The 55,636-nt window shown below is 39.3% G+C and overlaps 3 protein-coding genes across 7 annotated transcripts; all 3 read left to right on the top strand.

Annotated features, from left to right (window-relative positions):
- Window positions 1-4,644: 4,644 nt before the first annotated feature.
- Window positions 4,645-17,118, top strand: LOC108410709 (arginyl aminopeptidase (aminopeptidase B)). Of its 2 annotated transcripts, none has more exons than XM_017681928.2 (11): window positions 4,645-5,090; window positions 5,813-5,953; window positions 7,094-7,245; window positions 9,091-9,207; window positions 9,483-9,718; window positions 10,331-10,444; window positions 13,302-13,414; window positions 14,131-14,239; window positions 14,362-14,586; window positions 14,688-14,830; window positions 14,923-17,118. In XM_017681928.2, the coding sequence occupies exons 1-11, from the start codon at window positions 4,683-4,685 to the stop codon at window positions 15,067-15,069; spliced, it is 1,905 nt and encodes a 634-aa protein (XP_017537417.1). In that variant the 5' UTR covers window positions 4,645-4,682; the 3' UTR covers window positions 15,070-17,118. The 2 variants fall into 2 exon arrangements, with proteins under 2 accessions (XP_017537417.1, XP_017537418.1); XM_017681929.2 differs by lacking the exon at window positions 5,813-5,953 and adding an exon at window positions 5,640-5,780.
- Window positions 17,119-20,804: 3,686 nt separating this feature from the next.
- LOC108410710 (NADH-cytochrome b5 reductase 3) lies at window positions 20,805-25,976 on the top strand. Its single transcript, XM_017681930.2, has 9 exons — window positions 20,805-21,050; window positions 21,509-21,655; window positions 21,873-21,945; window positions 22,079-22,185; window positions 22,307-22,436; window positions 22,536-22,619; window positions 23,969-24,054; window positions 24,201-24,300; window positions 25,163-25,976. Exons 1-9 carry the CDS (start codon window positions 20,907-20,909, stop codon window positions 25,333-25,335), a joined length of 1,044 nt encoding a protein of 347 aa, XP_017537419.1. The 5' UTR covers window positions 20,805-20,906; the 3' UTR covers window positions 25,336-25,976.
- A 655-nt stretch (window positions 25,977-26,631) lies between these two features.
- On the top strand, window positions 26,632-44,940 carry adipor1a (adiponectin receptor 1a). 4 transcript variants are annotated; one of them, XM_017681925.2, is made up of 9 exons: window positions 26,632-26,783; window positions 37,026-37,111; window positions 37,190-37,398; window positions 37,505-37,621; window positions 37,720-37,891; window positions 39,390-39,576; window positions 39,691-39,878; window positions 43,024-43,217; window positions 43,706-44,940. In XM_017681925.2, the coding sequence occupies exons 3-9, from the start codon at window positions 37,255-37,257 to the stop codon at window positions 43,832-43,834; spliced, it is 1,131 nt and encodes a 376-aa protein (XP_017537414.1). In that variant the 5' UTR covers window positions 26,632-26,783; window positions 37,026-37,111; window positions 37,190-37,254; the 3' UTR covers window positions 43,835-44,940. The 4 variants fall into 4 exon arrangements, with proteins under 4 accessions (XP_017537414.1, XP_017537415.1, XP_017537416.1 ...); XM_017681926.2 differs by having other exon boundaries at window positions 37,187-37,398; window positions 37,508-37,621; XM_017681927.2 differs by having other exon boundaries at window positions 37,187-37,398; window positions 43,024-43,200.
- The last annotated feature ends 10,696 nt before the right edge of the window (window positions 44,941-55,636 follow it).

Raw genomic sequence — 55,636 nt, 5'->3', positions numbered from 1 at the left:
TTATCTAGCATACAAGCCTTCAGCTGGATAATTATATGGAACCGTTGCGATAATTTACACTTCATACTGTGCCATACGTTTTCAAAGAGAGACAGCTCTGAATAGCAGGAAGGCCAGTCTAGCACCCCTGGTCTCCGATTACACAACCATGCTGTTGTAACGTGCAGAGAATGGCTTGGTGTTGTCATGTCAAGTATGGAAATCCCTGAAAAAGACAGTTTCTACAAGGCAGCATATGTTGCCCCAAAATCTATAGGTAGATTTTATCATTAATGGTGTATTAACAAATGTGCATTTTACCCCTGTCATGGGAACTAAAATGGGGGGTATCCCCATTAATTCCCTGACAAACAGTGGCTTTTAAACTTTATGCTGGTAACAGTCTGGATGGTAATTTTCTTCTTTGGCCACAAACAGTCTGAAAGTTGGACTACAATATATGTTTCCACTGTGCATCAGACCATTTCAGATGAGCTTGAGCCCAGAGAAGATGGCTGCATTTCTGGACAATGTTGACCTATGGTTTTTGCTAGTACAGTCTTAACTTGCACTTCTGGATGCAGCAAACAAGTATTTCTGAGTGGTGAAATCCACCACAGAGACATGACGAGTGCCATCTAATGGATCATTGGTTACAGGCATTCAGTTGTGCTTTTTGCCATTTAAAATTTATTTGAGATATCTCTGGATTCCCTGAACCTTTTGATGATATTATGCATGAAAAGGGCGCAGTATTTCAAATTTTGCAAGGAGTGTTGTTCTTAAACTGATTATTCACTGATGGATGTTTTGACAAAGTGCCAAGCCTCTTCTTTTCCAGCAAACATTTTGAAACTGCCAGAGTAAAACGTTAAATATCTTCTCTTTGTACTGGTCAGGTCAAAGAGGATTTACAATTCACTTTCTCTTTTTGTTTGCATTTCACACAGTCTTGAAATATTTATTCTTATTACCTCTAATTTAAACTCTAAGCTTACCTAAAAAAAATTAAAAACATTGGTGTAATTGTTTAAACCATGTCACTACAAAGTGAGTTTTTATCACTTTATTTAGTTGTTATCAATTTATTACATTACATCTAGTATTTTGGTCATCTGTATATTTAATTGTATGCAAATTGCATGTTCTAAAAATATAATACATGCTTATTCATTTTAGACAAATCTGAACAACTGAGGCATTTTATTTACCATGAATGTAATTATTGGACGCCAAAGAGTTAAATATCTCTGCTACTCTTTCGATCTGCGCACTGGCGTTCCATGCCAAAGCACGTGATTTAAAGCTTTAATCTGATTGGTTCATAGCCGTGGCGTCATTACACTCAGCACTGCGCTACAGTTTTGCTGTTTATCTGCAGCGGAGAGCGCGGAAAAACAATCCACATACTTTATCGATCAGATAGAGATAGATGGCCCAGACTGTACATTGGACTCGCCACATAGCAGTGTTGCCATATTGCGAGAAAACTCCTGCTTTTAGAGATCTAACACACCGTAAATCTAACAGCTGTAGCCGGGCAAAGCGATATACTACTTATAGCCAGAAAAAATAATAGATCTTATGTTGAGAAACTCAAGTGTACACAACCATTAAAACAGGATGGCTTTAGTAAAGTGTGATCACGCTGTAATTTTGAGTAATATTCCTGGCAGATCATATAGTGTTCTTTCACTCCATAGTTACGTGGCAGGTTCAATGATGCAAAGACAATATAATTCAAATATAATGTTTAATGTCTATATTTACTGACTAGATATCACACAAGAGTCACATTTTTACATCTTTTTAAAGAGCACCTCTTTAAAGGGGAAAAAGTCGGGGAACCGATTTTTCAAAAATTCTGCACAATCAAATGGTTAAAATCATTTAGAGTTGTTTGGTGTGAAACGCTTCGTTCTAGAGAAACTTCATTGTTCACAGAGGTGGTGATAGGAATCAGACGTCTGCAGAACTAAATGCCTGTAAAATCTCTGTCATATAAAGTTAGTTAATTAAACGGTTATGAATACGCAGTGTAATATCTATGACATTGTTTAACGGTAGTTTTATGATGATGAAATGGCTTTATTTGCATTGCAGATTTCAGGACCCCTGAACCATTTCACATCAAACCACTCGGAATGACTTCCGATCTCAACCACTGCAGAAGTAAAAAAAACAATGGAATTGCCCTTTAAGGTTCCCTAATCGGGCAAAAAAGAAAGCTCGTTGAGATACCATAAACGGCCTATAAAGTCTATATAGTCAAAGAGCCAGTATCTTAGATTTCTCGAGGTCCATGTATGACGTTTGAGTGAATTTGTGAAACATAATGGCAACTGATTTTTACACGACCATTTCAAGCCTTTTACAAATTATTAAAGATTTTCTTTACTCTCTGAATTAAACCGTATATTTTTACTTTGCCTTTGAAACTGAAGTGTAAATAAGCTCTGTTTTGATCGGCTGCTCTACATACTCTCAGGAAAAAAGTCACTAAATGCCCTCAAGCCACTGGAATGGTACCCCTCAGTGTACGTCTGCAGTATGTTTACATAATTGTTTCATATTCTGTTTCATTTTTTAAACATTGCCTCCAAACATCATGTCTTGAGTCTAGGCTTTTTATTTCATTTTTTCTACTTAAAAACAGTCATGAAAAATATGCATATTCCTCCCTTGCAGTATACCATATCTTTAAAACCTTGGGGTCCATTTTTTGAAAGTGTGTCTCATTAAAAAAACAACCCAGTTCTAAGAGGCTAAAGAGACAAATATGCATAAATGCATTGAATTTCGTGACACCACAAAACAACAAATTCAAAAGACTATTTTGCAGCTTAGCTTCCATAAATGGGCCACATGGATTGAAAAGTGAATGGTGACAATGTTTACATAGCTACTACATTAACTTTTTTATTTCAAAAAGTGAAGAATTAGCTTTCCGTGATTTAGGCAAGGGGTGGCTGCAGATTTTCTGTCCAAAGAAGCAGGAAGTGATGGACAGTAACTAAGTAAATGTAATTCATTACTGTACTTGAGTAGTTTTTTTGTGTATCTGTACTTTACTTAAGTATTTCCATTTTGGGCGACTTTGTACATTCACTCCACTACATTTCAAAGTCAAATATTTTACTTTTTACTCGACTACATTTAGAGAAATCTGTCGTTCCTTTTGTTTTTTGTGTGTATAAAAATGTAACATGTCAAAACAAAAGAAGTGCAAAGCAAGAACACCAATTAGGGCACTGTAGTCACTTTGTTCTGAACTTGTTTTGACCTGTTGGTCATACCAACCCAATGCAGCACATGGTTCAACGTCAGTGCAGCAGTGTAAAAATTTGGGAGCACATATGTCTACCTAAATGATGGAACTAACCTAGCTTTGTGTAAATAGACCACAATATAAAATATGTACACATATGCAGTTGTGACTGGCATGTTTCTTTGTTTCTGAATTCATACAAACACTTTCATTTTATAGTACAATAGTTTCGGTTAGTTTATGTTTATGAACAGAGACCTACAGATCAATACAGTAAAGGAAAACTTATTTGTGAACCTGAGTTTAAAGCAAGTTTTTATTTCAGCTTGTAACTAAGTTACAAAGTAATCTTAAACTGAAACTTTGCTTGTTTGTAAAAGTGATTTCAGAGCCACTCGGTTCTACCTCATGAAAACTGTTTGCCTTCAGTGCTTTGTGCTTATGATCATTTTATTAGGCATCAGTGTCACTAATTAATGACATTCTTTTAAAAGACTGGTTTACCAAGAGAGACACTGGAGTATTTTCACCTAAAATGAGTTCATGAAACGAGTCTTGTTACAAAAATGATAACAGGATATTAGAGCCATAATTAATCTTTTAGTACTTTTACTTTCGATACTTAAGTACATTTGAAGGCAAATATTTTACTCAAGTTGAGGTCTAGAGTAAGGACTTCTACTTTTACTAGTATTTTACCTTGGGTATCTCTACTTTAACTCAAGTACATGATTTGTGTACTTTGTCCACCTCTGGAAGCAGGGACACATCTGAATCACTTTGTTTAATCACTCGGTCTGAGTCTTAAACAATTGATGCTGCTTCTGCTTTGTTGTAATGAATCGAAACGTCCTACCGTAGTAAGTATCTTTAAGCAACGCTCTTAATAAAACTGTAGGTAGGATATTTTAATGGCCTAAATTACCCTATTAGAAAAGGCAACCAGCACTGAAATATATAGGCAGTATAATTTGATAGCGTAAATCTCTTTATCAATGATGTTAAACGTTACCAACATTAAAAGATTAATTAGGACACTGTGGTCGCCTAAATCACATTATCAGGAAATAAATAATTACATTAATCCGAGTATGCACTGAATCAAGGTTAAAAACACAACAAACCGTTTGAAACATGAAATTCTATAGTACGTTATAGTAACGGTATGCCCATACTTATCGCTAGAACGCCGGGCCTTTGCAGGTAAGATAGGCCCCTAAAATAGGCCCTTTCACTTATTATGAATACATTTATTTAAGATGACGAATAAGCACACATAGGTAAATTTCTGCCCTCATTCATTCAGTAAAGGAAAATACGGGGAAACCAGATAAACATGATGGGCGAACTTTTGACCAATAGAGGGATTTATCGGAGGCATCTGGCAACCTGATTCATAGACGGTTAGAAACGGGTGTCTGCTCATCCGGTTTTAATGGACATTTCCAGTATTTATTCAGTCACAATGGATAAAGCATTTGTGCTGCACTCCGATAAAGCAGAGGACGTTGCTACGTCTTCAAGCTTCCGTCAGTTCAAGATAGAACACTTTCATTTGGCTTTAAAAGTTAATTTCGAAAAGAAATGCTTATCGGGAGCTGTAACCCTGCGTATACAGTGCATTCGGGATTCTCAGAGCGAGCTGCTTCTTGACATTCATCCGACACTAAACCTACATGATGTGTCGTTTAGTCGTAATGACCAGCAATGGACAACAGTCGAATTCCTCACTCGTGACTTTACAAGTTACGGCACTACACTGGCTGTGAAATTTCCATTCCTTTGGAATTCAGAGGATAAATTTCTGCTTTCCGTCAAGTATGCCGCTTTTGATGGACCAGGGGTAAGCATGTGGCACATTCATGCTCTTCAATACAAAGTGTTGGTTAGTTTTTCGTGTGAGTTCTGTTTGTGTAACGTTAGTGTATTCTCACTAGTCAGCAGATTCCATTGGGATCATCTCTCACAAAACTCCACAAAAGTGACACCCTTATCCACTTGTCTTATAATTCCCCTTCATTTAGTAGTGTCCTGTCTCTCAAAATGAAGCCTGCATATGTGCACACAGATACTCCAGCTGGAAACCTCTATTTTTCCATGCTTTCCATGCACAATTTGTTTTTGTTTTCCACTATCCCTACATTAATGGTCAGTTTATGATCATAGGAGAGCTGTTAGCTGGACATTTTTGTTTGGCAGTCTGTTCTCAACCTAACAGTGACACTGAGGTGTTTAAAAAGTAAGAAATTGTGCAGATACACATGGAATACAGTCGTTACTAGTAAACGTAAATGATAGGCATTTCTGACAAAATGCCCACTGTGTGTTAAACATAGTGGGAGGTAATAAACTGGAAACTCAGTGTAAACCCTTACTTGGGATATCTTCATAGATTTCATGGCTGGGTCCAGAGCATACAGCTGAGAAGAATCTGCCATTCTTGTACACATCTGGGTTCCCTTTACTGAACCGGAGCCTGTTCCCCGGCTTCCATACGCCTATGACAAAGAGCACTTATTCAGCTGCTGTACAGGTAAAGGAACCTTGTCACCCATTTTGTCCTAGGTGTGCTGGCTGGACCAAGAGCAGACTGCAGGAAAGCTCAAGCCATATGTCTTTACCCAAGGCCAGGCTGTGCTCAACCGTTCCTTCTTTCCTTGCTTTGATACTCCAGCGGTAAAGAGCACCTATTCTGCAGCAGTAGAGGTGAGGTTTTGGCTGAGGCGCATCACACAGAGAAAATATCCACAGACATAAGGGGTTTTGTACATTCTTACACTCCTGTTAAAACTTTGTCTTTTCCGAAATTCTATAAAGCTGCTTTGTGACAACATCCATTGTAAAAAGCGCTATATAAATAAATTTGATTTGATTTGATTTGACATGTTTCTTAATACAGATCCTTTAACTCTAAGCTAGAGATAAGCAAACAGCTAAAACATAGAGGTGAGGTCTTGGCTGAGGCACATTATACAGAGGAAAAATTTACAGCCATGTGTCTTAATACAGATCCTTTAATTCTAAGCTAGAGATAAGCAAACAGCTAAAACATGTTTGTGAATAAAAATGCCCTTGAATTCTAGTATGTTTTGCGGTTTATTAGCAATTCTAGTGTAATACTATAGAATGCAAATAAAACAGCATTGGCGAATAAAGGGTACATTGATTTTGTATAAAGCTCAAAGTACAGGTTGTTAATAAGTTATAGGTTGAGATATAAATGCAAGACCCATGGTCAGTAACCTGCAGCAAGGATTCTAATATATTTGCCTTGTGTATACTATCATAGGCTATGCTTACATGTTTACATTGGAGATTTTCATAGATCTGAATAAATTCAGATTGCAGGATCTAAATGTATTGTTTAAATATGAAAGGCAAATTTACGTGCATGCATGTAGCAGCATTTAGTTTCCACACTTGCCATAACGAGAAGACACTTATGAACTTATGAACAAAGATTTGATCGAACTTATGTTTACAAAATGATTATTCTTCCATATACAGGACATATTTTATAAATATAGCAATTATATTCATATTAAGCACATTCAACTGACTTTTTTCCCATTTTTATATAGTATGTATTTTTATTCCAGTCTACCTGTTAATTAGACTATATTAATAGAATATTAGGCTGTGTGTAAATGTAGCTTTTGTTGTACAAGGTAGAATCAGGAATCAGCTGACAATGGGCTTAAATCTCTTTTAAATCTATAAAAACTAAGAGAAAATAAAGAAAGACACATTGAGTAAGTGAGATGACCATATTGTTACAGTTACGGTGTTATTGCTGTACCTTGAGATATAACTAATCACATTGGTTTTGCCCTCTGACCTCATCAGGTGCCTGATGGCTTCACAGCAGTTATGAGTGCCACCAAATGGGAGCACAGGAAAACAGACAACACTTTCCTGTTCCGCATGGAGCAGCCCATTCCTGCCTATTTGGTGGCATTGGCTGTTGGGGATTTAGTTTCTGCTGAAGTAGGTCCAAGGTAAGCGGCCATTATGGCAAATTATATGTATACCAATGAAGTAAAATAATTTAAATTAATTTTAATACCATATTAAGTGTACAGTATTATGAAACACTCTGCTCTCTAATATACATGTGCAAATGAAAGTCAACATCCAGAAAGGAGAAAATGTTATCAATCAGGATAGTACAGCGCACAGCAGAATAGGAGGTTTTGTAGGATAAACTGCTATAGAGCTACAGTCGAACATACTGCTGTGTGCAAAGACAACAACAGTAGCACACTAACAATACACTAGACATGTACCAAGCCAAGTCTAATCAGTGTACATAATGGACAGCATAGAGTAGTCAGTAGGTAGACAATACATTAAAATCATGTGCTGCCTATTATATTGTGTCAACGAGACAAAAGGCAATCAAACTAGATTCCTCTAGGCCTATCAACAAACTTTGAGACCTTGAGTTAAGCAAACCCCTGTGTGGATGGATCTAGAACTTTCTAACAGCAAGACCACATTTAATTATGACCTCAGCATTGCTTTCCCACATCCTAACATAACTGTTTAAGCGTTATCTATTGTACTTTGGAAGAGCAGAATGTTTAGGCTGATACTTTTTTAATCAATAACTAAGGGGCAGTGAGCGCACTTGCCTGGAGCGGTGGGCAGCCCTATCCATGATGCCCGGGGAGCAATTGGGGGTTAGGTGTTTTGCTCAAGGACACCTCAGTCTTGGACTGTCAGCTCTGGGGATCGAACCGGCGAACTTCCGGTCACAGGGCTGGTTCCCTAACCTCCAGCCCACAACTACCCCAGCTACTGCTTAGCTTCCAAAAATGTATGCGTTTTAACACTTCTAACCCTCTACAAATAAATGTTTCATTTCTCCAGTTTTCCCCAAAACCAGAGTTCAGTAAATGATTAAAAGATTTTTAAAAAATGCTACTGTGCAAGACCACCAACAAGGTCACTATCAGATAAACAGTACTGAAGGCCTTCATCTTTGAGAGACAGGAGAAAATCTCTTCAAATCTGAAAAAATCCACAGTTGTTTCAGTCCATCTTTCCACAAGACAACTGCATGTGCTTGGGATTACTTGGATCAAAAACACAGCGAACTTCTGAGCATGACAAAAAAAGTTTGTTGCATTTTATAAGGGAGGTGTGGAAACTGTGGACACTATAAATGCTGAAAAATGTATTATATTTAGTGGCAATCAAAGTGAGTCAAATACACACACACAGGCACATTTTATATATATACACTGTATATATATTTATATATAAATATATATATGTATATATGTATACATGTATATACACTCACTGGCCACTTTATTAGTTTATTATTACACCTTGCTAGTAAAAGGTTGGACCCCCTTTTGCCTTAGAACTGCCTTAAGTTGTTGGAAACATTCTTAAGTTGGAACTGCCTTAAGTTGTTGGAAACATTCCTCAGAGATTTTGGTTGGTTATTTGAGTTACTGATTTAAGTTAAAGTCACTTAAATCACCTTTCTTCCACCTTTCTTGGTTTGCACTTCAGCAGGTTGTCTTGACCACCTCCACATGCCTAAATGCATTGAGTTGCAGCCATGTGAATGGCTGATTAGCTATTTGTGTTAACAAGCAACTGAACCTAATAAAGTGGCCAGAGAGTGTATATTTGCCTGCTACCTGCTACCAAAAATTTCAATACACAAATTATCCATTGTATTTTATAGTTCCTGTAAGTGAAAAGTAAAACTTGACACTTGATCTTGAAACTTAAGCTGTATGTTTGCTGTACTTCAGACATGCTTGGCTGGTTGGAAGGCCCTCAAATCCAGAAGGTGATCAGTTTGGTTTAAATTTGTTTTCCAGGTCACGGGTGTGGACTGAACCATGCTTATTGGAGGCTGCCAAGAAGGAATATGATGGCGTGATTGAGAAATTTCTGTCAGTAGGAGAAAAGCTCTTCGGACCCTATGTTTGGGGAAGGTAAAATATCCTAAAGAGGGATGTGCCAGGAATTGGACTATAACAGTCAGAACAAAACCTTGCATTTGCAAAATGGTAACTTTTAAGGTGAAGGAAAAACTTAATGCAAGTTAGTCTAACAAAAGTTCAAGATTTTAAAATATTTTTTCATTTTTAATTATGAAAAGTTTACAGAATGTAAAGGTCAGTTGCTGTTTAAAATGGTGTAAAAATTATTAAGAATTATTGAAATGAAAGTTTCGGTTCACGTTGTGATAGTTTTTGTTCTTTGTTAGGTATGACGTGCTGTTCATGCCTCCATCATTTCCCTTTGGAGGGATGGAGAATCCCTGCCTGACCTTTGTCACTCCATGTCTGCTAGCAGGGGACCGTTCCCTTGCAGATGTCATCATCCATGAGATCTGCCACAGCTGGTTTGGAAACCTGGTCACTAATGCTAACTGGGCAGATTTCTGGCTCAATGAAGGCTTCACTATGTATGCTCAACGCAGAGTCTGTAAAGAGCTATATGGTAAGCTATACGGAAGAAAGCCCAGAATGTATATTCTAATTATAGTAGTTTTTTTTCCAGCAATGCATAGCATTTTTAATACTATGAATCATTATCTAATCCACATGTTTGTTAACTTCCTAAACCAGTCGTCACAAGCCCTCCTCTTGGAGATCTGTTTTGCTGCTTGGAGATTTTAGTTTTAGCTTTCAACTGTTACGCTGCCCCCCCTAACATGAATGCATCTGATCCATTCAATTATGGACTTTTGTAAAAGTTCATTATCTAGAGCAGGTGTAGCAGATTGTGATTGGAACTAGAGTCCACAGGAAGGTAGATTATTGTTGGAACAGGACCAGGGTTAGTGACCACTGCCCTAAACATTAGTAGTTCATATGTGGGTCCACACTCTCATTTTAATTTAATTTCTTGTAAATACAGCACCTCTTAATTGTAATAAGATTACCGACACATGTTGTGGCTTATTGGTTTAATTTATTGTAGTTAAGATTAAGATTAGTAACTTAATAATAAGTCTAGGGTTTAAGGACTTAACAGCTGATAAACACATTAAGTTAAATGTGTTTTGTTAAACATGTTAAATATGAATGAAATTTCAAATCTCAATGTCAGGGGAGGCCTATACCTGTCTTGAAGCGGCGACAGGTAGAGCTTTACTAAGACAACACATGGACAACACTGGAGAAGACCACCCTCTTAACAAACTGCGTGTCAAGATTGAACCTGGTGAGCAAGCAAGTTGCATTCAGCTGTTTTTACTGTTTAAAACACAGTAGGTCTTTTCTATCACAATGTAAACAGGCTTTGGACTGAGTAACTATGTATGTATGCACACTCATCAAGCACTTTATTAAGGACACTATACTAACACTGGGTAGGGCCTCCTGATAATGTCAAAACAGTCTCAACTCTTTGTGACTTGGATTCCATAAGATGTTGGAGATATTTCTTTGAGATTCTGGACCATGTCAATATGACTGTATCATGCAGATTGTTCACGTGCATTTTCATGCTCTGACTCTCTCTTTGTACCACATCCCAGGGTTGCTCTATTGAATTCAGATCCAGTGACTGGGAAGGCCACTGAACATTGAACTGCTCTGAAATTGTCATGTTCCTCAAACAAGTTTGAAACAACTTTTGCTATTGTGTCATGGTGCATTGTCATGCTGGAATAACCATTAGAAGATGGCTAAATGTTCAAGAAGGGAAGCAACAATACTCCAGTAGGCTGTGGCATTCAAGCAATAATTGATTGGTATTGACAGGCCCTCCACCAGCCTGCACTGTTGACACAAGGCAGGTTGGGTCAATGGATTCATGGTGTTTGCACCAAATTTTGACCCTACCATCTGTGTGCCTTATTCATATTCATCATTTTTCCAGTCTTCTACCATTGAGTTCTGGTGAGCCTGTGCCCACTGCAGCCTTAGCTTTAGGTTCTTGGCTGACAGAAATGCAACCCAATGTGGTTTCCTGCTGTTGTCCTGCTGCTCACCCACCTTAAGATTCTATGTGTTGTGCATTCTGAGATGCTTTTCTACTCAACACAATTATATAGAGTGGATATCTGAGTTATCATAGCCTTTCTGTCAGCTCAAACAAGTCTTTCCATTTTCTATTGACCTCTCATCAACACGTTTTTTCCATCTGTAGAACTTCCCCTCACTGGATGTTTTTTTGTCTTTCTTGCACCAGTCTGGGTAAACTCTAGAGATACCCCATCTACAGTGGGTTGCAAAAGTATTCAGCCCCCTTGAACTTTTCATCCTTTTGCCACATTTCAGGCTTCAAACATAAAGATATGAAATTGTAATTTTTTGTGAAGAATCAACAACAAGTGGGACACAATTGTGAAGTGGAACGAAATTTATTGGATATTTTAAACTTTTTTTAGAAATAAAAAACTGAAAAGTGGGGCGTGCAATATTATTCGGCCCCTTTACTTTCAGTGCAGCAAACTCACTCCAGAAGTTCAGTGAGGATCTCTGAATGATCCAATGTTGACCTAAATGACTGATGATGATAAATAGAATCCACCTGTGTGTAATCAAGTCTCCGTATAAATGCACCTGCTCTGTGATAGTCTCAGAGTTCTGTTTAAAGCGCAGAGAGCATCATGAAGACCAAGGAACACACCAGGCAGGTCCGAGATACTGTTGTGGAGAGGTTTAAAGCCGGATTTGGATAGAAAAAGATTTCCCAAGCTTTAAACATCTCAAGGAGCACTGTGCAAGCGATCATATTGAAATGGAAGGAGCATCAGACCACTGCAAATCTACCAAGACCCGGCCGTCCCTCTAAACTTTCAGCTCAAACAAGGAGAAGACTGATCATAGATGCAGCCAAGAGGCCCATGATCACTCTGGATGAACTGCAGAGATCTACAGCTGAGGTGGGAGACTTTGTCCATAGGACAACGATCAGTGGTACACTGCACAAATCTGGGCTTTATGGAAGAGTGGCAAGAAAAAGCCATTTCTCAAAGATATCCATAAAAAGTCTCATTTAATGTTTGCCACAAGCCACCTGGGAGACACACCAAACATGTGGAAGAAGGTGCTCTGGTCAGATGAAACCAAAATCGAACTTATGTTTGGCGTAAAAGCAATACAGCTCATCACCCTGAACACACCATCCCCACTGTCAAACATGGTGGTGGCAGCATCATGGTTTGGGCCTACTTTTCTTCAGCAGGGACAGGGAAGATGGTTAATATTGATGGGAAGATGGATGGAGCCAAATACAGGACCATTCTGGAAGAAAACCTGTTGGAGTCTGCAAAAGACCTGAGACTGGGACGGAGATTTATCTTCCAACAAGACAATGATCCAAAACATAAAGCAACATCTACAATGGAATGGTTCACAAATAAACGTATCCAGGTGTTAGAATGGCCAAGTCAAAGTCCAGACCTGAATCCAATCGAGAATCTGTGGAAAGAGCTGAAAACTGCTGTTCACAAACGCTCTCCATCCAACTTCACTGAGCTCGAGCTGTTTTGCAAGGAAGAATGGGCAAAAATTTCAGTCTCTCGATGTGCAAGACTGACAGAGACGTACCCCAAGCCACTTGCAGCTGTAATCACAGCAAAAGGTGGCGCTACAAAGTATTAAAGCAAGGGGGCTGAATAATATTGCACGCCCCACTTTTCAGTTTTTTATTTCTAAAAAAAGTTTAAAATATCCAACAAATTTCGTTCCACTTCACGATTGTGTCCCACTTGTTGTTGACTCTTCACAAAAAATATCAATTTCATATCTTTATGTTTGAAGCCTGAAATGTGGCAAAAGGTTGAAAAGTTCAAGGGGGCTGAATACTTTTGCAACCCACTGTAGTACCAACAGTCATGTCACAGTTAAAATCACATTTTTCCCTCATTCTGGTAGTTTATGTGAACACTACCCAAAGCTGCTGACTCTCATCTGCATGATTTTATGCACTGCACTGCTGCCACACAATTGGTTGAATAAATAATTGAATGAAAGTGTAGGCTGTACAGGTGTTCCTAATAAAGTGCTAAATTAGTGTATATTATGTTTCTAAATTTTCTAAATTTCGCAATGTTATTGTTTCTAATTAGGTGTTGATCCTGAAGACACATACAACGAAACTCCCTATGAGAAAGGATTCTCTTTTGTGTCCTATCTGGCCCACCTTACAGGGGACCAAAGCTGCTTTGATGCTTTCCTTAAGGTTCACTGCATTTCATATTCCATATTTCACACTATCTGTAACTCCAGGTTCACTGTATCACCTCATAAGGATACATACACCATAGGCCAGTTTCATAGGCCAATTTCCTAGACATGTATGAAGCCTGATCTTGGGCCAAATTGTATTATCAGTGGTGAACCACGACTGGAATTTCTTTTAGTTTAGGCTTATTCTAGATCTGGAACTGGCCCCACATGTCCACGTCTTTAGACACTGGCTCATATAATGTTCCTTCAAATCCAAGGGTATATCTTAGCACTTAGTTGCCCCCTAGCTGCAGTAGATTTTAGAACATTGCTGGCAGGATTTAATTATATTCATCCATAAGAGCATTAGTAAAGTCAGGTGCTGATATTAGATAATTATTGAATAAAACACCACAACTCCAGCTCATCCCAGTGGTATTTGATGGTGCATTATCATTCCAGATAACGCAATTCTACTGTTCCACCAAGCGCTTGTGGAATTTCTACCCTTATAGCTGACCCGTGGCATTAGGCTCATGTGTGACTATTCCATAGTGCCCTATTCTATTGGCAGTACTTTTCTATAGATATGATACAAGCTGTGTGCTCACAATTAAATGACTGTCAGCAGTAGGTGCACCTTAACTTAGCTGAAGTCCATAATTAGAATCTGGATACTTTTGGACATGTAGTGTAGCACTCCTAACACAAATATCAATTTCTTCACAGGTGTATGTTGACAAGTTTAAGTTCCGCAGTGTGATTGCTGAAGACACTCTAGAATTCTACCTTGAGTATTTCCCTGACTTAAAGAAAAAGAGCGTCCACAACATTGAAGGTGTGAGGAAAGAAGCTGTTACACTGCTATTAGTTTTACTTGTATGGAAATAGAACTGCATTATGAGAACTTCACAAATAAACTCTGATGAAATTATCTTGTCGTTGTGGGATTGCCTTCAGGATTGGAGTTTGATAGCTGGCTGAATGTTCCTGGTTGGCCCCCGTACCTCCCTGACCTCTCAGCTGGCCAGGCTCTGATGAAGCCAGCTGACCAGCTAGCTGAACTCTGGGGGGAAGACGGTGTAGACATTACTACCATCAGTAAGATTGATGTAGAACCATGGAAGACTTATCAAACTGTTTATTTTTTGGACAAGATCCTTGAGAAATCTCCGCTCCCTGATGGTATGTCTGTCTTTCTTTTTTGAGGTTTATTTACCCATTTTAAATCATACACATGACATTGATATTAATAGAAAAGCATTTTTGTTCATGCTGCTTGTCAGGTAATCTCAAAATGCTAGAGGAGCAATACCCACACATTGTGAAGTCCAACAATGCTGAGCTAAGACTACGCTGGGCTCAGATTGTTGCAAAAAACCAACACAAACCTGGATATCAACATGTACGCAGTTTCCTCAGTTGGCAGGTGAGGCATGACTAATGTCATGTAAATTACACTAAGCAGTTTCTGAGTAGCCTTTCTAAAACTTTACGGAAGTTCTTATTTATTCTCAACAGGGGAAACAGAAGTACACAATACCTGTGTATCGAGCTCTTTGGAACGGAACAGAGGAAACAAAGGCTCTGGCTGCAGAGATTTTCTCTGCCACTTCCCATCAGCTCCATGTTAATGTTCGCAAATATGTGAAAAAGATAATGGTTTGAGCTTTCAGATAAATAAGTAGAACCTCATTAATCTGTTTTTAATTACAAAGAGGAAATCAACATATTTGGCAAAACTACTTAATTATAGTACTAGGAACCAGACATCCGAGGCCTTTAATGGCTCTAAAAGCCACATCCCATTAAGTTATTACACAAAATGGATACCTGAGACACTTTTGTGATAGTTTTGTTATAAAGTTTTGGTCTCTTTTTAGTATAAGCTAATACTCCAGGATTACATCCATTTGACCCTCAAAACAGCATTTTCTACTGAGATCAGTACATGAGAGCTAATGTGTTTTTGTTGTTACTAGCCATGAGAAGAGTCTGACTGCAGAGCCGCAGATATACATGCAGCGGTTTCAGGCCAGTGGAATGCATGTACAGTAGGACAGCAGGACTGTTCCACGTAAACAAAACCCTTATAGGAAAATTGAGTGGTATGAGTGTTTACATTCAAATTATAACCAGTGGCCAGTCTCCTCATTTGTAAGGTCTCTGATGTGAACAGCAACTTTGTGCTGGTTGTATGTGTCACCATGCATGTTACCATTTTGGAAGAGATATCAGTGCCAATTATACAAATCAACCACTGCTAACAGGTTAAACCATAAGCCAAAACTACAAAACCATTAGAAACAAAAAGAAACACTTAATAGTTCCTATGTTTTTTGCCTAAAGCTTTATGCTCCGTTTAAGCATACTTAAAGTAAAGTTTTATTCCTACACATGTAATGTGAGTGTACACATAAAGACAGCATAATAAGGGTAAATTAATTGAGCTGTATATCTCTCTAACCTGTCACTTTACCCAGGCCACATCAGCTGTAGTTTGTGTAATATTTGCCCTATGAATCTCTATATGCATTCAAACCAAATTTTCTTTCAGCTTAATGCTTAATATATAACATTAGCCTGACAACAAATTTCACATATTTATTGGAAACCCACATAAACTGAATGAAATGTTGATTAGCCTAAAACTTTGCTAAGAAAAACCAAAACAAGTTTTGGTGCATGTGCTGAATGGCACTGACTTGAACCTGCTGGAATGAAACTGGAGAACTTGTAGAGAGCAGAATTACGACGCACTCCTGAAGGAGTCCAAAATAAATGGGTTAAGGCAGAGCATTTGAACAAAATCATAGTTTATAAATGCTTGAACATGAAATGCCAGCATTTGAAGAAATGCGCTTTGCATTCTTTCACTGGTCTTGAGTAGTCTTTGTCAGTTTTAGTTCAGTTTGTAGAGTTGTTCGACTGTGATATTTGTGTAGCTTCAAAACAATTAGACACAACTTCAGAATGCGTGTTACTTGTAATGGCAATCGAATAAAACACTCCATACTGTTTTTTTTTCTCTCTATTTATTTTTGCATCCTGGTACAGTGCAGTTCAAAACCACTCTATACAATTAAACAGCAAGGTGCAACTGTGATCTATCACAGTTCCTGTGATTAATAGTCACATAAGCCATGAGTTTTGCATTAATCTGCATTAATAGTCAGCATGTGCCATGTAACGCTGCCTACCTAAACAACATGTTTGGTACATGCAAGGTATTGTAAGGACAAAATAGTGCCCAAAAACACATTTTACTATTATCAGTGTGATATATAAAACCTTATAAGACGCGTGTCATAGTTCACTGGTCATTTTGGATAGCAGACAAAATGGTGATATTTGTAGTGTAGACATATGGATGTCTGGTTCCTAGTACTATAATGAACAATTCTGACTCTGGTAATTTCTCTAGAAGGGTGCATTTCACACCAAACCACTGTGAATGGTTTTGTTTACATCTAAACCACTAAATGATTAAATAGCCTAATTTGCTCATGCTAAATCGGTGGAGTTCCCCTTTAAAGAATGTTGTGGGATACTGAAAAATATTTGAACGCTTTTCTTACATTTTCCTTCTGTTATGTTCATACTGATTATGAAGATTAGTGATTTGTTTACCTAATTTGTCAATATATAATTTGACTTTCTAAAGTACTTGCCTTGTTCTTTCTTAATTCTGACAACTAATAAAAGCAAAGATTATAATGGGGCTCCAGGCAATTTTATGTCAAGAAATCTTTGATGCTTATATGTAAACTGTTGCTGCACGGTGCCTCATATGAAGCAGTCTCTGTCTTTGTACAGCATGCCAATGATTTTGTAATATTTATGTTTTTGAAAGAAAGACCTTTTCTATGAATTATGGAATTGATAGACTACATTTATATTTAACTAGCTATGCTGGCTAGAAGCCACTGCTAAATATTACACAAAGCTGTTATCCAGCACATGTAAAGCAGCTTTCTGCATCACATTACCAGCGAGGTTTCTGATGATACAAGTTTCTTTAAAATGCTAACGCTACAGGCAATAAACTGTCAGCGATTAAATTTCTCCTACATCAGCTTGGTAGGAACCATATTGGCATATTATGTCTGAGACAATAGCTACATGGCTCTTCCCGCATCACACAAAAACTTAACTATATTTCATTTGCATTTCGTTCACATGCATATGAACTTGAGTGACATCCCATTCTTAATCCATAGGGTTTAATATGATGTTGGCCCACCCTTTGCAGCTATGACAGCTTCAACTCTTCTGAAAAGGCTTTCCACAAGGTAAGGAGTGTGTTTATGGGAATTTTTGACCATTCTTCCAGAAGCACGTTTGTGAGGTCAGACACTGATGTTGGATGAAAAGGCCTGGCTCGCAGTCTCCACTCTAATTCATCCCAATGGTCTTCTATCAGATTGAGGTCAGGACTCTGTTAGGTTCTCCCACACCAAACTCGCTCATCCATATCTTTATGGACCTTGCTTTTTGCACTGCTGCGCAATCATGTTGGAACAGGATGGGGCCGTCCCAAACTGTTCCCACAAAGTTGGGAGCGTGAAATTGTCTAAATTCTCCTGGTCTGCTGAAGCATTAAGAGTTCCTTTCAGTTGAACTAAGGGGCTGAGCCTAACTCCTGAAAAACAACCCCACACCATAATAATCCCCTCCACCAAACTTTACACTTGGCACAATGCAATTAGACAAGTAGATTTCTCCTGGCAACCGCCAAACCCAGACTCGTCCATCGGATTGCCAGAAATAGAGGCGTGATCGGTCACTCCGGACGACACGCCTCCACTGCTCTAGAGTCCAGTGGTGGCGCTTTACACCATTGCATTCGACTCTTTGCATTGCGCTGGGTGATGTAAGGCTTGGATGTAGCTGCACCAACTCTCCAGGTGGTCCACCTCCTGCCTACAGCCAGACTCATCACTATTTGTGATGCATCCAACCACTGCCATATCGTCCGCAAACTTTACAATATGATAGCCTGGATGGATAGCTTGAGCAGTCATATGTGAGCAGTGTAAACAGGAGGGGACTCAGCACACAGCCCTGAGGGGAGCCGTTGCTGAGGATGATGGTGAAGGAGGAGACGTTGTGGATCCTCACAGACTGCGGCCTGTTAGTCAGGAAGTCCAGGACCAAATTACAGAGAGAGGTGCTCAGTCCAAATGTATGGAGTTTGTAAGTCAGGGTCTGTGGAACCATGGTGTTAAAGGCCAATGTGAAATCCACAAAGAGCATATGGATGTAAGAATCCTTACTCTCCAGGTGGGTGAGGGCAGTGTGGACCACAGAGGAGATGGCATCCTCTGTGGATGATTTTTTCCGGTACCTGTACTGGTGTGGATCCCCAGTGACGTCAATGTTGGCTTTGATGTGGGTCATAACCAGTCTTTCAAAGCTCTAATAGACTTTTCATATAAAAGATCTGGTTTGTTACAGAAATTACTGGCATCCTGTAGATGTTCCGTGTTAGGTAGCTAACCAGCTTGTGTCAGCAGCGAAGATAGGAGTTTGCTCCCCTGTTTGGGAATATAGCTACGGTTGGCAAGATAGGTAACTTAGGTAGGTACAGACAGACCGACCGACCGACCTGCGATTTAGCATACGAGATTCGGTCCTCATTTATCCTCTTCCCTTTTCTCTTCTGGCCCCACTGGTAAGAGTTAAAGAGCCTAAAGGCTCTGGGGACAGAGGATCTCAAAGGCAATGGCTTCTAGTTAGCAGAGCTTGCTAAATCTAAACAAAGTCTACCAAATTCATAGGTATAAATCTTCTTTCTTTTCAAAACATAAATATTACAAAAATCGCTGCCATGTAGTACAAAGACACTACTTGATGTGAGGCAGCCGTGAGGCTACACCAGAACATATTTTATGTTTATGTTTATGTGGAACCTGACCGCTCCCTATTCCTCCCGTTACATCTAAAACAGGACTGCTAATCAGCAGAGGGCGCCCGCGAGTAGGTCCACAATGAATGGGAGTGAATGGCGCTCAACGGCTAAAAACGAACAGTTAAAATAGTTTCTGATCACTTACCCAGAACTTTTCTTTAATTTCAGAAAGTAGAAGGATGTATTCCACTAAAAAAACAAAGAAAACTCATCTATATATTTTCTTTTTATCTACAGCAAACGGGTTTTGGGCAGCAGAAGGCGGGCATTACTGCTAGAGAGTGATGATTGATTGGCGAGCGGAGAAGCTCATTGGCTGTTCGCGCTCACTGACGTCATGGACATACATGAAATGGCGTTTTAAACTCCTATAACTCGAGTTTAAAAGCTCTTAAAAATATAACAGCAGTGTTAAAATGTTTGTTGATATTCACTATTCAGGAATTTATTGCATTATTTTACATTACAAATGTTTAAGCATTTATAAACTATGATTTTGCTCAAATGCTCCAGATCAACATATTCATTTTGGACTTTGAGAAACCCGGAAGACATTGCAGAGTCGTAATTCTCCTCTCTACAAGTTTTCTGGCTACACCACGCATAACGTACAGCATTTTAGCCCTGATTATTTGTCGTGACAGTGCACAAGAATATGTCTGTTTCAGCGTTATGGTACGTTATGATAAGATTTTCATACTGTTTATGCACTAGCTATATGGAGCAGACATGAGTTTACCCACAGAACATGTAAGATAAATAAACCATAAACTCATAACCCGGCTCTGATTTACCCTGCTAAACGCTTAAACCGGAAGTAGCCTTTGTGAAAAGGGAAATTTTATCTTTTATTTTTGGAGCTCTTAGTCGGCCTACGTCACAGCCGGTTTATGATGAGCCTGGCCACTTCCTACCCCCACCCCCACCCCGGTTACATCAAAAACAGGACTGCTAATCAGCAGAGGGCGCTCGCAAGTGAGTCCTCTATGAATGGGAGTGAGTGGAGCTCAACGGCTAAAAACGAACAGTTAAAATAGTCTCTAATCACTTACCCAGAACTTTTCTTTCATTTTAGAAAATAGGATGTATTTCACTAAAGAAGCAAAGAAAACTCACTCATATATTCCCTTTTTATCTACTGCAAACGGGTTTTGGGCAGCAGAAGGCGGGCATTACTGATATAGTTTGATGATTGATTGGCGAGCGGAGAAGCTCATTGGCTGTTCGCGCTCACTGACGTCATGGACATGCATGAGGCGCTGTTTAAAACTCCTATAACTCGAGTTTAAAAGCTCTTATAAATATAACAGCAGTGTTAAATGTTTTATGATGTTATTTATTCAGGACATTACTGCATTATTTTACATTTAAAAGTGTTTAAGTATATATAAACTATGATTTTCCTCAAATGCTCTATATCAACTCATTCATTTTGGACTCACTAGGGAGCGCCCTCTAGCGTTTGAGAAACCCGGAAGACACTGCAGAGTGGTAATTCTCCCCTCTACAAGCTGTCTGCCTCCGTCAGTTCAAGGCGTGTGCTTAAAATAAACAATAAATCGTGTAGCAATGCGCATAGGAACGATTCGAGGAAATGGTTAGTGGTGTATGCGCATGCTCTACGCAGACAGAGTCCTCTAGTTTGCAGGCCAATAGGTGTGTCTGCTGTTCATTCCCAGACAGCCGAGTAACGCACTGGAGTCGGTGGACAAGTTTAGCCATCATGACATACGCTTTGGTAAGTAAGAACAAAGCTAAATTAGATAACATTTGTAGGTCAAAGATAGTTACTTTATAAGAAAGAAGTTAGTATTAAAGTTGTAATAACTGTCGCATCAATGTATAACTTAGTGTTCCCAGCGTGCTAGACTGTTTGGCAGAAAGTATATTTAAAACTAGTTGTTCGGTGTTAAGTAGTAATTTTGTATTTTTTGTCTGCATATAGCTTCCCTATCAAATACGAAGTTAACTGTGTACAAGAAACTATACAAATTCTGAGCAAGTTTGCTAGGGAAGGAAGGGCGGACGCTTGGGCTAATGTTAAAAGCCAAAAAAACAATACCTCGCAGTTACCATGCAGGGGTTGTTTTTTCGACGAAGGCCTTAACTGCAAAATGTCAGATTGTGTTGATTTGGATCGTCTGCACGAGTGAGAGTGACGTTAAAGGTGCCGATGATGCGATATTTGTTTTGCAGACCACCGCTGTGACAGTGACTGCTGGGGTGCTTGTAGTCTCCACTGTGGCCTTCCTGGGCTACCTTTACTTTGGCAAAAAGAGGAAGCCGCTGGTTACCTTGGTTGACCCTTCTGAAACATACAAGCTAAGACTCATAGACAAAGAGGTGTTGTGTTATTTGCAACCATGTCACTGTTAATTTTCCCTTAATCCTCTCTTACTCTGTGACATTCCATGCCAAGCCTAGTTTTCAAAAAAACACATGTTCTTTGGTTATATATTTTATCCAGGATGGGTTATGGTTTTTTTTAAGGCACGTGCATCATATTTTCTGTTCTTTTTATGTGTGTGTGTGTGTGTGTGTGTGTGTGTGTGTGTCTCAGGTCGTTAGCCATGATACACGCAAGTTTCGCTTTGCCCTGCCAAGTCCAGAGCACATCTTGGGCCTGCCTGTAGGTAAGCCTCGGCCATTGTTCCTCAAAGTTGTATTGCCCTCATGTTCATGTTTTTTTTTTGTTTGTTTGTTTGTTTGTTTTATATGTGTTGAAATATTGTAGTTTTGTGTCAGAGTTTACCTCTTATCTCAAAGGGAAACACATCTATCTCTCTGCTCGGATTGATGGCAGCCTGATTGTGCGTCCATACACTCCAGTCTCTAGTGATGATGACAAGGGAGTTGTCGATCTAGTGGTTAAAGTAATCTTTCACTTCTTTACTGATGACATTGAACAGATCACATTGATTCAGGAATCACTTTGATGAGACATAGTGTGGGCTCAGTGTATTTGTTTCATCACTAGTATGTGTTGTTTTGCAGATTTACTTTAAGAACATCAACCCCAAGTTCCCTGATGGAGGGAAGATGTCCCAGTACCTGGAGACCCTGAAGCTTGGAGATGTAATTGACATCAGAGGTCCTGGAGGCTTGCTGGAGTACAGAGGTCATGGTATGTTTTAGTTGCACTGTGCTGCGCTTATGAGAGGTGATTGATCAAATGCATTTTCTGAAGAACTGTAGCCTCACTTTATACATTACCCTTTTACAGGGCAGTTTGCAATACGGGCTGATAAGAAGTCTGCACCTGAGATTAAGAAGGCCATTTCATTGGGTCTCATTGCTGGTGGAACAGGTATGGTCAGTGTAGCCTTTCTACTACAAGCAAAGAAAAAATAAAAAAAATTTTATCTACCTGCCACAGGGTCTGATGGATGCCCACATCTTAATAGCCTGTCAGTTTTTTTCACCAGTAGGTAAAACAAAGCACCTTTTAAGATTAGTTTAGGTTCACATTTTGATACACTGTATTTCCAAAAGTATTCACTCACCCATCCAAATCATTGAATTCAGGTGTTCCAATCACTTCCATGGACACAGGTGTATAAAACCAAGCAGCTAGGCCTGCAGACTGCTTCTACAAACATTGGTGAAAGAATGGATCACTCTCAGGAGCTCAGTGAATTCCAGGGTGGTACCGTGATGAGATACCACCAGTGCAACAAGTCAGTGCGTAGAGAACTTCATGGCATGGGTTTTCATGGTCAAGCAGCTGCATCGAAGCCTTACATCGGCAAGCGTAATGCAAAACATCGAATGCAGTGGTGTAAAGCGCCACCACTGAACTCTAGAGCAGGGGAGATGTGTTCTCTGGAGTGACGAATCATGCTTCTCCATCTGTCAATTAGATGGACAAGTCTGGGTTTGGCGGTTGCCAGGAGAACGGTACTTGTCTGACTGCATTGTGCCAAGTGTAAAGTTTGGTGGAGGGGGGATTATGGTGTGGGGTTGTTTTTCAGGAGTTAGGCTCAGCCCCTTAGTTCAACTGAAAGGAACTCTTAATGCTTCAGCAGACCAAGAGATTTTGGACAATTTCATGCTCCCAACTTTGTGGAAACAGTTTGGGGATGGCCCCTTCCTGTTCCAACATGACTGCGCACCAGTGCACAAAGCAAGGTCTGTAAAGACATGGATGAGCGAATTTGGTGTGGAAGAACTTGACTGGCTAATTTAAATAGAAATAGAATTGATTTCATGAAAGACTTTAAATGAGAAACACTAGGAAGACAGTGAGTGTAGATTTGTTTTTTTACTCAATTTTCTCCTTTATCAACTTTCTAAGATGATTTCACTAGCATTTTTAACCATTAATTACATTTTGTTAGTAACTTTGCTTGTTTGAAATTTTGACCGTACCAGCAAACTTCAGGTTTGTCTGAGTGGTTTATCTTGCATGCAGCTCTCTGTCTTAGCTTTCAAAATTTTTAGCATCCTGTCTAGCTTATGTTATGCAATCTGACATAGTGTCTGGTTGTCTTGAGGGTGAAGCAAATCTACCTGCAAAATGTAAATATTTACCTACATGTTGGCAGTGTTCATTTGCCTACTTTAAATAGCCCTTTCTTTTTGCCCTCTATAATGATGAGACTGAAAGATTTTGGAGCTGAGTGCTTGCTAGTGAGTCCTTCCTCTCTGTTTGTGTAGGCATCACTCCAATGCTGCAGCTGATCCGTGACATTATGAAGAACCCTACCGATACTACCAGGTGCAGCCTGCTGTTTGCCAACCAGGTGTGTAGCATGCTATTAGATTTGCTTATATTCATAATTGAGATGAGTTGTGTTTTTGTTTTTGTTTTTTTTTGTTTTTTTTAGTGCTGTCAAACAAAGTGTTTAAATTGCATGTGTGTCCCACTGTAATTATTTCTGTATAACAGACCGAGAAAGACATTCTGCTGAGGGATGAGCTTGAAGAGATCCAGGCAAGACATCCAAATAAGTTCAAGCTGTGGTTCACTGTGGATCGAGCTCCTGCGGGTACAGGCTCCTCATTGTCTTAACACTATTAAAGAAATGTTCCAGCAAAAAATCTAATTTGTGCAACTTACCGTAGATGTGGTCAATCAGCTAAGACATGTGTGGTGTCCAAAGTGTGCTCTTTCGTATTGCATAATAGCTACGAAGCTATTATTACAGTAATTAAATCGTACCTAATCTTTTTGGTTAAAAATCATTTCCATTATATTAGCATTGAAGCACCAGTGGAAAAATTAAAATCTTGATACACGTAACCTCTCTGACCAATCGACTGCAATTGGGGTAAGGGGAAAAATATATATATTTTATTTTTTGGTGAATTTTTTCCTTTGTTGCCAGAAACATACCTTATGTAAGTACATGAACGCAAATGCTTGGAGCTAACTAAAATCAAAGTCACATTTGCATTCTAAAATGTAAAATGTTATAATGCAGTTTATTATGTAATGCAAGCACATTCTACTTTCTGAGTATTGCAGCAAAAAGTGTTATATTATGCATAACCCATAGGTTACACAACTGAATGATTCAGGCCAGAGACTTTGTTTCTTTAATCTTTTCAACAAATGCAGCAGCACACACACCTCATATTTCCACATTTTTTTGTTGTGGCTATTTAATTAATAGCAGATCCGTTTCCCAAACACTATGATTTATAGTTTATTGCCTCCTTGAGGAAAGAGGTTCATAGCTACCAATGTAAGGACGTGTGCTGAGTATGTACAGCACACTACATTTGGATCATGTACAGATCATTGGCTGGCTGGTGTTGTTTGCAAACTTGCATGGTTTGCTTTATTTAATCACTGTTGTTAAAGACATAATTCACACTTGTGTTTATTTGTGTGTTTTCTGGCTGCAGACTGGGAATATAGTGAGGGCTTCATCAATGCTGAAATGATCCAGGAGCACCTTCCACCGCCGAGTGATGACTGTATTGTCCTTATGTGCGGCCCACCTCCCATGATCCAATTTGCCTGCAAGCCTAATCTGGATAAGCTGGGCTATCGGCAGAGTCAGTTGTTTGCCTACTAGCCTTTTCCTTCTCCATAATGAATGCTGTATGAGGAGAAAGAACAAATGGTGTAGATCGTTTAAGCAAGTCTGACTGACTCCAAAGTTTATAGCTTTTAGTTACAATCGCCAAACCTCTGCAGACGCACAAGTCTCACTTCAGGCTTAATAGATCTGGCCTGGAATTCACAAAGCATAAACCATACTTGTGGGAAGCTATATTCAAACTTGCTTTTAGACAGATGCTTTGTGGGAACCAGCCCTGGCATTTATAGTGAACTGTTTACAGTTGAAGTGCCACCCTGTTAAGAGATGGTTAACAAGTACTTTTAAAAATGACTGTAAAATGTAATGTAAAGACATTTTGTCAGTATTTATTTTGCACTGCATGCAGCTGTCGCTCTATACTAAAGTGTTCAATGCTGTGTGCTTTTTGCAAGATATATTGTACTTTATAAACATGAAAGGAAAGAGGATTATTAAACTGCGACAACTTCATTACCTGTTGACATGAAATGAGGTTTTGCACTTCTCATACCAATGCTTGCTTCTCTTTTTATAAGGATTAGTGATTGTGCTGCAAATTTCTAACATTTGGTTTTGAGCTAAGAGAGCTCCATCGTGAGAGAGAAATTAAAGTTTTTGGAGCCTATGACCACCCAGGTTCACAGGTACTGCCTGTATTTCTTTCAAAAAACATTTAAACACTTTTTCCCCCCCCACACACTATTTGCTTTGTGTTTTATCTGAAGTTATTGTTAACTAAGCTGAAATTTTATTTAGCAAATTATACATTTTTAATACATTATAGAATTTGTCTATAGTGCTTGGTTAAAAAAATGGTGAAAAACTCATCAGAAAGATCTGTAATAGTGAGATTAAACATTTTTATTAAATATAGAACTTATTAAATTCTTATTTTCCTTTTAATTTTATGAGGTAATTTAGTAACAAAATGTAGTATGTTATAAAATATTTTTGAAAACCTACCTACCTTCTTTATTTTGTCTCCCTACAAACATTTCTCTTTGGCCCTGCAAGACAAAAAGTTTGGGCTCCGCTTTTATGGATTGCACAGCAGTACAGGATCTCAAATAGTATTAAAGATTTTTTTTTAATATAAAAATATCAATGATCTTGAATGATTAGTAAACTAAATGACTGCTGACTACAATACGGCTGTAGGTGTCTTTCTTTCTATCTCTTTCCTGAAAAATGTGTCTTAGTATAGGTAAAATAATATTCAAATTTGACGACGTCTCATTTTAGCTCCGTGAGCTTGGACTCTGTTTTTGGTTGCAGTAGAACTGATCTGTGTTACCAGCAGAGGGAGATGCTCTATTGTTTACAGCTAAGAGGCAGCCTCTGAAAGTGGTTGCCTGGCATTAGCAGTGGCTCGAGTAGCGGTCTCCTTTCGACATACTGTTGGCCGGTGGCGCTTCTTTCAGGTTGTTGTCAGAACAGAAAAGGTAAGTTAGTAAAGCCGCTTGCGGGCAGATAAGCTTCTTAGTTATTTTCAGTTGATATGTAGCCGTTACCGTTCGTTACATGCTTCGTAGCTTTAGTACTTTAGCTAGTTAGCTAACGCTAGCTACAGAAATTAGTTCTCAGTAGCGATAGCTAGCCGAAGAAGGCATACCCGTCTGTGTTAGCTAGCTAGCATTGTTGTCATGCGAACCAAGAGAAACAGTTGGATGTGGAGGCTAAATTAGGTGGTTTTAGGCGAAAAACTGGATATGCTGGATTGATATGGTTCGATTTACTGTAAAGCGCGTTAGTAACGGTCAGTGCATAATCTAGCTAGCTACCAAATAGAGGGTAGGTATTTTAGCTAATAGATGGCTGGGGAGTCCAGTTGTTTGATGTTTACAAAGTGGACATATCATGAACGGTACTTCACAATATCTTAATGAATTAAACATCTGACAGTCAATATCTAGCAGTTGTACATTTCCGCAGTACTCCCCTGTGGTTATGTAGTCCTAAATTGCTTATTGTGCTAACCTGGTAGCAAGGTAATGCTAATCAGGGGTCCAAGCATGAAATGATTGAACCCTATTGTAATTAGGATTCTTCACCTTCTGCTCCGAATCGTGCAGACGCAAAACTGGGTCAATAGGTAGTACTATCTTCCGCGACTCAGACGCTCAGCCCAGTCGACCAGATGGTGGCGCCATAGCGAAGCTTGAAGGTTTTTGGGGGGTCATATTTTCTGTGCCGTGTGTCATTACACGGCAGGTAAAAGTGGCCCGAATCTGATTTCCTCACCAAATCCGATTTTTTTGATTGGCTGTTCACATTAAAATGTGATCGGTATGCGACATCAGTCTGAACAGATCAGCTCCTAAACCGACCCGCATGCACAAAAGAATGCTTCACGAGGCTCTTCCAGAGGTAAAGTCATGACGGCCGGAGGGACGCCTGTCGCTCCTGGAGCTTTCAGTGTCGTCTTCGCCCACATCACCGGAGCGATTATGAAGTTCCAGTGGTGGACAGCTGGACTCATCACCCACAATGTGTTCGAGTTAGCCGTAAAAGGGCACGTTATTCGGCCACAGCCACTTATTTGGTTCGCGTCCTCAAATTCTTTAAACGCTTCAGCCTCGGTCTCCTCCGCCGATTCCTTCGAAACTTTTTCAAACACGGCGTGGTCTCTCTTTTTTTGTATAGAAACATCAGCTTAAAGATTTTTCAATCTCGGCAGCGCGAATTTACGACGAATGTCGAGTTGGACTGACCTAAAAGTCGCATGAATTCTGATCTGGCTGTTTAAACTGAGTCGCATTGCCGCAAATCGGATACGGATCGGTTTTCATTACCACGTAGCTTATGTGTCTCAAATCGGAATTGAAAATGTCAGATTCAGTGCGTTTTTGCTGTTCACACTGCCAAACAAATGGCACATCTGTGACCCACATGAGGAAAAAGATCAGATTTGGGCCACTTTTACCTGCTGTGTAAACGTAGCCATAGAGACAAAATCCTTTTTCCCTCTCCTGTAAGTTACAGGCTGTAACTTTAACCAGTTGCATCAGTAAGTTCGACCGTAGCGTACTACTACATGCGAGTTGCTACGAGCTGCTGCAGTTTAACCGTTTGCACCAACCTGTCTAACCTACGTAGTTTCAGCTTGCTTTTTTTAACTAACGTTTTAACTTTCTACGATAAGCAAACAGTTATAATGGCTAATCGATTTGATCGATGAAAAACGTCAAAGAAAACTAAATGCGTCTCGGTTTGTTTCGGCTGCCAGTTCTGTGGGACAAATTACACGCCTTTGATCAATTTCGATTTCGTCGATCGGAGATCACAGACCTCTTAACAGCGGATTTGCAACATTGCACAGACAGGAACGGATTCATGAGTCCTATTTTGGGTCTGGCACGGAGATATTTTGCTACAGACCACTTGCCAGGATAGGCACCCCCTCATGTTTTTGCTAAATTGGTGTTACAGCCATAAAAATATATTTCAAAAACACACATTGGCAGTAAGTGTATATTACTAAAATATTTCAAAATTGTGTACATAGAAGGAAAGTTACTAAAGCATGCTTTTTAAGGCAGTCCATCTGCAAGTCCATCTGTCCCTCTCTCAGATTTAGCTACAGTGTTGTCTATGAAACCTGCATATGTATTATACACTGCTCAAAATAAAGATGTGCCAGATGTGCTCGATCGGATTCAGGTCTGGGGAAGGGGCGGCCCAGTCCATAGCTTCAATGCCTTCATCTTGCAGGAACTGCTGACACACTCCAGCCACATGAGGTCTAGCATGGTCCTGCATTAGGAGGAACCCAGGGCCAACCGCACCAGCATATGATCTCACAAGGGGTCTGAGGATCTCATCTCAGTACCTAATGGTATTCAGGCTACCTCTGGCGAGCACATGGAGGGCCCTCCTAAGAAATGCCAGCCCACACCATTACTGACCCACTGCCAAACCGGTCATGCTGAAAGATGTTGCAGGCAGCAGATCGCTCTCCACAGCGTCTCCAGACTCTGTCAAGTCTGTCACGTGCTCAGTGTGAACCTGCTTTCATCTGTGAAGAGCACAGGGCGCCAGTGGCGAATTTGCCAATCCTGGTGTTCTCTGGCAAATGCCAAGCGTCCTGCACGGTGTTGGGGCTGTGAGCGCAACCCCCATCTGTGGACGTCGGGCCCTCATACCATCCTCATGGAGTCGGTTTCTAACCGTTTGTGCAGACACATGCACATTTGTGGCCTGCTGGAGGTCATTTTGCAGGGTTCTGGCAGTGCTCCTCCTGTTCCTCCTTGCACAAAGGCGGAGGTAGCTGTCCTGCTGCTGGGTTGTTGCCCTCCTATGGCCTCCTCCACGTCTCCTGGTGTACTGGCCTGTCTCCTGGTAGCGCCTCCAGCCTCTGGACACTACGCTGACAGACACAGCAAACCTTCCTGCCATGTCATGCTACCACGAGTGTGAAAGCACCACCAACATTCAAAATTGACCAAAACATCAGCCAGAAAGCATAGGTACTGAGAAGTGGTCTGTGGTCCCCACCTGCAGAACCACTTCTTTATTGAGTGTGTCTTGCTAATTGCCAATAATTTCCACCTGTTGTCTATTCCTTTTGCACAGCAGCATGTGAAATTGTCAATCAGTGTTGCTTCCTAAGTGGACCGTTTGATTTCACAGAAGTTTGATTTACTTGGAGTTATATTGTGTTGTTTAAGTGTTCCCTTTTTTTTTTTTGAGCAGTGTATATTGGTCACAAATATGTGATGCTAAAAATGTATTTTAGTTGTACAGGCAGAAAGTAAGTTACGGGGGATTCCTTTTAGAGCAGTACACCTACAAGAGAATGCACCCCTTCTTAAATATTTTTACGTTCATGATATTTATACAGGTAATACATATTGGTTACAAATATGTGTGACGACAAACATTTCATAGTTGTGTCAAGAGAAAGAAAATTACAATGGGATGCCTTTTAAGGGAGTCCGCCTGAGGGACCAAAGGAAATTGGACGATTATCTCAAAAGCTATTTCATGGGCTGTATGCGCTATTCCCTCATTAATCCATTGACAATTAAGCAGGTTAAAAGTTTGGAGTTGATTCCAGGTGTGGCATTTGCATGTGGAAGCTGTTGCTGTGAACCCACAACATGCGGTCAATGGAGCTCTTAATGGAAGTGAAACAGACGATCATTAGGCTGGAAAAAAAAAAAAGTTAGAGAGACAGCGGAAATGTGTGGCCAAATCAACAGTTTGGTACATTCTGGGGGAAATAGATCACACTGGTGAGCTCGGGAACTCAAAAGGTGTGGACGTCCATGGAAGACAACAGTGGCGGATGATTGCAGAATCCTTTTCATGGTGGTGAACCCCTTCACAACATCCACCCAAGTGAAGAACATGCCAGGAAGTAGGTGTATCAGTATCTAAGTCTACTGTAAAGAGAAGACTTTGTGAGAGCAAATACAGAGGGTTCACCACAAGGTGCAAATCATTAATCAGCCTCAAAAATAGAAAGACCAGATTATACTTTGCCAAAAAACATGTAAAGAAACCAGCCCAGTTCTGGAACAACATTCTTTGGACAGATGAAACTAAGATCAACCTGTAACAGAAGATCGGAAGATGAAAGTATGGAGAAAGATTGGAACGGCTCATGATCCAAAGTGCACCACATCATCTGTAAAACATGGCAGTGTGATGGCACAGACAGTGGCCCTGGGACACTATTTGTTTATTGATGATGTGACAGAAGACAGAATCAGCTGGATGGATTCTAAAGTTTATAGGGATATACTTTCTGCTCATATTCAACCAAATGCAGCAAGGTTGATTGGATGTCGCTTCACAATACAGATGGATGATGACCCAAAACATACTGCGAAAGCAACCCAGGAGTTTTTTTAAGGCAGCAAAGTGGAATATTCTGCAATGGCTGAGTCAATCACCAGATCTCAACCAGATTGATCATGCATTTCACTTGCTTAAGACAAAACATAAGGCAGAAAGACCCACAAACAAGCAACAACTGAAGACAGCTGCAGTAAAGGCCTGGCAAAGCATTGCAAAGGAGCAAACCCAGCATTTGGTGATGTCCATGGGTTCCAGACTTTGGGCAGTCATTACCTGCAAAGGATTCTTAACAAAGTATTAAAAATGAACATTTATGGTAAAGTTAATTTGTCTAATTACTTTTGAGCCCATGAAATGAGGAGGCTTTATAGAAGAATGTTTGCAATTCCTAAATGTTTCATAGGATATTTTTGCTCAACCCCTTGAATTAAACCTGAAAGTCTACACTTCAATTGCATCTCAGTTGTTTCATTTCAAATCCAATGTGGTGCCATGCAGAGCCCAAATCATGAAGATTGTGTCACTGTCTGAATATTTCTTGGCCTAACTGTATATCTGGCTAAATGGTTATTGCGTCCATGAAACTTTCACAGGTATCATATGCATATAGTTGTAGAAGGATGCCATTTAAGGCAGTCCATCTGCCAGACAATACACCCCTGTCTTAAATCTGGCTAAATTATTAATTTTATGACAATTGTATAATTCTATAAGTATCACATATTGGTCCCAAATATGTGATAATGTAAAAAAGTTGGGTCATCAGGAAGTCACAGGGGGATGCCTTTTTTTTTAAAGCAGTCCATTTTACATATATATGTGTGTGTGTGTGTGTGTGTGTGTGTGTGTGTGTGTGTGTAAGTAATATGTATGTATGTTGATTACAAATATGGGACTAAAAGCTTGGGTAAACAGAAAGAAAGTCAGAGAGGGATCTCTTTTGAGGCACTCCACCTGCCGGGAAGTATTACGTACACGATACAGACGTGATGCTTATGCGGATAAGACTAATATATACACTCACTGGCCACTTTATTAGTGTTCAATTGCTTGTTAACACAAATAGCTAATCAGCCAATCACATGGCTGCAACTGCATTTAGGCATTTAGAGGTGGTCAAGACAACTTGCTGAAGTGCAAACTGTGCGTCATCAGACCACAGGACACTTTTCCACTTTGTATCAGTCCATCTCAGATGAGCTTGGGCCCAGAGAAGCCAGCGGTGTTTCTGGGTATTGTTGATATATGGCTTTCGCTTTGCATGGCAGAGTTTTAACTTGCACTTGTAGATGGAGCGACAAACTGTGTTCACTGACAGTGGTTTTCCGAAGTGTTCCTGAGCCCATGTGGTAGTATCTGTTACAGAATGATGTCGGTTTTTAATGCAGTGCTGCCTGAGGGATCGAAGGTCACGGGCATTCAATGTTGGTTTTCTGCCTTGCCGATTACTTGCAGAGATTTCTCCGGATTAATCTTTTGATGATATTATGGACTGTAGATGATGAAATCCCTAAATTCCTTGCAATTGCATGTTGAGAAACGTTCTTAAACTGTTTTAAGTTTTAACTGTGACTACTTGCTCACGCAGTTGTTCACAAAGTGGTGAACCTCGCCCCATGCTTGCTTGTGAACGACCTGTTTCCAATTAACCTGTTCACCTGTGGAATGTTCCAAACAAGTGTTTTTTGAGCATTCCTCAACTTTTCCAGTCTTTTGTTGCCCCTGTCCCAACTTCTTTGGAACATGTTGCAGGCAACAAATTCAAAATGAGTGAATATTTGCAAAAAACAATAAAGTTTATCCATTTGAACATTAAATATCTCGTCTTTGTAGTGTACTAAATTGAATATAGATTTGCAAATCATCATATTCTGTTTTTATTTATGTTTTGCACAACGTCCCAACTTCATTGGCATTGGGATTGTAATTAGATTGATAGAGTCTAACAGATAACCTTAGATAACAGGTTAGTAACATGACTGAGTATAAAAGCAGCATTGCAGAGTGTCTTTCAGAAGCAAAAATGTGAAAGACTGCATGGGGAAATGATTAATTTGTATTTTTCTTATATTTGTATATTATTATGCTATAAATTTGCTGGTCATATTGCAATGTTTTTTTGTTTTTTTGTTTGTTTGTTTTAAGTAATGCAATTTCAGGCCAAACATTTTTCAAAACAATTTTTAAACATCTACAATATGTGCTTTTAATTATCTTTTAAATACTAGATTATATTAAATTACATATATGCATATATTACAATTTCAGATAAACTTAACTTACAGCTAGATTTAAGAGGGGATGCATTTTCTGCCATGTGAACTGCATAAAAAGACACTTTTAAAACTTTTTTTCTGTGGACACAACTATATATTTTTAATAGTAGATATTCAGGACCAATATGTAGTACCTGTATAAATATCACGAATACAATAAGAATGAAGCCAGATATAAGACAGTGCCTTTTCTGGCAGGTGGACTGCTTTTAAAGGCACCTCCCCCTATAATTTAATTCCTGTTGATCACCTATGTAATGTTGATGATAATGTAGTCAGATTTAAGAATGGGTGCATTACTTGGCACATAGGCTGCCTTAAGTGGCATTCTTCTATAGCTTACTATTTAGTGACATACTCATGACATGTTTTCAGTCCCACATATTTGGGACCAACATCTGATACCAGAAAGTTTCTTGAATGCTGTAGCCATGTAGTCAGATTTAAGAGGGAGTGCATTTTCTGGCAGGTGGATTGCCTTTAGTGGCACCCTTCTATATCTTTCTTTTTATTGACCCAAGCATGAAATGCTTTTAGTCCTACATATTTGTGACCAACATGATACATGTGCACGTTTCATGGATGGAAAAACCATGTAGCCATATGAGATGGGGTGCGTTTCCTGGCAGGTGCACTGCCTTAAAATGCATCCCTCTGTAAATTTCTCTTTGTTGACACAACTTTGAAACGTTTGTCATCATGTATATTTGGGATTAATATGTATTACCTGTATAAATAACATGAATATAATAGCAATGTAAGCAGATTTAAGAAGGGGTGCATTTTCTGGCAGGCTCTGTTACTAATGTCCTGTTTATACAACTTAAACATATTTGACATATGTAAGACCCTTGCAACTTTCCTAAATGCAACAACACTGTAACCAGATCTGAGAGAGAGTGCTTTTCGTGGTGGATGGACTTCCCTAAAATGCTAAATATTTTAATAATATGCACTTAGTGTCAGCATGTGTTCTCTGCAGTATTTTTTTTTATGGCTGTTAACAGTTTTGCAAAAAATATGACTGGGTGCATTTTCTGGCAAGCAGTTTGCCATCCCTACTGAAAAGACACATAGAAAGTGTTTCTGTTGGTCCTTGATGGTTTTGTTAAGTGTTTTGGCTTTTTTAATTGTTTGATCTCACAATGTAAAGGATAATAATGATTTAACAGGTGACTAAAGATGGATTTTTAAAGTCTTTTTGATTGTTTCCTACTGGGATCTAAAGGTGGTCTACAAGAAACTAGTGGTCTATATTGGAAACCGTTCAGTTTAATCCTAATGGTTTGTAGTGGTCTTTTTTCAGCAGGGACATAAAACATTTCCCTGTCAGTTTCTTTCTTTTGAGTAGATTACAAAATGATTTTAGCAGTATATATTTGCAAACAGCATGTACTTGTGAAAGCTAAATGGCAGCAATACCACTGTATTTAGATTCATAATGGCTTGCATTTCTTGAGAATTTTTTTGTTTAAAAGTCATTGCCTTTGTTGTAAGATTTCTATGAAGATTTCACAGTTTAAGCATGCAAAGTCTAAAGAAAGATTGGTGAGAAACACATTTGCAAGTATGTGAGATTCACATGTATATATCTTTTTCAAGGAATAGCTGCATGCAAGTTTCATTGCATTGTAGGTGAATGCAGATTACAGGGTCACTGAACAAGCAAGCAGCAGTATATGTGGGCTACGTTATCCTTTTTTACTATTCATTAAGTCACAGTAGTTTGGAAGATGATCTGGGCTGTGTGCACTGTGTGAAATGGTGATTTGCTTTATTGTTGATTGTAAGAAATCTTTACACATTCCTTTACATGTTCCTCTATTCGATTTAAGTAAAAAAGATTTACCACCACTGTTACTGGCAATTTTGTGAGCAAACAGCCAGCATCCAGACACAACAGCTACATTTTCAGACAGTCTAGTCTGTGGAGTGACTTTGAGGCAGAAAGATACCCTGGGAAGTTGCGCAGAGACTCATGCAGCACATATTAACATCAGATATAGGCTCGAGGACCCCCCCATGACCCTGATGGAGAAGCGGCTTAGAAAATGGATGGATGGATGGATGGATGGATGGATGGATGGATGGATGGATGGATGGATGGAGTGGAATGGTGTATTGGTGTCCTTAAGAAGTGTTGGACCTGCTAGCAGAAAGGCGATTATTAGAAATTGAATTTAACATTTATTGTGCTTTTATGTAGAATTAGACTTTTTTAAGGTAATACAGAGCTTACAAGGCAAGAAAAGTAATAATTGTATACATTTCTGCAACAAGCTTGACATTGCGAATAAGCGAAACAGCAAAGCATTTATAGGTTAATATAGGTTATATTCATTGTAAATTTGTTAGATCAATAATATAATAGATTTATGTACATAGTTAAAATGTATATAAATAAATAAATTATACACGCATACATACACACACACACACACACACACACACACGTGTATTCACACACAGTTTCAGGACAGTAGTGCAATGAAAAGAATGCACTGCCTGACACTAAACTTGGCATACCAGCTCAGTGCCTAATGTTAAGATATGGTGCAAAGTTTAGTGGACTGTTTATAGGCAGTGCTACAGCAATAATTCTACATATTGAACATTTTTGCAAATTCATAAAGCAGTAATTTCCTACACATCTTCCAAAAAATAAGCAATATTGCTTTAGTGTTTGTCACACTACATATAAACTAAAGGTGAAGTAATTTTATTGGACCATGTAAGTCCTTTGCAACCAAAGTTGCCAAATCAGTTGGGTAAATATTATTTGTATCTTATTGACTCACGAGTCAAATTGTGCAATTTATGTAATGACGAGTACCAATAAGTAGACCAGAAAGACCAAAAAAGTCTTTCATACATGAACATGTCGAAGAAGAAATCCAGTTACTGCAGAATGTCAAAGTAAATGCCAACCAAAGTTACAAAATCAACTCATATGTACCCCATCTGACTCACTCATGAGTCAAGTTTAACACATTACAAAATTACAATTAACAATAAATGTACCAAAAAATGGCCGATTTTGGTTCAAAGTCTGTTGTGCTATGAACATATAAAGATGAAGTCTTTTTATTGTAGGATTTAAACATAAAAGGCAGTCAGAATTGCCAAAACAGGTCATTAAGTTAATAGTTTGCACTCCTTCCAAATGATTCATGAGCCAGGTTCTACACATCATAATATGACCAAAGTAAACCAAAAAAGATTCTTGTTTAAAGTCTATTAGACTATATGCAAACCAAACGTACCATCATTTTACTGCAGCATTTTAAAGTAACTGACAGCCAAAATAATTTATTTAGTGATCAACTGATGAGTCAAATTCAACACATTATAAAATTGCCATTACCAATAAGCAGACCAAAACACAGCACATTGCGATTTAAAGTCTGTCATACTATGAACATAACAAAGATAAAAGCAGTCAAAGTTACTAAAACAGTTAATTAAATTAATAAATTGAAAATAAAAATAAAAGTAAATTTTGCACAAACAAAAGATGCTGGCTCTATCTACTCCAGAGGCTGGTTTATATGTAATGTCATGCACTAAAAACATCTTGAACTATAATGTCAAAAATTTGCATTTTAGGTCTGAATGCAAAACCAGAGGGAGGGAAGCACTGGGTGGCACATCTAAACCCCCCCCCACCTCTTTGTCAGAACACTTGTCAAAAGGTAACCTGTCTCCTTTAGTGTTTTTGTCATAAATATGAATTAGCTTTAACTGAACAGTCTGTTTTGCTTTATCAGCAGTGATTCAAAGTGCCAGACGTCAGTGAGAGACAACAGTCCTGGACGGGTTGCAGGGCAGTCTACTTATGTCAGGTCGAAACGGGTCTGCCAACGATGCAGACTGTCGAATCTCGGAGGAATGCCATGTCCCAGCTGATGTGGAGCTGATGGAACTGGGACCACTTTTGGAGGAACCAGGGCCCTTGGTGGCTAACACACTCTTATCAGAGGTAAGCAAATATTTTATTTTATGCTGTAAATTGATACCACATTCATTTGTTGTTATGAACTGATGAGAAATGCCTTACATGCTGCTTCATGAATGGTAATTATCAGCAGGTGGAAAGTGATCTCGCAGTTGAGGACAATGATGACGATGAGGTGGGTGAGGTTCTTACTCTTCCTCTGCAGGCTCATCATGCTATGGAAAAGATGGAAGAGTTTGTTCACAAGGTATGAGCTTCAAATAAGACTCCCAGGTCAGGGTAAAACTACTGATAAGTCTATCATTTAGGTAGCATGAAGTTTTTCTGCTGTCGGCCATTCTGCAGGTTTGGGAGGGCCGCTGGAGGGTTATTCCTTTTCACGTTTTACCAGAGTGGCTTAAGGACAATGACTACCTCCTGCATGGACATCGACCGCCCATGCCCTCCTTCCGTGCCTGCTTTGGGAGCATTTTCAGGATCCACACAGAGACTGGGAATATTTGGACCCATTTGCTTGGTAGGTTGGAATTACAGTTTTTGACCTAGAGACCGGCTCCTGCTGTTATGAACCTCATGCATATATTCATTGCACTGAAAAAGAACCTGCTCCAGTTACACTGATGGTGAACAAAACCTCAGGTATACCTGGAACATGCTGTTCCAGAAAAAGCCTTTAGACAAGCCGAAATTATAATTTTGATGATTGTCATTAATGACATCCGCATTCAGAAATGCACTACTTTGTGATCCAATAAGGCTGTCAATTATAGTACAACCTCATTTCCACTGTGCAAAATCTAAATAAAAACACAATACATGGACAAAGACAACATATCAAATGTTGAAACTAGGAAATTGTATTGTTTCTTGAAAAATGTATGCCCATTTTGAATTTGATGCCAGCAACACGTTTGGAACAGGGGCATGTTTGCCATTGAGTTGCATCACCTCTTTTAACAGCATTCTGTAAGCTTTTGGAAACTGAAAGTTTTGAAAGTTAAAGTTTTCCCACTTTGCTTAATACAAGATTTCAGCTGCAACAGTTCGGGGACTCCTTAGTCATTTTTTTCATAATACATAATGCAGCAAATGTTTTTAATGGATGACAAATTTTTGGAAGTGTTCCTGAGCCCATGCAGGGATTTCCACCACAGAAATCGTGTCTGTTTTCAATGCAGTGCCGCCTGAGGGCCCGAAGATCATGCCCAGTCAGTGTCAGTTTTTGACCTTGTCGCTTGCATACAGAGATTTGTCTGGATTCTCTAAATCTTTTGATATTATGTAACGAATATGATGATAATCCCCAAGGTCTTTGTTATTTCACATTGAGAAATGTTATTTATGAACCTTTGCACTATTTACCCACACTTTTTATACGTAGTCATGTTACTGACCTGTTGTCAATTAACCTAATTAGTTGTAAGATGTTCCGCTAGATATAGCATATTTAATTAAATAAAGGGTTTAATCATAGCAGTTAGTTTTAATTTATATTTTGCACAGTGTCCCAACTTTTTTGGAAACAGGGTTGTGGTGTTATTTATAGCTTTTGTTAGGAATTGCATAGTCCACCAGTTATTTTGGTCATTATTAAAGTAATTGAGATTTTTTAAATGGCCAAACAAAAAAGGGCTTAAATTAGTAATAATAAACTTTATGTAACCTTTCAGAATCTTAATTAATATTTGATGGAAAAGCATAAACAAAGAAGCCTTTTGAAAAGACTTAATTTAATAAATAAGGACAATAAAATACTGAGTGTGTCTATCAGGCTCTGCTTCTTTCTGTAAGATAGCAGTAGGAGAATTTAAATTATGCATTATCATGCAAACTGCCAAATCTTCACTGCTGATTTATTGAGAAGTTGAATTTTAAACAGTGTTGGTACTTTTAGCAAGTAATTTTAACAGCACTGTGATTCATATGTGATGATTATTTCCTGGCAAGTCTTACCAAAAGTCTTATTTTCACCTTGTGTTGTACCCCTTATCTCAATTGTGTGCATGTTCCCTCAGGATTGATCTTGTTCCTGTGTCTGGGCACTCTCACCATGCTGAGACCAAACATGTACTTCATGGCCCCCCTGCAAGAGAAAGTGGTGTTTGGAATGTTCTTCTTGGGAGCAGTGCTTTGCCTCAGCTTCTCTTGGCTTTTTCACACAGTCTACTGCCACTCTGAGAAAGTGTCGCGCACCTTCTCCAAGTATTTCATCATTCTGTGACCAATATATATACAAATATATATTTGTTAGAAGGTGATTCCATATGACTAAACTTTGTATCCCTTGTTCTTTCTCTGTTCCTTTTTCTTCCTTAGGCTAGACTACTCTGGCATTGCTCTGCTGATCATGGGCTCATTTGTACCCTGGCTCTACTACTCATTCTACTGCTCTCCCCAGCCCCGCCTCATCTACCTCACAATTGTCTGTGTGCTGGGCATTGCTGCCATCATTGTGGCCCAGTGGGATCGCTTTTCCACACCTCGACACAGACCCACGCGAGCAGGCATGTTCCATTTGGTTCAGTCAGGGCCAGGTTTCCCAATTGCATCGTAACACAGAGTGCGTCACTGTGAGAGCTAGTATTGTCTTAGACATTTTTTTACAAACAGTTGAAGGGGACTTGATTCAAAATATCTGCCTAATGATTATTAATTGAGCCCCACCTACGAAAAAATGTGTATTAAACATTAAACCCTGTTTGGATCCCTATTTGAAAAATTTAATTTTATATGAAACTGCTAAACTATCCTTTAATTACATTTTAATGGGCACACATGGAAGTGTGAGAAATCCGACTGGCTCCCTCTGCATTAAAAGCCAGGTTAGGTCAGGAGTGACAACCCAAATGTTAAGAAGAGACATTTTGTTCTTTCAAGAAAGTCAAACCACCATTTAATGTCCAGTATGTCTGTGTGTGCTGTTGTCCTAGTATAGGCTAAAAAATATAAATGAAAATGCAGATGCTTTAAGCTTTAACTATAGCCACTTTCCTCCCATCTCTGCAAGGAAACTTTTCCTCAAAACTAGAACAATTTCTTGTAAAATGTCTCTCAATGTTTCACTGATTAAAGAGGCTGAAAGCCTTCTAGTTCACTTGCCACATAACTTCTATTTGATTTATTAATAAAAGATATTTTAGATATTTAAAGTATTTACGTTATGGATCATTACAAATACTTTGCTTTAAAACTACCAAGTATTCAGACAGTAGGAAATAGAAATCCTGTTTAGAGAAAAGATGCATCAAGATACATCGCTAATCGTTTTATAATCGCATCTCAGCCCTCTGAATCATAAGGTGCCTAAAGATTCCCATTCCTTTTATATATATTTATATATATATACTAGCTACTTTGTTGCTACTTTCCCAAAATTTGTAGCTAGCTAAACTCCACCTGACACACCAAACAAGCCCAACTGAAAGTTTGAACAAGACACTGCATTTAATTATGTGCCTGAAAGAGACATACAATTAAAAATCTGGAAATATACAAAAACAAAAAGGTCAAGAAAAAGTAAATTTAAATGTAACCAACAATCACTTACACAACCAAAGGCATGATATCCAGCAAAAAGTTTGACTAAAGGCAAAGTCAATCATTCCAGGTTTTTCCTAACTAAAAATAACTGAAATCCAAACCAGTTTTCTGCAAAGCATTGTCAGTTTTTGAAATAAACAATTTAAAAATTTCAGCAAGATATGTACAGACATGACGTTCAAAGTCCTTTGTTAAAATATCAGTAACACTTTAGCCTCAAAATCTCATCAGTGACCCTGGCTCTGTCTGGGGTGAGAATCGGGCCTGAATAATCTCCCTACCGCTGCAGAGCTGTTGTGGCTCCACAGCAGAACTAGATTTTTAGGAAAAATGTTACTGTTAAATCATTGTAACACACAGTTCTAACAATAAATAGTCTTGAACGCTGAAGTTTATATATAACTGCTAATTCATTGAATTGAAATATTTTTCACTGTGTTTGCACACTGTGAAATTAGACCTCTGCATTTATCCCATCCATGCAGTGAAACACCCACATACATGCACACTAGTGAACACACACACTAGGGGGCAGTGAGCACACCTGCCTGGAGCAGTGGGCAGCCCTATCCACGGCACCCGGGGAGCAGTTGGGGATTAGGTGCCTTGCTCAAGGGCACTTCAGTCATGTACTGTCAGCCAAGGGGATCAAACCGGCGACCTTCCGATTACAGGGCTGGTTACCTAACCTCCAGCCCATTTCACCAACCTTTAATGCTGATGACTGATGCGCAGACTGCTGGTCACACAGAAACGCAGATAAGGCAAAGAGAAAGATTTAAGACGAACATCAATAATTTGGATATTAATTGAGTAATTTGCATTTATAAGTACTCAAATGGTTTTCTCATGTTTAGTCTTTAACAAATCGCAAAGCTGAAGTCAGCTTTTCTTTCTCATGCTTCTCATTCAGATTTTTCCGTTCCACCTCAAATGGTGCAGCAGTACAATCTGGTGCCTCAGGCACCATTGAAGGTGAAACAGAAAACAAATTTTTGTAGGGACTGCAGCTACTACCTGCATTTCACAAAACTCTAGCGGCTACAAAAAATGTAGTCGACTACACAAAGTAGTGCCTTACTCCCCCATCCCTATATGCATGTACACTGTTTTGCCAAAAGTATTCACTCACCCATCCAAATAATTGAATTCAGGTGTTCCAATCACTTCCATGGCCACAGGTGTATAAAACCAAGCACCTAGGCATGCAGACTGCTTCTACAAACATTTGTGAAAGAATATCATGATGGGATGTCACCTGTGCAACAAGTCCAGTTGTGAAATTTCCTCACTACTAAATATTACACAGTTAACTGCCAGTGGTATTATAACAAAGTGGAAGCGATTGGATACGACAGCAGCTCAGCCACAAAGTGGTAGGCCACGTAGATGCTGAGGCACATAGTGTGCAAAGGTCGCCAACTTTCTGCAGAGGCGATCGCTACAGACCTTCAAAATATATATATATATATATATATATATATATATATGTGTGTGTGTGTGTTGGTCAAAGGTTTACATAGGAAAAGAAACTGTTTGAAGAAAGCAGAATTCTTCTTTAGCATAATTTTGAGACTAGGGCTGAAAGATTACTTGTTTTTATTTTGCAATTTAAAAGAGTGTGTGACCAATCCAAGACAGTCACCCAAGTGCTACATACAAGACAACAGGATCAGGACTACCTGGCAGTAAATGACCACATTCAAGCCTCAAGCCAGACATTCTTAGACCTTCTGTCATGTTAGCTTTTTAACACAGATTACGTTTAAGGGAAAAAAAATGTTGAATTGAAAAAATATTTAGATGAATGTGCATTAGAGACATTAGAAGCAGAGTCGTGTTTTTTCTTTTTTTTCTTTTATTCAGCTGCGTTTTAATTTCCATAGTTACAGCTTAGCAAAATGCCTTTTTTTTCGCATTTTCAGATTTATGCCATGAGATTTTCAGATATTGCTTGAACATGAGTCTATCTCTTATGTAAACAAGGGTCAAATAGATAGTATGACTAATGCGACAGTACTTGAAGGATTCATTACTGCAATTGTTGAGCTGTCATTGCTGTGATCAAATGAGCTATTTAAATATGCTGAGAATCTTATCCTCTCACAGGAGTATTCATGGGCCTAGGACTGAGTGGTATAGTCCCCACAATGCACTTCACAATTGAGGAAGGCTTTATCAAAGCCACTACAGTGGGTCAGATGGGCTGGTTCTACTTAATGGGTGCCATGTACATCACAGGCGCTGGGCTGTATGCTGCTAGAATTCCTGAACGCTACTTCCCCGGCAAGTGTGATATTTGGGTGAGATTTGACTTTGTTAATCGTGACAATGTTCTTGTCTTATAACGTGAGGTTATCACAATGAGATCTTGCAAATTAGTTTTAATATTGCGAAATTAATCTATATTAAAGCATATGTATATACTGTATGACCAACCTTTTGTGTTTTCTGTAAACTCATTGTGATATTAGTGACATCACAGAATTTAGATAAATATTATGCACTGCAAATAATTGATAAAAGAATCATAATTTTCTAGACACTTTTCAATGTTAGCATAATGAAAATACATCACCCAGTGATGTTTCACACATTAATTCTGTGTGGTGTGGTTTTTATTTTAAGTTTTTATTTTATTTTTTTTATCCGGTGCTCATCTAAACCTATCAGAGGTTTCACACACACAGCCTATTTTAAAGTTGTCAAAGTTTAAAGTTAATGGCAGTCATAATGCATGTTTATGGTACTTCTTTGCTTGCTTTACTCACACTTGTCTTTCTTTGTGTAGTTTCATTCCCACCAGATATTCCATGTGCTTGTGGTGGCAGCAGCTTTTATCCATTTCTATGGGGTGTCTAACTTGCAGGAGTTCCGCTATGGGCTTGAGGGAGGCTGCACTGATGATACCCTCCTCTGAAACTTCTGATACCACCAGTGTTCCCCCTGAAAAGCTGGAAAACAAGGACACCAGTACCCCCTTTCTCATCCTTTGGTTTCACACACACATTTTTTATATATATATATATATATATATATATATATATATATATATATATATATATATATATATATATCCCACTTTTTAAAATCCTTTACCCTATTCATATAATCCTGCAGGGGATGTTTTGGAGATTGCTCGTCTTACAATACAAAGCCTCTCCAACTCAAGGATGTGTATTGCTCTTTATTAGAGTGTGTTTTGAGTAATATGTATAATGGTGAATAAGTATTTCAAAGAAGTATTACCCTGACATCAAACACTAAATGCAATATTTGTGGTTTATTTTTATCCTAATGCACTTTCAATCAAGCTGTAGAGCAGCCTTCCCCATACTAAGCTGTAATGTTTCTTTTAATAGAACTATCATCATACCACTTAATGCACACTCTTTATCTATTGCCCTGTTTTGTTTTTTGATGTTTTTTTAATTAATTAGTAGAATCATGTCTGTGTTTTGCTTAAATCATACTGACTAAAGAACGCACAATGGGCAAATGGGCAAGGGGGTGCAGTATGGTATAATCAGTTGAGTCTTCTCACTTGACCCTATTTTTTGACTTTACTACCAGGTCAAATGGTAAAGTTAATAGAAATGTTGTTGCACATTACTATTTAATATTAAGAATTAAAAACATAAGCTACTGCCTGGGTGTAACATCAGACATGCAGTATGTAAAATATATACTTATAGAATTCCTGTGCCTTAGGCCAGTGGAAATAGTTTTATGTAGATTGGCCAAAACTGCAGTCTGGTAATCTTTGTTAGTCTCAAACATAGGCAGACATTTTCTTTTAATTCGTAATCACTTTAAGGGTCAGCCTTCTTTGAGTACTCTTCTCAAACTGCTGTTTATTTAAACTAGTATTTAATCCTTTTTGAATACACTGACTGTGGCTTTATTACAGTCTAAAGACTAAACAGTTTGTTCAGTTGTTGTGTTCTTTGTAGAAGTGGGAAATCATACATTTCACAACTGTTAAATGTTATAATAAATATTTATGAATGTTTTTAATGTTTTAAATTTGATTGATTTTGTGTTGTCCAGTTTGGAGAATGGCATGCAGGGATAAGGCTGTTGCATTGAGCACATGTTATTGAGATATTCTTACAAGCAGTAGTAGTAAAGATTATTTTCTGGTGAGATCATTTTAATAAAAGAAGGGGCGGGGGGCGACAACAGGACAACAGCAACAGAATCTACGTTTATCAGGTATCCCAGAGTAATAAAGCTGAAGAGCTGGCCTTACTAGTTTGAATAATCCTTCTCAATTCTGTCTAAAAAGCATTAACTTTTTCACTGATTTAAAAACACTGAACAGGCAGTGGCAGTTTACATGAATACAAGAGAAAGACATCACACTGGTTAGCCACTGCTGATCTGAGAGTGCTGTACACTATATTGCCAAAAGTATTCGGTTACCCAACCAAATCATTGAATTCAAGTGTTCCAATCACTTCCATGGCCACAAGTGTATAAAACCAAGCACCTAGGCATGCAGACTGCTTCTACAAACATTTGTGAAAGAACGGGTCGCTGTCAGGAGCTCAGTGAATTCCAGCGTGGTACCATGATGGGAATACCACCTGTGCAACAGGTCGTGAAATTTCCTCGCTACTAAATATTCCAGTCAACTGTTAGTGGTATTGTACCAAAGTGGAAGCGATTTGGAATGATGACCACTCAGCCATGAAGTGGTTGGCCACGTAAAATGACAGAGCGGGGTCAGCAGATGCTAAGGCACATGGTGCACAAAGGTCGCCAATTTTCTGCAGACTCAATCGCTACAGAACTCCAAACTTCCTGTGGCCTTCAGATTAGCTCAAGAACAGCATAGAGAGCTTCATGTATGGGTTTCCAAGGCCAAGCAGCTGCATCCAAGCTTTACATCACCAAGTGAAATGCAAAGCATCAAATGCAGTGGTGTAAAGCACCACCACTGTACTCTAGAGCAGTGGAGATGTACTTGTGAAGAAGGGTACTTGTCTGACTGCATTGTGCCAGGTGTAAAGTTTGGTGGTGGGGGGGATTATGGTGTGGGGTGTTTTTTTTTTTTAATAGGAGTTAGGCTTGGCCCTTTAGTTACAGTGAAAGGAACTCTTAATGCTTCAGCAGACCAAGAGATTTTGGATGATTTCATGCTCCCAACTTTGTGGGAACAGTTTGGGGATGGCCCCTCCCTTCCAAGGTCTGTAAAGACCTGGATGAGCGAGTTTGGTGTGGAAGAACTTAACTGTCCTGCACAGAGTCCTGACCTCAACCCGACAGAACACCTTTGGGATGAATTAGAACAGAGACTACGAGCCAGGCCTTCTCATCCAACATCAGTGTCTGGCCTCACAAATGTGCCTTTTGAAAGAATGGTCAAAGATTCCCATAAACGCACTCCAAAATGTTGAGGAAAACTTTTCTAGAAGAGTTGAAGCTGTTACAGCTGCAAAGGGTGGGCTGGGATGTGATGTCACTCAAGTTCATATCAGTATGAAGGCAGACGAGCGAATACTTTTGGCAATATAGTGTAACTCATTCCTGCAAGCAGACGAGAAACAGACCAGAACTTCAATGGCGTATTGCTGCCAGGAGCGAAAAAACTTTTAGCATGACGTTATTACAAAGATGTTGTGCTATGTTGTAATTCTTGAAAACCATTTCGTGATTAAGAAAAAGTATGTCGCAAAAGCAACACGTCGACTTTCAGAGAGAACGTCTTACAATTACGAGACAAATGGCTGTTTACATGCAAAGATTTTTGCCAATTCGAATGAATACATTACGGTTACAGTTTAAGACCGAGGTGTTTATATGCACATTCTATTCAACAATCTGAAGAAAATTCTTCCACTTACGTGCACGCTAAGTAACCCAATCCAAAATAGCGCACATGCGTGGAGTAACACTTAAGAGTAAACATTATCAAAACAGCGAACATCACGTGAGGTTCAGGCCGAGTGAGATGTTTTCATGTGGCACGTTTGAGTTTTGAATTGCTTTAAATATGTCAGACTCAGAAAACCGTACTTCACATGTACTCATAAACGAAGTGGCGAGAAGACGTGATTTGAGACACATAAGCTGGACGGCCTTCCCACCGCCGTCTTTTAAAGCTCACAACTTCCGTCTCTTCTGCAGACCAGTTTTCTGCCATGTTGAACGTTAGAAACTTTCGCTATTTGCACATGTGCAGCGCATGCTTACACGTTCCAACTGGAAATGTAATCGGGTTCATCCTTATTACGAGAGGTCATATTTTTGTCTTTTTTTTGTGTGTGTGAAGTAAGTTCGTGGGCGGCACGGTGGCGTGGTGGGTAGCGCTGTCGCCTCACAGCAAGGAGGGCCTGGGTTCGATTCCACGGCCGGGTGACCGGGGTCATCTCTGTGTGGAGTTTGCATGTTCTCCCCGTGTCTGCGTGGGTTTCCTCCGGGTTCTCCGGTTTCCTCCCACAGTCCAAAGACATGCAGTCAGGCCAATTGGGTGTGCTAAATTGTCCCTAGGTGTGAGTGACTGTCTGTGTCTGTGTGTCTGCCCTGCGATGGACTGGCGACCTGTCCAGGGTGTATCCTGCCTTCCGCCCGAAGACTGCTGGGATAGGCTCCAGCTCCCCCCCGCGACCCTGACGGAGAAGCGGCTTAGAAAATGGATGGATGGATGGATGAAGTAAGTTCAAGAGTCCTTATATCCTTATAGAGTAACTATACCCTACTAGACCTTTTTTTGTTAACAGCTGAAATACTTTGGTCCGTAAGAATAAAACATGCCAAATTTGCTTAAAAATTTAACATATTTTTCCAAACTGAAAAAAAATATTTTTATTGTGGTCAGTTCCAGCTCTGTAGCGCCCCTCTGGTTCAACTCTGCTATAGGTGCGGATGACGTGTCATAATTCCATAGACCACAGTAGTCGCATCAATCTGTAGTCCTCGTTTATGCCCATATAAGGAACTCCAGGCCTAAGCCCCATTTCTCTGACCAGAATGTATAAGGTTTTTGAAAAGTCACCTCTATCGCACCCTGTGTTAAATAAAAATGTTCAGAACCCGATACGTTTTGTCCTGTGTACATTTTTCTCCCGAATACCACTAGATCCTTCGAATTACGAGGTCGTATAAGAGCTATAATGCTGATAATGTGAGCTAAAGCTACTGCGTATCCTTTTGATGTCACTATGCTACACGAAACTAAGGCGGGCTCAGCAGGTGCTGTGCTAACTTTTTATTAAATAAAGTTTTATTTACAGGTATACTCGTAAACAAAACCTCTAGGTAGGATATTTTTATAGGCTAAAACTCCTTATACTACCCATGTTTAAACCATGAGGCTGAATGTACCTTCTTTTTTTCACAGCTTGTTGTTTGTGTTCCCGTTCCACCTTAAATGGTGCAGCAGCTGTGACTAGCCATCACAAACATTAGCAAACTAGACAAAATACTGTGCCGTCGGTTCTGTTAAACAGCAAAATAAGTGAATCACACTCAGCTGTTAAGCGGAAATAGAGAAACCTCCTCATATCATGCCTTTCAACACTCCATGAAGCTGAACTTCTTTTTCGCCAGCTGCTTGTTGAAATTTTCCCGTTCCACCTTAAATGGCACAGCAGTTCTGCACCATTTAAGGTGGAATGGGAAAAGTTGAACAAAAAGCTGGCGAATGTCAAAGAAAATGTCCTCAGTAAAATGTTACTGGCATTAAAATAATAATCAGGATATCCTGATAGTCTAAATCAGTTTATCAGCAGTGAGCAGTGATATTAAGCTGAGTCTAAAAGGAGCGAACTATCATGTTTCAGTGAGCATCAAGTGAAGAACAGAGGAAACCTGGTGATTTTGTTCTGACTTCTTTTCATCCTCCCTCAGTCTGAACATGGAAATGTTTACTGCCAAAACCTGCTTAAGGAGGCTGCCGGTCTAATGACGTAAATTCAGTGCGCAGTAGCTTTAGCTCATGTGTAGTAATATTCATATTTCAACTCTTTAACGACCTCGTAATTCAGAGGATCCAGTGATATTCAAGAGAAAAATGTACACAGGACAAAACATATCGACTTCTGAACCCTATTCATTCTGCCCGTACAGAAAAGAAACTTAGACCCGGAGTTCCTAATATGGGCATAATAACATGATTACAGTGGTCTGTAGACCAGAGAACTTGTAGAGAGGAAAATTGCCACTCTGCAGTGTCTTCCGGGTTTCTCCAATACTAGAGGGAGCAACCAGTTTGTTGTAGAAAAAAGGAAATATATAAGTAAGATTTCTTAATTTTTTTAGTGAAATACATCCTTTTACTTTGTAAAATTAAAGAAACATCCTGGACAAGTGATTAGAAACTATTTTACCTTTTCGTTTGGAGCTGTTGAGCACCATTTATTCCCATTCATTGAGGACTCACTCGCGGGCGCCCTCTGCTGTTCAGCAGTCCTGTTTTTGGTATAACGGGGGGGAATAGGGCGTGACCAGGGACCTCATAAAGTGAGGAGAGTACCATATGAGGGCGTTTCTGTGATGCAGACACGCCCCCCATGACCTCATGTGAGGTCAGGGGCAGGTGGGCTTTGGAGTTAAAGCCACAGTAACATTGCTGAGGAAACAGAACTACGACGGTGTTTTAGGGCCGCTGTGAATAAAAATAGTAGACTTTCAGAATGAAGTCGTAATATTTGGAGATTAAAGACGTAAAATTACGAGAATAATATCGCGATATTTCGAGGATTGAATGCTAACAGTAGGGGGGCTGCCATGGGGTCTGGGTTGCTGTACTGGCGCCGGTGAAGACGCTGAGCTCGCCGGATTTCCTCACACTCCTCCTTGTGGATTATTTTGATCATCATTCTCATTGTCTGTGAAACTTCATGCCCTCTTTGAATGGTGATGTAGTCCCTATAGCCGTGTAGACAACCCTGCCTGAGATTATCCTTCAACAACACAGACAGACAGTTTCTTCCGAGTCCGTCTGGCTCTTTATTCTAGATAAACACCGCACTACCGTTTCTTACTCTGCCGATTCTTATACTAATAACACGCTGGTGCTGATGTGCAGGAGAGACAGGGAGACTGAGTATTTCTTTATGGGTGAATCGATATGAAAGTATAACTCCACCAACTCAAGGCCCCTCATTTCACACAAGGCGCTGCCTTCACTTTGCAAAGCCTTTGGCCACAATATTGCATAATTTTTCAGGTAATAATCCCACTTTAATGTTGTAATTATTATCGTAATATATTATCATTGAAATATTATGACTTTCTTCTCAAAATATTAAGATCTTATTCTAAAAATGTGACTTTTGTCTCGAAATATTACAACTTTTTTCTCAAAATCTACTATTTTTATTTTTATTAGTGGCCCAAAAACACAGTGCAAGCACTTTCATTACAGATTATTATGATGGTAAGTTTACTGTTACATTAACATTTAACTACGACCTTAAAAATAGGCACATGGTTGCTTGATAGTCAAAAATACTCAACCTTGCCAGAGTTTGTTGTGTATGCTGGCAGCAAAACACAGTAACCCCTGCTGAAAAAAGACCATTAGAATTAAAAAATGTTTTTTGCCTCCTAATGGTTACCATTTAGAGACCACTAATTTCCAAGTAGAATTAGAAATGTACCTGGAATCAGGCACTAGGTCACCTGCTAAATCATTCCTTTACATTATCAACACATCAAGTAAAGCCAAAGCGCATTACAATCCCCCAAGAACTAACAGAAACTCTTAATGGTTTCTATGTTCTCATTACGGGTATACCCATAAATAAAACCTCTAGATACAATATTTTGATAGGCTAAAATTCCTTTTTAAAAATACTGCCTGTGTTAAAACTAAAAATAGTCTAGTTCCACCTTTTTAAAGAGAATGAGGTATGAAAAGAAGAGCTCTCAGGTCATACAGTTTACATAGAGGTGTAAAATAATTCAGGTCCAGAAGATCCTTCCCAGGATTTTGTTCCAAAGGCCTGGCTTCTCTAGTTAGATCAAACCACCAGTAGAGCTGTCCAGGCAGTTGGAGCGAAATCCTGGGAAGGATTTTTACTTTCTGGACCTGAATTTTACACCTCAGCATACAGCAAAAGTTGATTTTGTGTATTTACCAAGATAAATTAATCTTTTAAATTACAGATATAGTAGGGTCTATGACAGTCAGTAAATGATTAAGAACATGCAATTTTGTGTTTGGAAGTTTTACCAAATTCAGTGTTTGTCCATCCGTCTGTCTATTTAGCAATGGCATAATCTAAAATAATATCCATTGAAGGACCTTACAGCACCATTGTGTAAACATGAACTTTGACAGTAATCTTTGTACAACAGTCTAGAACTGTAATGTCTTGTCTTGTTTTGTCTATCCTTGTTTCTGTCAGTGTCTGCCTTGTTCCATGTGCTTTTGTTGTTTTGGTCTGTCTCCTCCCCAGTCATCTGTCCCACCTGTGTGTCATCTGTAACCCCACCTTCTTGTTAGCCCCAGGTGTTTCTCATGTGTTCTTTTGTCTATTTATTCCCCTTGGTTTGGTCTGTTCCTTACTTGGTGTTGTTTATAGTATGCTGTGATGATTCTTAGTTTGCTTAGTTGTTCTTATGTATGTTGTTTTCTGTTCTTTTCTTTTGGTAGTGTTTTATGTCTAGTGCTTGCCTCATTGTACTTTTCTTTTGTTTCTGGTTCTTTCTTTGCTGCTTTCTCCATGGACATCAATAAAACTGTTAGCTCACACACATCCTGCATTCTCGTCTCCTGACACATTACAACAACTATGACTACTTTTTCATATCCAGCTGGTTTTGTTAACACAAAAATTGACCACAAATTTCCCTCTTCTAGTTTCTTCTTTATTAAAAGTAGACTAAATCCTATTACTAGAAGATTGCCATTGGAGTGCACTTTGGGAGAGTGGTGTCACATGGTTGCCCTGGACTCGGCACCAACTCAACTCCTTTGTTGATGAGAATTGGCAAGCTAAACAACTGGAAACAGCTAGGAAGGTTGATTGGAAGAGACCTTTACTGTTTGTTCTTCAATAGACAAGAACCAAGTGCAAGGTCCAGTGCAACCATATAAAATGACACTGCAACAATTGGGACTCCCTGTTAAAGGCATTTTGTATAACAAAGTTTCATCAGTCATAATTTCATGTGAAATGGTTGTGAGTATCTAAACTTTGAATTAATTTAAATGTGCATGCAGCTACTCTTTGATGCTGGAGATTTAAGCTGTATGTGGAGAAAACAGAAGCAAGCCTGGTTGAGAAAGTTGGCTGTATGCCCTTACAGATGATGAGTCCCTCACGACTGATCATACAGCATTTGATACAGCTTGCTGCTTTCTCACCTGAAAAAAAATAATGAAAAGTTAACCACTGGCAGCAAGGATAGTGGATTTTGCTGAAATACAAAATTGTTGTTGGGGTACACAGATTCTTTATAAACCTATAAAACTAGTAGCAGACGAGGCTGTAGGGTGAGCGTTCTCTCATCAGCTGTAGTGGCAAACAACTAGAACAGAATAACAACAGCATACACTAAACGCATGTATCTGTCCCTCACTGAAGTAGCAGTATCACCACCAAACAGATTCCTTAATTTCCCCTCTTTAGAGCTGGTTATATCAAATAATCTGATATCAACCATAGGCAAGCATGTTGCAAATGCTTTCAGACACCAACTAGCTAAACCACAGTTTGATATTTTATGTAGAGGGAAGATGTAATGATCTTTAGCTACTTATCTCAAAGACTTCTCTCTCTCTCTCTGAATTCTCCTCTGTAAATCATTTTCAGCCAACACAAACCAAACATATCAAAATATTTTGCATATTTCAGCATTACTAAACCACATACTGCATCCATCTCAACAGCATGGCTTCACAGAAGAAGAGTCTGGGTGCGTGTACAACTCCAATCTGTCATGTCTGTGAATAACCTGTTTGGCATCATGCCTATTAAACTTCTCAGGTAAACTTGCAGCATGCTAAAGGGCTAGATTATTATGCTGGCAGTGCTAGAGGATGGCTAACAGAAGCTACTTAGGCCCTGTTTAAAGATATCTGTTTGAAATTCAGTATATCTAAGAAATCAGGACTTGTGTTTTACTATTTATCTTGCTGAACAGATCATTAAAAGATAGCTATCGCCGTGTTAGTATTCTACCATTCTACCAGATGCCTCTTTCACTCGCTGCTAATTATTTTCTGACGCTAACTCTTCGGTAGGTTGAGACAGTGTCTCATATTGGTAAGCCTAAAGTCACCCTGCCTGATCAGAAATACCTTCCCCATAGAAAATGACTATGGTAGTGATAAAAAAATCTTAAGACCTCTTAGTCAAAAGTGCTATTTGATTTTGTCACTCTCCATATTTTTTGGTAGCTAACATCAGTTCCCCTCACATCCCCACCTCCAAACCCGCAGATTAGTGCAGCTCCCTTTCCAAAGTGTCTCTCTCGTTTTTGAGCATTTTTTAAACATGAGCTAGTAGTGAAGTTAGCTGAAAATAGTGGTTGTAGTTACTGTATAATGCCATAATAATGTCATAATATGCTTATGCTACAAAATAAGTTAGATAACTTCACCAGTGGCACAGTTGATTGGGTTAATCAAATTTTAATTTATGCTTGCCTTAAGTCACAGTAGAGTCTTGTGCCACTTAGCAGCACAGATTGTATTTTCATTAGTATTTGAAGACTGTGAAGCTTTTGTTGTGTTTTCTTGCTGTGCTGACCTTCTTTCCTATCAAACTCTTCTGTCCAAGTTTTCTAAAGAGGTGACTGCTGCTAAGTCTTCTTTCTACAGAGAGAAGCTTGAGGCATCTGCAGCAGATCCACGTAAACTTTTTAGCATCTTTTCTTCCCTCCTTAACCCTCCCCCTCCTCCTTCTCCCATCTCTCTTACTGCTAATGACTTTGCTTCTTTCTTTAAAGAAAAGGTGAATAAGATCTGTGACTCCTTTTCTCTGACTCCAACCACTGTATGCCACCACTCACTCTCTCCTAAAACTCTTACCTGCTTTTCTTCTCTTTCAAATGAGGAAGTACATAAACTACTAACATCTTGTAACCCTACCACCTGTCCTCTGGATCCCATCCCATCTACACTGCTCCGGTCTATCTCTCATGAACTTCTTCCCTTCATTTCCTCCATCATCAACAGCTCCCTGTCATCTGGAATGGTTCCATCTTCTTTCAAGGCAGCTAGGGTGGTCCCCATTCTAAAGAAGCCGAGTCTCGATGGCACCGACATCAACAATTACCGACCGGTATCTCTCCTTTCCTTCCTTTCTAAAATTCTCGAACGTGCTGTTTACAACCAACTATCTGTCTTTCTCTCTGAAAACCAGCTACAGGACCCCAACCAATCCGGGTTCAAACCAGCCCACTCTACTGAAACTGCACTCATCGCAGTTTCAGAGAAACTCCATGCAGCAAGGTCAGCTGGACTGTCATCAGTTCTGATTCTTCTCAATCTCTATGCAGCCTTTGACACTGTCAATCACAAGATTCTTCTGTCTATCCTTTCTGGCCTTGGCATTTCAAGAACAGCATGGAAGTGGTTTGAGTCCTACCTAGAGGGGCGCTCCTACCAGGTAACATGGAGGGGCTCAACATCCACTCCATGCAACCTCTCCACTGGTGTTCCTCAAGGTTCAGTTCTGGGTCCTCTCCTATTTTCTCTCTATACCCGCTCACTCGGACATGTTATTTCTTCTCATGGCTTTTCATATCACTGCTATGCTGATGACACACAACTCATCCTTTCTTTTCCTCCTAATGACACACAGGTCTCGACTCGGATCGCAGCATGTCTGGCAGACGTTGCATCGTGGATGACAACCCACCACCTCAAGCTGAACCCAACTGATCCAGAATGCTGCAGCTCGGCTGAATTTAGGAAGGTTGAAGACAAGTCATGTCACTCCACTGCTGCGTTCCCTTCATTGGCTTCCTGTAGCAGCTCGCATCAGATATAAAACCCTGATGTTGGCCTACAAAGCCAAAAATGGTCCAGCTCCTTCCTACTTGAGATCAATGGTGAAAGCTAGATCTGTACCCAGAGACCTTCGTGCTTCAAGTACGGCTCGACTTGACCCACCATCTTGCAGATCACAAGGAAAACATGCCTCCAGACTGTTCTCTGTCCTGGCACCAAGGTGGTGGAATGAACTTCCCCTAAGTGTCCGAACAGCAGAATCACTTGCTGTCTTTAAACGACGTCTGAAGACCCATCTCTTTACACTACACTTATCTAATCACTAACACTGTCTATTAAAGATCTTCACCTCTTTTATTGTTCACTGTATTTTATTACAAACTTTTTTCAGCAGGTTTAGTGTTGTGTAGACTCTGTGTTGAGTTGTAGGTATTTTTCTACTTGTTGTATTTGTTTTAGGTCTCAATGCATAGATAACTTCAGGTAGCAATTTAGAGCAAAGCTCTTTAAAACTATGTCGACCATTATTAACATGAGATATTCTGAAGTAATGACAAGCACTTTTGTAAATCGCTCTGGATAAGAGCGTCTGCTAAATGCCATAAATGTAAATGTAAATGTTTATACAGATGTAAAATTTGTTACTACTAAATGAGTATTTTGTATAGTGCAGCAATGTGTCATGGTTACAAACTACACCTTCTTAAATGTCTAAATCTGGGTTTGTTTTCACACAAGACATGATCAGGCTAAAGCTTTAGATTCACTGTTAGTCCAGCTGAGAAACAGAAATTGCCTGATGCATGCTGT

This window comes from Pygocentrus nattereri, chromosome 21 (assembly GCF_015220715.1).
Source record: "Pygocentrus nattereri isolate fPygNat1 chromosome 21, fPygNat1.pri, whole genome shotgun sequence".
Classification (NCBI taxonomy): domain Eukaryota; kingdom Metazoa; phylum Chordata; class Actinopteri; order Characiformes; family Serrasalmidae; genus Pygocentrus; species Pygocentrus nattereri.
This window is presented reverse-complemented; position numbering and strand designations above follow the sequence as displayed.

What these genes read in the sequence shown, in the direction of transcription:
- LOC108410709 (XM_017681928.2), top strand. Translation starts at nt 4,683, where the DNA reads ATGGACATTTCCAGTATTTATTCAGTCACAATGGATAAAGCATTTGTG. An exon ending in TCTGCTGAAGTAGGTCCAAG is followed by an intron (nt 7,246 to 9,090) that starts GTAAGCGGCCAT and finishes TTTGTTTTCCAG; the next exon opens with GTCACGGGTGTGGACTGAAC. An exon ending in GAGCGTCCACAACATTGAAG is followed by an intron (nt 14,240 to 14,361) that starts GTGTGAGGAAAG and finishes GATTGCCTTCAG; the next exon opens with GATTGGAGTTTGATAGCTGG.
- LOC108410710 (XM_017681930.2), top strand. Translation starts at nt 20,907, where the DNA reads ATGGTTAGTGGTGTATGCGCATGCTCTACGCAGACAGAGTCCTCTAGT. An exon ending in TAAGACTCATAGACAAAGAG is followed by an intron (nt 21,656 to 21,872) that starts GTGTTGTGTTAT and finishes TGTGTGTCTCAG; the next exon opens with GTCGTTAGCCATGATACACG. An exon ending in TGTGGATCGAGCTCCTGCGG is followed by an intron (nt 24,301 to 25,162) that starts GTACAGGCTCCT and finishes TTCTGGCTGCAG; the next exon opens with ACTGGGAATATAGTGAGGGC.
- adipor1a (XM_017681925.2), top strand. Translation starts at nt 37,255, where the DNA reads ATGTCAGGTCGAAACGGGTCTGCCAACGATGCAGACTGTCGAATCTCG. An exon ending in TGGAAGAGTTTGTTCACAAG is followed by an intron (nt 37,622 to 37,719) that starts GTATGAGCTTCA and finishes GCCATTCTGCAG; the next exon opens with GTTTGGGAGGGCCGCTGGAG. An exon ending in TATTTGGACCCATTTGCTTG is followed by an intron (nt 37,892 to 39,389) that starts GTAGGTTGGAAT and finishes ATGTTCCCTCAG; the next exon opens with GATTGATCTTGTTCCTGTGT.